General features: G+C 37.4%; 4 protein-coding genes across 5 annotated transcripts; 2 read left to right on the forward strand and 2 right to left on the reverse strand.

Moving 5' to 3' along the window:
• The first annotated feature begins 23073 nt into the window (after window positions 1-23073).
• Window positions 23074-23940, forward strand: EDL3 (EID1-like 3). The gene has a single exon (XM_090014657.1). It carries the CDS (start codon window positions 23095-23097, stop codon window positions 23911-23913), a length of 819 nt encoding a protein of 272 aa, XP_089870783.1. The 5' UTR covers window positions 23074-23094; the 3' UTR covers window positions 23914-23940.
• A 2350-nt stretch (window positions 23941-26290) lies between these two features.
• LOC149851318 (putative CDP-diacylglycerol--inositol 3-phosphatidyltransferase 2) lies at window positions 26291-41955 on the forward strand. Of its 2 annotated transcripts, XM_090014669.1 has the most exons (10): window positions 26291-26576; window positions 38167-38313; window positions 38640-38689; window positions 39020-39059; window positions 39188-39232; window positions 39325-39393; window positions 39930-40044; window positions 40148-40200; window positions 40338-40381; window positions 41292-41955. In XM_090014669.1, exons 2-8 carry the CDS (start codon window positions 38234-38236, stop codon window positions 40193-40195), a joined length of 447 nt encoding a protein of 148 aa, XP_089870795.1. In that variant the 5' UTR covers window positions 26291-26576; window positions 38167-38233; the 3' UTR covers window positions 40196-40200; window positions 40338-40381; window positions 41292-41955. The 2 variants fall into 2 exon arrangements, 1 of the variants encoding a protein (XP_089870795.1); XR_016433361.1 differs by lacking the exon at window positions 38640-38689 and having other exon boundaries at window positions 40283-40381.
• Window positions 41956-47706: 5751 nt separating this feature from the next.
• On the reverse strand, window positions 47707-61778 carry LOC149851319 (RNA exonuclease 4-like). Its single transcript, XM_090000029.1, has 8 exons — window positions 61647-61778; window positions 52116-52172; window positions 50395-50546; window positions 50180-50313; window positions 49827-49987; window positions 49537-49743; window positions 48561-48641; window positions 47707-48015 (listed from the first exon to the last, which is right to left on the reverse strand). Exons 2-8 carry the CDS (start codon window positions 52169-52171, stop codon window positions 47772-47774), a joined length of 1035 nt encoding a protein of 344 aa, XP_089856155.1. The 5' UTR covers window position 52172; window positions 61647-61778; the 3' UTR covers window positions 47707-47771.
• A 2468-nt stretch (window positions 61779-64246) lies between these two features.
• Window positions 64247-67287, reverse strand: LOC149851320 (sm-like protein LSM2). The gene is made up of 3 exons (XM_090000093.1): window positions 67175-67287; window positions 66927-67085; window positions 64247-64555 (listed from the first exon to the last, which is right to left on the reverse strand). Exons 1-3 carry the CDS (start codon window positions 67175-67177, stop codon window positions 64436-64438), a joined length of 282 nt encoding a protein of 93 aa, XP_089856219.1. The 5' UTR covers window positions 67178-67287; the 3' UTR covers window positions 64247-64435.
• Window positions 67288-72089: the final 4802 nt, after the last annotated feature.

Consider the following 72089-nt stretch of genomic DNA (forward strand, 5'->3'; position numbering starts at 1 on the left):
CGATCAGAGATCCATGGATCACAGATCCATGGTATCTCCCCATGGCCTTTTGCCTCTAAAAGTGTCCTTCCTTCTCAATGCCCGGGCATCCATTCAAGGTGTTTTGAGGGATCTCTCCCTCATCTCATTCTGTATTCTAAACATGTTTGGTGGCTTCATGCCCGCTTTTCACTTTAAAGTGTTAGAGGTTTCCTATCCGTGAGATGAAAGTAGGCACTTCACTCACCTCAGAGTGAGTGAGATGATTCAATTTGTGTAGGGTAGTTCAGATACAATCATACCATCATATCTCTGGTTCTCTATTACACTCATGTCATAGGGTTCCTTTTACCTTTTCCTTGTTGGATCATATTTCAGATCACATCGTTTCACAATCAACATCATGATAAAAATCCGAATATGTATTAACATAATATTCATGATTAACAGTCAATCAAAACAAAAAAGGGAGCAAACATGTCGATATTCACATAATACCATAATCCAGACAAAAGCAAATGACCAAACAGATGCATAGAACATAATAGAAACAACAGAAACATGTTAATATTATGTAATAGGCTAAGGCGTATGAAAGTACTCCCCTTAGAGAAGATTTGTCCTCACATACAGTGCAAATAGGGTTCGACGTCCTTCCCTTAGGACACGATAGCCTCGACAATCCAGATCTATGCACTCCGACGGTAGATCGTCCTTCGAAGACAACCTCTCGGAACCGCTATTGCAGAAGACCCCTTTCTAGGAAAACTCAGGAGAACGAGAGAGAAAGATAGCAGCAAGGAGAGAGAAAACAAAGAGTCAGGCGACTTTCTTTGTCCTTGTAACCTTAGCCCTAACCACGTTTTTATAACCCACGAACGGTTACAAAAGCGTGGAAGAGACCCGTTACGGAATACGAGGGCTCATGACCCAATAACGAATCTATCTGTTATCCATTCTCTTAACCCATTATCTAATCCAAATAAAAATAGAAAATTAGGGCAAAAAGATCATTGAACTCTGATTGTATATGGCCCTAAAGGGCCAATTACTCGAACTCGAACTCGAACCCGAACCCAGCTCGGCCCAGCTCGGCATGGCACGACGGGCGGGTGGGCGAGCGGGCGCACGCGTGTGTGTGGTAGTCATCCCACTCCCTTATTCTTTGGAACAAGTGTAAGAGTTTTCATGTAGGTTATAAAGCTCACAACATTTTTGAAACTCTTCAATATGGGATTATTCCACATCATCAAGTCCAAACATACTCCAAAAATGAGTGGTACCCACGTTTTCTTTATTTGAATTCTCTCATCTTTCCTTCCTACATTCAACATTCCCCCACAAATTCAAAAAATGAAAACAGGAGGAAACCAAGATGCAAGATAGAGTAATCTGCAGCAGGACATATTATGCTTTAAGTAATAATACCTTTCAGTTTAAACCACTACCTTAGTTGACTAACTTTACCCCCACAGGAACGAAGTTAACTAAAGTCTTGAACTTGAACCTTTGGTGTAGGAGTGTCCATTAGCAACAATATGATAAAGGTTCTGGTTGTAATCTTTAGGGGCAGCACGTTAAAGGCTATGTGTCTGAATCTTGTTTCATGAGTGACTTTAAGAATAACTCAATTCCTTAAATTACGGCCACACAGTCACACTCACATAGGTGGACTTCTTCAGAGATGCACTGCTAACATGTCGCCTAGAAGGCTTTGAACTCATTAAGAGTTTTAACTCTTCCTTAACTTGCAGCTACAACACCTTTCTAGAGTAATTAAGAGAAAAAACACAGATGCATAGTATCACATTAAGAAGATGCTATCCAGTTTACCCTACAACTTGTTATTACCACATTGAACCTACTTTGTGAGATCTTCATTCAGATAGGTTGGGTTGCTATTGTAGAAGAACTATTGATGGATTTCAGTCCCATCTTCTCTCTGGATTTCAGCATGACTTATCTAGTCCTTTCGTTAATAGATCAACAGTATTTTCTTTGGATCTAACATAGTCCACAACAACCACTAACTGAGACACCAGTTTCCTTACAGATTTTATTGACTTGGATATGTCTTCTTTGCTTTTGATTATATTTTGTGCTTTTGATCTTTGCGATTGTAGTCATATTGTCACAATGCACAGATATTACAGGAATTGGTTTGCTCATTAAAGGAAGTTTCTCAAGAAATCCTTTTAACCACTCAGCTTCCATTCCTTTGACATCTAAAGCACAGAGCTCAGCCTCAAAAGTAGACCGTGACAAGATGGTCTGCTTTACTGATCTCCAGGCGACTGCGTCACCACCTAAGGTGAATACATACCATGTTACGCCATAACTCTCAGAGTTCATGTCTATCCAGCTCTGATAACTATATCCCTCAAGTACGGTAGAGAATCTTTTGTAATGCAAACTCAAGGAAATAGTTCCTTTTAGGCACCTAAGCACCCTATCCAATGCCTTCCAATGAGTGTGATTTGGACAACATGTGTATCTACTTAATTTTGTCACCGAGAATGAAATATCTGGTCTCGTGCAATTTGCAAGATACATTAAACTTTCAATAATCTGAGAATACCTTAATTAAGACACAGGGACACCAGTCGTATTCTTATAAAGAGGAGTAGAGGGGTCATAAAGAGTTGTTATAGATCTTCCTTGGTTATAGCCAAATTTCTCAAGTACTTTCGCAACATAATGAGATTGAGAAATAGTTATATCATCAGCTGAACAAGTTAGCTTTAAGCCTAAAATCACATTTGCAACACCCATATCCTTCATATTAAATTTACTACTAAGAAACGACTTTGTCTCATTCACAATTCTCATATTAGAACCAAACAATAGAATATCATCTATATACAGACATAAAATGATACATGCATCACTTTTAACTTTACAATAAACACATTTATCAGATTCATTGACAATAAAGTCAATTGATAAAATGATATTATCAAACTTCTCGTGCCATTGTTTAGAGGCTTGTTTTAGTCCATATAATGACCTAACAAGTCTACAAACTTTATTTTCATTACCAGCAGCTACATAACCCTCAGATTGATCCATATAGATCTCTTCTTCAAGATCGCCATGTAAAAAGGGTGTCTTCACATCTATTTGATGGACCAAGAGATCATAAATGGAAGTCGGTGCAATAAGCACCTTAATTGTGGTCATTTGAGTAACCGGAGAATAGGTGTCAAAATAATTTATTCTCTTCCTTTGTTTGAACCCCTTGGCAACTAGTCTCGCCTTGTATTTATCAATGGATCCATCTGGTTTCAACTTCTTCTTAAAGATTCATTTGCACCCAATAGTGGAACCACCACGAGGGAGGTCAAGCAGTTCTCAAGTACCATTAGAGACAATGGAGTCCATTTCACTCTTTATGGCTTCTTTCCAATGCCTTGCTTCAAATAAATCCATTGCATCTTGGAAAGTGGGAGGATCATCCTTGATAAGGTAAGTGATATAATCACATCCCAAATCCTTGGTAATTCGTGGTCTCTTGCACCTTCTTGGTTCAACCACTTTCTCAAACTCAATTGGTCTAAGGTGGGAATAAGATGGCTCAACCCCCACATCTGTCATCCTTTCCACATGTTCGAGAATAGAACCAAAAGTTGAAGGTATATCTAAAGAAAAAAGATTCTGAGATACGCCAACTTTCATGGAAAATAGAGCCTCAAAGAATGTAGCTTCTCAAAGCTCAACTATAGAGTTTGCATCTATACCAGATATCTCAGACTCAATTACTAAGAACTTGTAGGAATAGTTGTTCTCTACATAACCCAAAAAGACAACATCTACAGTTTTATGACTCAGCTTCTTCCTGTTGTGCTCTGGGGCAAGTACCTTTGCAAGGCACCCCTACACTTTGAGGTATTTCAAGCTAGATTTTTTATTTCTCCAGAGTTCAAAAGGGCTATTGTCCATATGCTTTTGAGAAACTCTATTCAGAATATGGCAAACAGTATTCAAAGCATCCCCCCACATATAGGTAGGTAATCCAAAACTCCCTAGTAGAGCATTTATCATGTCAATTAGGGTTTTATTATTTCTTTCTGCAATCCCATTAGATTGAGGAGAATATGAAGCAGTAAACTCATGAACTATGCCAACAAATTTGCAATATTCATCAAATTTGTTACAGGTATGTTCTCCCCCTCTATCAGACATCAATCTTTTAAGTTTTCTACCAGTTTGTGTTTCTGCTTCATTTTTAAAAATATGAAACTTATCAAAAGCTTCTTCTTTTGATTTTAGCAGATACACATAACAGTATTTAGTGCCATCATTTATAAAAGTGATAAAGTACTTTTTATGATTTATGGTTAACACTTCATTAAACTCACATATATCTGTGTGCACCAGATCTAATATTTCAGAATCTCTAACAATCGTATGAAATGGTTTCCTACATTATTTTGCTTGCACAAAAACTTTAAATCTTTTAGTTTTATCTATGGAATGCTCATGGATCATCTTCAAGTTCATCATGCATTTTACATAATTAAAATTCACATGACCCAATCTATTATGTCACAAATCAGATGATTTTATATTATAAGTAACATTAGACAATGAATAAGAAGAAATATCATTCTCTAATTTATTACTGCAAACATTTTCAATATGAAGTTTAAATAAACCATCATCTAAATACCCCTTGCCAATAAAGGTCCCAGAATATAAAATAACAACTTTATTATATTTAAAGTTGAATTGATAACTCTCTCTAATTAGACATGAACCACTTAAAATGTTCCTTCTAACTACAGGCACATGGTACACTTTGTGTAAAGATAGAACTCGTCCTGAAGGAAACTTCAGATCCACGCGTTCAATCCCTAATACATTTGCAGTCATTGAATTGCCCATAGTCACGGATCTGTTTGCAACAGCCTAGTATGACACAAAGACAGACTTATCAGCACAAACGTGCACATTAGCCCTAGTGTCAACCAGCCACTCAGTCGGCTCATAAACATGATAGATTTGTGGGTTAACAGAAACATACTCAGTACTGGTCCCAACGACCTCAGTCATCATATTGACTTGAGACATTTCTTCTGTGGTCCCATGAGCCTTGGCCTTCTTGAAAGGACATTTCTTAGTCCAGTGCCCAACCTGTCCACAGTTCCAACACGATTTGTTTTTTGCCTTCTTCTGGATTTTGGCCTTAGGTTTAAATTGTTTTTTCATTGCAGGTTTCGGTTTTTGTCCCTTGCCTTTAAAAGATCCAGTCATCATGTTCACTTTAGGTTGTTCAGATGAAATCATAACATGTTTTTTACTTTTATACTCTTCCTCAATGGCTATAGCTATCATAAGATCATCTAATGAGATCTTTCCTCTACGATGCTTGAGAGACATACCAAAGTCTACCCAAGACTTAGAAAATTTTTTCATGATAGTCATAACTTGAAACTTTTCGGGAAGTTTCATATCAACCTCAGTCAAACTGTGGAGCAACAACAAAAAGTCGTGTGCATGTTAAGTGACGGACTTGCTCTCTACCATATGATATTTCAGAAACTTGGCAACCGAGTACTTCTCAAGACCTTGGTCTTCAGTATTGTACTTTTTATCAAGTTGATCCCATAAGGATTTAGCAGTGGTAAACGAGGAACAATATACATCGAACAAAGTGTTGAACAGAGCCAATAGAATGTAACCATGACATATATTGTTCTTCTCTTTCCATTCTACAACCGCATTAACCGCAGTGGGATCAAGGTCAGTCTCAAAAACCAAAAGGCATTCAAGTTCTAGAACAGATAACAGACCTATAGTCATGAACTAGATTTTCATGCGTTGTTCCCAACGCTTGAAATTCTAACCGGCAAATTTTTCAGGCATACCGGACATGTCCACTTTTGGTACAAAACTAGATGAAGTCGACATGTTTAGAATCTTCTCTAAGACTGTTGGATCATATTTCAAATCACATTGTTTCACAATCAACATCATGATAAAAATCCAAATATGTATTAACATAATATTCATGATTAACAGTCAATCGAAACAAAAACAGGGAGCAAACATGTCTATATTCACATAATACCAGAATCTAGACAAAAGCAAATGACCAAACAGATACATAGAACATAATAGAAACAACAGAAACATGTTAATATTATGTAATAGGCTAAGGCGTACAAAAGTACTCCCCTTAGAGAACACTACAACAAAGCAGTAGATTAGCGACGACCACATTCCGTCGCTATGCCTCTTAGTGACGGATTAGCGACAACGAGGCGACGGTATGTTCACGTTGCGAATATTTCGACGCTAACTGGTGACGAAATTATGCCGTCGCCAGGTCCGTTGCTAATTGCGACGGACTAACGAGCGCTATATTCCGTCGCCAATCCGCCGGTACTAAACGGCGACCACAGCTTGGCGACGGATTTACGTCCGTCGCTAGTCCGTCACTAGATTTATATGAATAGCGACGGATGGTTCCGTTGCAAACACGAAAAAAAAAATTAAAAAAATTTATTTGAAAATTAAATACCGAGAACTGTATAATTTATATTTCCTGTATAATTTATATTTCCTGTAAATAAAAAACAAACCACACAAAAAATTTCATATAACAAGAATCTACAACAATTAATCGTTCCACCTTAAAATTAACAAGTTTAATTATTTACAATTCAACAATTACAATTAGGAAACATAAAAAAATAGAACTTCTTCAACACAGTTCTCTAATCATCGCCAAGATTTTGTGCGTCTTCTTGTTCATTGTCTTTATCTGTCCCTTCAGCTCCACTACACTGATTATCGCTAGCAGCCTACACAAGAAAAGAACAGTCAGTATTGATAAACAAAATATAATGAAATAAATTACACACTATATGTGATTCTATCATGTGCTCATGTGTGATCTAAGGCAATAAAAAAACTCTATATGTGATTCTATCATGCTCATATGTGCTCTAAGGCAGACAAAAAGTTATATATATATATGTGATTCTATCATGCTCATATGTGTGCTAAGGTAGTCAAAAAATTGAATATGTGATTATAGCATGTTCATATGTGTTCTAAGGCAGCTAGAAAAACTCTATATGTGATTCTACCATGCTCAGATGTGCTTTAAGGCAGACAAAAAACTATATATGTGATTCGATCATGCTCGTATGTGTGCTAAGGCAGTCAAAAAATTGAATATGTGATTATAGCATGCTCATATGTGCTATAAGGCAGGCAAAGCAAAAAAATTTATATGTGATTCTATCATAAATGATATATGTTCTAAGGCCGTAAAAAAACTCTATATGTGAATTGTGCATGCTCATATGTGTTTTAAGGTAATCAAAAAACTGAATATGTGATTATAACATGCTCATATGTGTTCTTAGGCAGTCAAAAAACTGAATATGTGATTATAGCATGCTCATATGTGCTCTAAGGCAGGCAAAAAAACTTTATATGTGATTATAGCATGCTCATATGTGCTCTAAGGCAGGCAAAAAAAATTTATATGTGATTATAGCATGCTCATATGTGCTCTAAGGCAGGCAAAAAAATTTATATGTGATTATAGCATGCTCATATGTGGTCTAAGGCAATAAAAAAACTTTATATGTTATTATAGCATGCTCATATGTGCTCTAAGGCAATAAAAAAACTCTATATGTGATTCTATCATGTTCATATGTGTGCTAAGGCAGTCAAAAAACTGAATATGTGATTGAATATGTGATTATAGCATGCTCATATGTGTTCTAATGCAGTCAAAAAAACTTTATATGTGATTCTATCATGCTCATATATGTTCTTAGGCAGTCAAAAAACTGAGTATGTGATTATAACATGCTCATATGTGCTCTAAGGCAGGCAAAAAAATTTATATGTGATTATAGCATGCTCATATGTGGTCTAAGGCAATAAAAAAACTCTATATGTTATTATAGCATGCTCATATGTGCTCTAAGGCAATCAAAAAACTGAATATGTGATTATAACATGCTCATATGTGTTCTTAGGCAGGCAAAAAGTTATATATGTGATTTGATTATGCTCATATGTGTTCTAAGGCAGACAAAAAACTTTATATGTGATTATACCTGAGAGGGACCTGGAATCGAAGATCCCCTTTCCAAAACAGCGGCCTTGATCTCATTTCGAAGAAAGGGGGCGATGGTGTATTGGAAGTAGTTATTCAGTGATTCATTAACGATCTGGGGTACATCATCACCGGAAAGAATAGTCGGCTGCTTGGAGCTTATGTCGGCGCAAGAAGTTGGTGAGCCGTAACTGGAAGAACCAATAACTGGTGAAGTGTTCATATTACTCCCAAACCCGAACACGCGACCTTTTTTGGGTTCACCTGCTGCAGTCACCCATGCTGTAGGATCAAATGATGGATGCTGAGTAGCGTCATCGCCATATCACTCTACCATCTGTTGCTCATATGCCTCCTACAAAATAATGTTTAAAGTATTCATTAATAATTAATGATAATATTATGATAACTTGCATATATATTGTAATGATTATTAATAGAATTAATACATATCGTTGTCGTTCTCGCCTTTTCTGATACGAAGACTCCCGTGGTCTTCCGTTTATGTGTTTCAACAAACACACCCTTATATGGTACACTGCCTCCTTTTTCTACTTCCTGCGAAGTTAAATAACAAAAGATTTAGTACACAAGTTTGCAATAATACTTATAAAATTAATATTATATATTAATGAGTTACCATTTTCTTCAGGTGGCTCCCAAATGTCCTAGATCCACCTGTGTGTAGATTGGCTTCGGGCATCTTCGATCGATTTTGTGCAGCCTTCGCAGAGCGATTTCTAAATGCATCTCCCGCCCACTTATCGCACATTTCATCCCAGTAATCTCTTCTGATAGTAATAGGACCATGGCCCTTCCACAGTAATGGATCATCTACTATGTCAGATGCTTTTTTTGCTGCAGTCTTCATAGTGTGCAGCATGTCTGCAAATCGATTGGCAGCCACCTTTTGTCACACCTTCCTTGCATCATTTTCTTCCACCGTAGTTGCGAAGCGATTCGAAGCCTACAAATATTTTCAGAAAGTTAGTAGACATTGCTTAAATAAATTAAATATGAAACACATTAACTATGAGGAACAACTGTATACCATGAATGAGGGCCACAATCTGTCTAACACCTCCTTTGGGTACTCTTTCCATTGAGCAACTGGTCCTGATAGATGTTGAAGAAGTGAATTCCTAATCTCCCGTACTACTTCTTGTGGCTCAAACCTCATGCTGCACATGAATTGTTACACAGTAAATATCAATATAAATATTTAAAAGATATGCAATAATTGAAAACAAAATACTTACGGTCGATTATCAATATACACTATTCGAATGAGTCTTCTTGTGCCAGCCTGAGAAGACCCTGTTTCCTATGTTGGCTGTTGACTTGTGTGATCAACTGGTGTAGGTGGGTCGTGTACAGGCGCAACATCATTTGTAAAAAAATACATTAGAAATTCTCAGAATGCGTATTTGAACTAATCAAGCATCCAATTAGTTATATGATATACCTATCACAGAAGCCCATGAAGATGAAGGCTGAGCCTGACTACTACTGGATGAGCGACCACTATAACCTCCACGAACCATATTCTAACAAATAACATATGTCATACAATACATTCAAATAATTCACATCAAGTATTACAATGCATTCAAGTCAATCACATCAAGCATTACAATGCATTCAAATCATTCACATCAAGTATTACAATGCATTCAAATAATTCAAATCATTCACATCAAGTATTGCAATAATTCAAATCATTCGTTGCATAAATTATAATACATTCAAATAATTGAAATCATTCACATCAAGTATTACAATGCATTCGAATCATTTGTATCGAGTATTACAATACATTCAAATAAAATTTTTAATCATTCACACCAAGTATTGCAATACAACTCACATCAAGTACTGCAATGCATTTAAATAGAGGTTTGTAGTATAAGATTTTGCTCACTAGCTTGAGAATTCTTCCTCGTCACTAGTTTGACTTTCTTCTTCTTCTTCTTCTTCTTCTTCTTCTTCTTCTTCTTCTTCTTCTTCTTCTTCTTCTTCTTCATTGTTTGCTCATCCACTTGGTACATCATTTGGATCACATTCCTCTATGAATGTTTCATCGGCTAATGGAGATATGACATGCATATCATGCGCAACATCGTGACCATAAGCGAAGTCATAGACATCATATGATTGATAGTAACCGCTGTCTTCAGCTAACTCATCTTCCTGTAACTGATCATACTCGGGGTATAGTTTGGATTTCACCTTGCAAACTGCCCACCATTCATTTCTATCTGACTTTTTTATACTCGGATATGAAGTATAATAAACTTGTTGAGCTTGCGAGGCTAATATGAATGGTTCATATGTTCCAAACCTGGATTTATGATTCACCTCCACAATGCCTGAAGCTTTGTCGAGTCTTGTTGCAGTTGGATCAAACCAATGACACTTGAATATTGTAACCCTATTATTCATGCCTAAGTAAGTCAACTCCATTATTTCCTCTATAACACCGTAGTAATCATGTTCATTTTCACCGTAGCTGCTACCCTTGACACACACGCCACTATTTATCGTTGATTTGTTTATACTGTAGTCTTTTGTATGGAATCGATAACCATTTACAATATACCCGTTGTAGCATTGCACAACTTTGGTCGGACCATTTTCTAAATCACATATTCCTTGATCTTTAACATCTCCATGGCGAACCTACGCACGATCAATTAAGTAACTTAGTGTTGTTTATAAGTACAAAATTTATGTTAGCTTCTTTACCAACTGTTTCAACCACTCCACAAACTTAGTTTCACGTTCTTTTTGTACTTCTGCATCAGTGAGATGTGAAACTTCGCTTTGCAACTCCAGATCAAATCTTCTGCAAACCACAAATACTTATATTACCGAGCCATGTATCCACATATAGAACATAAAAGGATTTATAATTGAGTTGCATATACATATACTTACTCGATGTATGGGTCGATCGCTGAGCAATTAAAAAGAATATAGATGTGTGCTGCATCTTGCTCTCGATCTGTCAATAGTCTTGATCGGCAACTACCAAATGCATGCTCAAGTGGTTGAAATATCGACAGCTTGTCAGCTACAGTTACTTGTTCTCCATCATCGTTACGGGGCGGGCATGTGTAACGTGTTGGAATATGAGGTTCGAAGTACATAGATGAGAAATTTGAAATCTCTTCTAAAGTGTACGCATCACAAATAGAGCCTTCTACTCTTACTTTATTACGAACCTTTTTTTTTAGGTCGAACATGCATCTGACAAGAACATACATTTCAAATTTTAAATATCTGTCATTAAAGAGACAAATATAAAAAAACATATACCTTTCAAATGGGTACATCCATCGATATTGCACAGGGCCACCAACCCTTAGTTCATATGGCAGATGTATGATCAAATGTTCCATAACATCGGAAAATGCTGGCGGAAATATCTTTTCTAACAGACAAACAGTGGTGATGACAAAGTCCTCGAGATTCTTTACATCTGATACAACGACCTCCGATGCGCACAATGTTCTGAAAAATCCGCTCAACTGAGACAATACCCCCCATATAGGTTTGTCTAACATATCATGGAATGCTAGGGGTATCAATCGTTGCATAAAGATATGACAATCATGGCTCTTCAACCCATATAATTGTCCATCGTCAATCTTCACAGCCCGAGCAATGTTAGAGACATATCCATCTGGAAATCTCAGTTGTCTCAACCATTGACATACATGTTTTATTTGATCAGGTCCGAGCACGTACTTCGCCTTTGGTTTCAGTACTTTGCCATTATACTCTTTGAGTTCCAATTCTGGTCTTTTACATATTAATTTTAAATCCATACGGGCCTTCGAATTATCCTTCGTTTTTCCTTTAATATTCATTATTGTATTGAACACATTATCAAACACATTTTTCTCTACATGCATCACATCCAAATTATGTCGTATCAATAGGGTCGGCCAATACGATAGTTCCCAAAAAATAGATTTTTTTGTCCAATTGTGATCCTTCCTAAATCCACGGAAGGGTGTAGGACTGCGGGCATCTGTTAATACATCTGAAAAGTATCGTAATCTTCTTAGAATCTCTATGCCGGACAATCTTGAGGATGAACCTTTTGTTTCAGTTGTGCCTTCTTTAAATGCATTCTTTTGACGTCGGAATGGATGATCGCTGGGTAGAAATCGACGATGGCACTCAAACCAGCAAGGCTTCCTTCCATGCCTCAATCTAAAAGCTTTGGAATCCTCCATGCAGTACGGACAAGCCAACCTCCCATGTGTGATCCAACCAGATAACATACCATATGCAGGGAAGTCACTGATTGTCCATAGAACAACGGTCTTCATGTTGAAATTTTGTTTTTTGTGAGCATCATACGTGGTAACACCGTCATCCCACAATACTTTTAGTTCATCAATCAATGGCCTTAGATATACATCAAGATTTTGGCCAGGTGAGGTCGGACCAGGGATCAACAGAGACAAGAAAAGATTTGGACGTTTCATACACAAGCTTGGTGGAAGGTTGTATGGAGTTACAAATACTGGCCAGCATGAGTATGGAGTTGATCTACCCCCAAATGGATTAAATCCATATGTACATAGACCGAGTCTAACATTTCGCACTTCCATTGCAAAGTTCTGATGAGTACGATCAAAGTGCTTCCAAGCTTCAGCGTCAACAGGATGCGTGATCTTGTTTTCATCGTGTCGAACTTTATTTGCATGCCATCTCATGTGTTTAGCTGTCCTTGAAGACATATACAATCGCTGCAATCTAGGAGTGATAGGAAAGTAGCAGAGCGACTTGTATGAAACTTCTTTTGATCTCGTGCTACCATTGTCTCTTGTCTTTGGCTTGAACCGAAAATGCCCACATGACGGGCATGATATGTTGTTTTCCTGCTCATTGAAATACAACATGCAGTGATTTGGACAAGCATTAATCTTTTTGTAACCCATACCTAGAGCGTTGACCATAACTTTCGCACAATAGAAATTTTGTGGCAATTTCTCATCTTTGGGCAACATACTCTTCACAATCATGCACAAACGGTCAAAACATGATTGACTCAAATTATACTCGGACTTCAAATTCATTAGTTGAAGAACTGCAGACAAGATAGTGTGACTCTCACAACCGTTCCAAAGTGGCTCATCAGCATCTCTAAGTAAATCATAAAATCTACTAGCTGCATCGTTTGGTGATTCTTCATCTACGACAGTTCTTACATCACTAGAACTCATAGCATAACTCAGTTCTGTTCCTGCGGCATCAAATATCAAATTTGTATATGGATTATCGTGCACCACATTCACCCGTGCATCAAAATCGTTTCTAAATTTTTCTCCATGAAACGTCCAATTCTGATAATCACTCACAAAACCCTTCCTGTATAGGTGATGTCTAACGCCATGAAGTTCTACAAATCGATTATTCTTACAAATCTTGCAGGGACACCTAATCCGACCTGTGGGATCTACTGTACTGACACTTGCCGTTGCAAATTCAATAAAACTGTCAACACCATCCATATATTCATGCGATAACTCATTGTCCACTATCCTACGGTACATCCATTCACGGTTTGCAGTCATTTTGTCGTATGATGTTACGAATAGTATCCTAACCAGTTAAAAGAGAACCATCAGAATGCTATGATGAAGAAAATATCAACTTTATCATGCAATATATGATGTCATACAATCACAAGAATTATGATGCATTCATTGATAACTTAATATTTTCATGTGCAAACTATTCATGACACGATACATTCATTTGAAGCATGCTTTCAGTATACAATTTCACATGGAAGACATAATCAAATTGAAAGTAACTACATGTAAGCATGTATACAATCACATCAAACATTGCAATACATCAAAATAATTCATATCAAACAAATCTCAAACATGTACCTGCAGCAAACACACTTCAATATCCCACTAACTACTACCATGCCTAGCATGGACTCCGTACTTCAAAAATAAGAACACTTCCATATTCATACATTAAAATCATGCTCAGCATGATCTCCGAACTCCAACAAAGCAGTCCTAGATATCAACAACTAAGTGAGTGTGTGAACAATAAAGTGTTACATTCAATAAATTAAATAACATGTGATGCGCTTGCATCACTTACTCACCACGGGTATTTACCCGATTTGCATTGTTTTTGTCACTTACTTACCACGGGTAGCGGGGCACAAGCGAGTTCCGTTGAGAAATATGCAAAAAAAAAATGATGTTTTAACAATAAAATCAACAAAATTATGAAAAACCAAAATAAATAAATAAAAAGGAGGGGATAAAAGCAACCAAAGCAGCAACAAATAGACAAAAAGTATAGAAGATACATAGGAAATCCCAAATTCAAAAGGACACAAAGGACAGCACGTTCAAATCTTGCAAATTGCCTATCTACTGACAAAGGCAAGGTTCAATAAACAAACAAGCAATCATGTCCCCTTGCTTATTGGGAATGGGTAGTTGTAGCCAACTCTGTTACTTTATTAATTTCAAGGTTTCATGTCAACCGCACCCTTTGACACTGGTAAAATGGCAAAGCGGGCAAAACATACAAGTGGCCATAGAAGGAAAGCAATACACTTCATTGCATGCAACTAAATGAAGAAATGATCAATAAATATAAACATATAATCCACTTGTGACAAAAGGCTTAAATACCCTTCAGCACAAAATAATTGCAAGCATGCATGTCAAGCAAAAGAAGAAACATGAGACCTATCAACACTCCCCTCCCCTATATAATTAAAGGATATTTGTCAAGGAGGATCGAAACGGTAACATGCAACCCAGTGATGGACCTGGTGAACTAAATTCAGATGAAGAGTAGTATAAGCAGATGATGCCATCTCAAAATGCCCAGTGTTCTCATGACAGATATCATTGCTGACAAAGAAAAATGAGAGTCACAGTACTGCAACAAAGAAACATAAAAAGGTTTTACAATCTGTAATAATAGAATTGAAGGTCATAAAAGTAAACTCCAGTACTGTCAGGGAAATGTGAAGGCACTTCGACAGGAGGCATCAACATCACTCTCGTAATAATCATGTGCTCAACATACAATAGATGAACACGAAAGTGCAAAGTATTAACATAATTTGTGATCAATCACAGGTAAAACCCAATTTAACAACAGCAGACTGATATACTCAAACTAAGCATGATGATCACGTTTAAAGCTGTAAGAGAACCCAACGTTAGAAGAAGATCACCAAGGAGACTCAAATAATCCAAGATAAGCACGTCCTTTTACAAACATCATCTAAAAAGACATTCTCGTTTCTCAATAACGAACTTAGAATCATGAGCACCAACTAGCAACAACCCGAGTATAATTTCAACCCTACCGGGGTCGACCCCCTGCCGGACATGACAAGGGGTTGACCCTCTGTCGGGGTTGACCCTCTGCCGGGGTTGACCCCCGGCCGGACACGGCAGGGGGTCGACCCCCTACCGGAGTCGACCGCCTGGCGGAGTCGACCTCCTGCCGGAAAACGCAGGGGATTGACCCCCAATCCATTTAACGTTGGGGCCCGAAAATACCTGCGATTGCTCCGGGCGGCGGCGGCGGAAGGTTGACGGAGATCGACTTCCGGCGAACGGTGGGGGCCGGCAGAGACGTCGACGGGATGGATAGGGCGGTCGAAGGAAGAGGGCGGCAGGAGAGAGAGGGCGGCGGGCGGGAGCAGCGAAAGAAGAAAGGAAAAAGAGGGTTGGGATTAGGGGTAATGCGACATTTCGCGACGGCTTAGCGATGGATTAATTCCGTCGCTACGCCATCGTAATTCAAAAAACGAAAAAGGCGACAGAAAATATTCCGTCGCCTAGGCCGTCGCTATTTTGCGACGGAATTTTAGCCGTCGCAATTCCGTCGCTAACTGCCGTATTTATTGGGACAAAATATTTTCTCGCACAATCCGTCGCTAAGTAGCGACGGATTTTGCGAGGGAATATAATATGTCGCTAGTTTCGTAAAATTCTTCAATTATAGCGACGGATTCATTTCTCTCGTTAATCTGTCGCTAAGTAGCGACGATATAACGCCGTCGCTAAATTCCGTCGCTAATCAACTATTTTTTTGTAGTGGAAGATTCCCCCCATACACGGTGCAAATAGGGTCCGGCATCCTTCCCCAATTATACAATAGCCTCGACGATCCGGATTGGTGCACTTCAACGGTAGATCGTCCTTCGAAGACAACCTCTCAGAATCGTTGTTGTAGAAAACCCCTTTCTGAAAAACTCAGGAGAACGAGAGAGAAAGATAGCAGCAGGGAGAGAGAAAACAAAGAGTTAAGCGACTTCCTTTGCCCTTGTAACCCCAACCCTAATCACGTTTTTATAACCCACAAACGGTTACAAAAGCGTGGAAGAGACCCGTTACGGAATACAAGGGGTCGTGACCCGAACTCGAACCGACCTGGCTCGGCGCGGTGGGCGGGTGCGCACGCGCGCATGTGTGTGTGGTAATCATCCCACTCCTTTGTTCTTTGGAACAAGTGTAAGAGCTTTCATGTAGGTTATAAATCCCACAACATTCTTGAAACTCTTCAATATGAGACTATTCCACATCATCAAGTCCAAACATACTCCAAAAAGGAGTGGTACCCCCATTTTCTTTATTTGAATTCTCTCATCTTTCCTTCCTACATCCAACATCCCTCACAGTACTTGTACGCTTTTGCTCATTGAGAAATACTTAAGCTTAGAGGGTGCTCCCCCCTTTCTCGCATAAAAGCGATCATCATCACCTTACCTTGTTAAGCTTATTGCTCGGTAGTATATCACTTCGCCGCTTAACCTTCTATCATGCTTCTTTTATAGTATTGGTGCTCGATGCCTTCGAGGGGAGTGGCAGGCAAGTAAGCAAGAGCAAATGTATTGATTTTCAGTAGGAGTAGGTAGTATGAATTAATTGGAACAAGCTATTTCATACCATCGAGGGAAAGATGCTTCATCTCCACTTTTTTTATTTTTTCCTCATCGACCATCCTTTCTATTTTTTATTGATCCTAAAGCACTCATAAAGCTTTGCTTTATGGCTTTGCTCGTTGGGGGGTCTCCTCTTCTTGAGGCATAGGCAGGATAGGGATAGGGCTTTGCTTTAGTATAAGGAAAGAAGTTCTATAAGCTGCTAGTACCCATTGCCTTAGCCTTAATAGTGGTGGTGGTAGTGGCAGCAGTGACTCTCTTTTTTTTTTTTGAGATCGTATATCAGATCAAACAATTCTCTCTTTCAAGCTTCCTTACAGCAGAGTGACAAAGGTAGAAACAGTCTGATCTAACCCGTGAGCAGCATGTCAGCTTTAGATGCAATATCTTTCTTCGTACCCCTTTTTAAGTCTAAATCTATTGTTGTTGCAACTGAGCATCACGAGATAAAAGGACGGGGAACTTGCTGACATAAAAAGCTCATGAGAGATCCAACTCTCGAGGAAGCGAGGGACCTGAGGGATGATAAAAATGTTCTACACTACATATTGCCAATATTTTGAGAATCTCTTTATTTTATGCAATATGTTCCAAAAGAAATCTTGATATGATCATGATTAGGGATGTAAATAGGTTGGATCACTCAGTTCATATCTACACATTATCGTGTCCAACTCTGATCCACGATAATCAGATCTGGATTTGGATTCATAGCCTGATGATGATCATCTAGTTACCAATCCAAATCCAACTAGCTAGCTTGAAATCTGACGTACAAATATTTTGATTTGGATGCAAAACTCAATACCCAAACCAGATGGACTTTGGTTGCTGAATCTGACTAAAAGGATTTGGATTTTGTTGGATATCCAAACTGTGTACAACCCTAATCATTATGTTCATGAAATATCAATCCTTCAAAATACAATAATTTCATCAATGATATTGTTGATCATATAGATAGGATTTACTGATTGATTGGATAGGAATCAGCTCTTAAAAGTATTTGATTACTGTACAGAGGTGGGTTTTTTTTATAATATTTAAAACGTCAACGGTTAAAAAGCTTTGTAAATTTTGGAAGCTCCAAATATTATTTTTTAGTTGCAACTCATAGTGGCAGATTGTTTTGACCAAATCTAACCCCATGGATGTATTTAACATGGCCAAAATAGCAGGAATTTATTATTGGAGTAAAAATTAATATCAATTTATGAGGGTTGAAAATTTGGTACGTTGTAGACCGTTCATTTTTCAACACCTACAAAAAACTTACCCGAGGAAAGAACATGATCCAACATGCACTGATTTTTTACTAACCCAAACATGTAGATCTTATGTGGAGAGCCAGATGTACAAAATATATTGAAAAAATAAAAAATATTGCATTTTTTATATTAAAAGTTATTTACCCATGTGGGTAGCAAATATTCTCTCTCACACACATCATTTTTGTTGCTTTAGGGTCCGTTTGCATGTCACAGAAAATGGGCACTTTCTGCAGAAATGCATCGACGGGGGTGCATTTCTGTGGGGCCCACAGCGGCAAAACAAACGTAGGCTTCCCTTTTCTCGCAAAAAAGGAGCCCGGATTCAACTCTGGACCCCCTTTTTTTGTGAAAAGTGTTCCGGTGGAGGGGGGGGGGGTCCGATTCTGTTTCTTCGAAAAAAGTGTCGTGGCTTCCTCTTTCGTGACATGCGAACGGATTCCTTTCCTTTTTTCTCATAAGAAATTCAACGAGATTCTCATCAGGATTTTAGTTGTCATGTGATTTTCCTACTGGAAATGAGGGAAAAAAAAGGAACTCTATGTGACACTTGTTTGGATGTTGATGGGAAAGCTTTTTCTCCCACCAAACCTCCACCATCAGTTGTTTGGTGCACTGAAATTAGTGTGCCCATTGGTCAGATTTTGCTGTTAAAAATTGCAATAAGAAAAACTGCACAAGATATTTCTAATGTAGCATAAGTTAGGCCCATGACGTTGGTCTTTTGATTAATCTTCAAATTTATGTGCTAGAAATGCATATTTTACTGCTCATGGACAGATGTGGATGCCATAGCTTTCTTGCAAATTGACTCACTAAATAAACTATCAAAGAATATTACAACCCATGTGCTATCTTTTAGGGCAAACCATTCGGTGCTTTATGGATGCATGTGAGTTCTATTTAATAGTATAAAGTTTAGGGATGGCAGTGGACCGGGCCCGTCCGAGTACAAGGTCTTCACCCTTGCCCTGTCTCAATATCCTGCCCTCCATCCTCGCCTCCATCTTTGCACGGGTTTTGATTTTAACCTCCATCCTCGCCTTTATCCCTGTTTTATGTTCTCCATATTCAGTCCAAACAGGGCGAGGCAGGGTGGGGCGAGGCTTCATTTCCCCTCGATCCATTGCCATCTTTAAAGAAAGATTGGGGACGGTGTGGTGCAGGGCAAGGCGGGGGATCGGGGCGGGGCGGAGGAAAGCATAAGTTCATCCCCGCCTCACGCACAGGTTTTGATTTTAACCTCAATCCTCGCATCCATCCCTGTTTCATGTCCTCCATCCCCAGTCCAAACCGGGCAAGGCCGGGTAGGGCCCCTTTCTCCCAGTCCACTGCCATCTCTAATAAAGTAGGAGAACGTGGCTCAGCATAGCCATATGCAGAATATTATATTTAAACTCCTTAAATATCTTGTCCAAAAGCACTGCGCGAACCAAGTGGATGAATTATTTTAGTATAAAATTTCAGCAACCTGATCAAGTTTACATCTACGTTTGTACATGCCATACTCTCCTTAAGTAGGTCCGGCAAACGAGCCAAACCAGCCGAGCTTGAAGTGTTCAAGCTTGGATCATTCTTGTGGCGAGCCAAGCAAAGTTCAAGATCATAATGAGTATGAGTTACTCGAGCCGAGTTCGAGCTGGCTTGTTTACTGTACATTGTTTTAGAGTTGCAAGAAACAGGATTAAAAAAACACAAAAAATGCATTGTTTGGGAACTAGAAGTAATAAGATTTTATGACTATACCTATTTTTTGCAAACCAAGTAGTTGAATCTTATGTTTTATGACTATAACATATATATGATGTAACATTTATCTAAAATATATTTTTTACAAATTAATGGACTTGTATTTTATAAGTCTGAATGAGATCTTTATGAGTGGAACATGAGCCTAGCCACCCGCAGCTCAGCTTGTTTTCCGAACAAACCAGGTGCTGCCCTCTCTCTCTCTCATGAACAAATCGAGTCCCATGCTCCAAAACTATATGTACCTGGTTGTTGGGGTAGGAGTTGGATCTAGTATATATATTCAACAATAGTTGTTTAGAAGAAAAGTGGTGAGAAGGCCAATGGGAGATCTTACCCAAATGGGATCAGACCAGGGTCAAGTCAGTCTAGTCAGATTGACATGGTTTCAACCATATGGTTCAGACCTTGGTTTGAGCCTCCGAAACCGACACCAAGGTCTGATAAAAAGAATAAGTTTTAAAAAAAGACTATCTATTTTATGGATCATATTTTGCAATCAGTTTTTTTTTTCATTTTTACAAAAAACAACCGGTTTATAAGATTCATAGAGAGTTTCTTGAGGAAATCGTGGTAGTCAAAACTGAAGTAAAAACCATGGCTATAAGTTCACATAAATTTTGGCTAAAACACAATATTTGATGTTTGGAATATATGTGCTTATTGTTTTCATTCATAGGTGTGGTTAGAGAATTTTCCGGCACTTCATGCGACAATCCACCGCACACAAAGTGCATGGGTGGACGGCTATGGTAATCCACCGCTTGCCTGCACCGCATCGTGCTGTAATCCAACATTTCAGGCGACGGCACCATTGAAAAGGCACCGTAGGCCAATCCTCTGCTCCTCCTTCATTCATTCCAAACTCGGAGTGGGGAGAGGGGAGCCACACCCAGGCAGATGTGCACTCAGCCAAATGGCCACAGGTGCAACTTGCTTCCAAAGACTCTATGATTTACTGGATTCTGCAATTCAGCTGTCAGTGTACGTCTCCTTTGTCTCTTTGTGGTGGGACGTTGCAGGTTCAAACGCAAGTGGTGCATTGAATAATAACCAGTGGGGGTCTGCCCTTGCCTTTAAAAAAAGAAAGGCATTGCTTTGGTGAGGCTAGATCAGGTGCAATCACGTTATACAAATGCAATGTGTCACTGCTCCTCATCACCCTTCGTTTGTTGTTGGGTTCCACTCTAATAGGCTGTACAATAGCAGGTGAAAGGTGATCAGGTGCAGATTTGCTGATCCCACCGGGACTGTTGCCGTAGTCTGGTGGGAACGGCTTGGGAATGTCACCAAGTGAGGTACGTTGCAAGTTCGAAATCAACTGGCAGCTAGTGTGTTGGACAATCGGGATATAGGCCATAGGGGTCAGCCCATCCCCATAGAAAAAAAGAAAAAGAAAAAGAAATGGAATTTGCCAAATCCAAGAACTGGAGGACTTTGCTTAATCCAACCCATTTCATGATTTTTCACATGATGATCAGATTTTGCCCGTTTTCATTGGGGACTCACATCAGTTTTAGATCCTAGATTCTATTATCAGAATCAAGTCAGATCAAAGATTACTGGACCCAGATCCGACCCACTTTGATATCTAGTCCCCACCACCTAAATGAATCAGTACATGATTGTGCCGAATTATGTAGGTTTCGGCTTCCCCTTCGTGATACTAAGATGGGCATTCTTCCCTGTTTCTTCCATTTCGTTATCTTAACGAAGACGTATTCTATCATAACTTGTTCCGGTAAGGAAAGAAAGTGTGGCACAAATAAATCCATGAGAGATTATTTGTAAAATAGCTCCATTAAGTCCCGCATCGGTTATAGAACTAGTTCTTATTATTATGAAACCCATATGAGATACAGAAGAATAGGCTATTCTCTTTTTTAAATTGCGACCCAGAGAAGATGAACTCCATGGGTATTTGGCATGTATGTAAAGGTATCATTGCTTGTTGGTTCTAATGAACATATGTTGGCTTGCGTAGCTCGCTCCAAAGTGGAGAAGAGTCGCCGCACTCTGCTAGTAGGCCTAGCTTGAGTCTCCGGTAAGGCAGTCAAAGAACGATGAAGAAAATCCGTGTTGTGAGTAGCGACTTTGATGGCTGTTATTAGTCTGATAGTACTGCAACGATCAGTGGCGTAGCTAGGATTCATGTGAGGGGGGGGGGGGGAATTGGTGTGATAGGGGTTCGGGGGCCGTGCCCCCGATTTTTTTTTATTCTCTCAAGAAAAGCAAGAGTAGACGGCTCTAGTTTCTGTTAGCAGCAGTAGTCGGACTAGCCTTGGGCAGTAAGATCGGATCCCAAACAACTAAATTTTACAAAATCCCCATCATGAATTCGAACCTCAAATATACTTCTAGGATCTAGTTTCAGATCTATCATACGCACCCAACCTCTCTTGAGTAAGTTGGCTTCATCACCAAAATTAGAAAACAGGCTACAGAAAAGTAGAGGGAAAAAACCCCAGAGGTGGGACGTTGCACGTTCAAAACCCAGTGGTATTTGAATAATAAATGGTGGGGATTTGCCTAACCCCAGCTTGCCTTTAAAAAAAAAACACACACACAACCAGCATTCTTTTGTTATCGATGAACGAAAATGACCTTCTCGCCATCGAACTGTACTAAAAGAAACGGTGTGTAAAAAGACTAAATGGCACTCGAAAAATGAAGCTAATGCCCCACCAACAAAGCCGTACACCTAACCTTAGGTCTTTTCAAGATCGTCTTACATCACGCCACGTTGCATCGAAGATTTTTTCAGCATCCGTTGAGATATTTATCATTTTTGGCAGCTTGCTAAAAGACACGCGTCAGTTCCAGATCGACTCGCCGGGATGCAACGCTTTCTCTACGTAAAATTCTCGTCAACTGTGTGCCACGCGTCTTTTCCATAGTGGTTATATGCGGAACGTGTCTAACATTCATTGGCTGAGTCAAAGTGGGCAAAACTCTGAACTTTAATTGGGACACGTGTCCACCGACTTACTCGATGCTCATCCTCTATATACGCATATGCGCTGGGGGGAAGGGAAGGATAGCGAGCGGGGGCGGAGATGGTTGGGAAACTCGACGTCCGGCGACCTGAAAAAGAGTCCGGAGAGTCGGGGCTGCTAGACGAGCGCGTCCTGTTCCTGGTGTTCCGGTCGATCAATTGGAACCCGCACGTGCTGTGCACGGCGTCGTGCGTGAGCCGGAAGCTGGACGCGGTCGCAAAGCGCACACTCTGGCGCGAGCTCTGCGCCGCGCGGGCGCCCAGGATGGTGGCCGAGCTGACTCGGTCGAGCCACCGGGTCGACGGTGGGTGGCTCGCCCTGGCCAAGCTCTTCCTTTTCTGCTGCGGTGCGCGGCCGAGCCGGCACTTCGACGCGAAGGCCGTCTCTCCGGGCCACTTCGTCGAGGAGACCCGGTTCTCCAAGACGTCCGGCAGGAGCTTCCTTTGCCGGCGTTGCTGGGACGACGTGCTGTACGTGAGCGACCCTTGCGAGCACGCGGTGGGCTCGAGCCAGGACGACATTGGCGTGTACAGGGGCGTGTTCAGGTCCTTCGCCAAGTCCAGGACCCGAGAGTGCATTCTGAATCGACGGGTGGGGCTCGTGAGTGGGGTCCACTGCCCGTACTGTAGAGCCTCCGTGTGGAGCATGACTGAGGCTAGACTCGTGCCACGTAGCGCGTCACGACGGCTGGGGTCCCACCAAGATAAGGTCGAGTATTTCGTGTGCCTCAACGGCCACTTGTATGGTACCTGTTGGCTTGTTCCTTTGTCCAGCGATGACGATGACAACCAAGATGATGATGATGACGATGACTTGGCAAGGCCTTTGAAGAGAAAAAATGCTTACTGCGTGGATGAGTGCCACGTGGCATCCGTTTAGGCAATTGAATATATATATATATAGAGAGAGACTATATATATATATATATATATATATATATATATATATATATATATATATATATATATATATATATATATAGAGAGAGAGAGAGAGAGAGAGAGAGAGAGACTTTTGTGGGCTGTGGGTGGATTGGGAGTTAGGTTGGATGACACCCAATTTTAGGGGTTGTTTCTCTAAGCCCTCCCTTTGAGAGTTTTTAGTTTAATGGGGTTGCTTTGATCAACTTCTTTTTCTTTGTTTTATTGCCTTGGTGCTTGTAGATATTTTGGAGGTCTCTTTGTTTCATCACTTTTTCTTTGTCCTTAGTATCGTTAGGGTGCCTAGGAGTTTACCTCTCTCTTCACTCGGTTGTAGTGTAAATAATGTTGATAATGATTGAGAAGTGGTGCTTTGTTTTGTCTGCAATGTACTTTTGTAACACACTTGAATTTTTGCAGTTGGGAAACATACATGATCCTTTAACTCGTGGCGCCCATGCGGGAGAGTTCTGATATGGGATATTACCAAAAGGTCTGTTTGGTAATGAGAAATTGAACAGAAAAATAAAAGATGTTGGATCTTAATATGGAGTCATGGGTTCAGTAGTCACATTTGGATCTGATATAGCATAACTCAAATGAACTTGAGCTGCCCCAAGGGGGGTTGCCTCAGTGGGGTTGGGGCATCGCTCTTCTGCGCAAGCCAATGCATAGCATAGGCCCTGGGTGGAGGGGTTCCTAAGTTTTACGCTGCACGATGACTGTAGGTATGGTAGGTTGATCCAGCACGACGGGGTCTTCGTGCCGAGAGTGGTATCTTCGGGTTATAAATTAAAAAAAAATAATAATAAACTTTATCGTCAATTCATCCTCAAATAACCTGATCCTTTGCCAGATCCAAATCTTGTTAGCGCTCTTTCTACTTTTCAAACTTAACTGATTGAAACATCTGAGCAGCCAAAGTAAAGGAGTCTTATGTTGTTTCAACCAAGGTTGTTAAATGCGATGAAGCGAGGCATTGAGCCTGCGCTTCGCCTCTGAGGCATACGCCTCAGGTACTGAGGCGTACGCCTGTCACAACATGAGACTCTCAAGTATCCGTGGTAAACGAGCCTTAGAAAGCTGAAACCCCGATAATACGTATTCGACTGCATCAGAACGACCTTTGTTTAATGATCAGATTTGGAAAGCTGAAACCCCATCTGCAAATAATCAGATTTTTTTTTTATATTTACCTTAGGCGCATCACTGCAATGCCTCAATACCTTGAGCGTGCGCTTCGCCTCTGAGGCGTACGCTTCAGGTGTACTGAGGCGTACGCCTCTCACAACACTGGTTTCAACTTAAGCATGATGGCATGCAGCTTATTGTGCATATATAGACTATCAGGCTTTGAACAAGATCAACTTTATTAGCTGACTTAAAAGAAAGGGCCACTTTAAAGAGTAACTTCTCTTATCCCCATTACTCCCGCCTTCGGAACTTCCAATTCCACCTGATTCCTTCAATCCAAACACATCATAAACAAAGAAGACCAGAACCCACAAACAGAAAAAAGGGAATTTTACATATGGGAGCTTGTGTATGGCATCTGTGCATTTAGCCCATTTTTTTCAAATCTTTAGGATAAATGCTAGCCTTTTTGAGAAAATCACGCTCGAGCTATTTACATGTAAAATATGTAATCGGGCCTGATTTTGAATTAGATCAATTCAATATCCGACTTAAAATGTTGATCCGAATCTGACTTGAATCAGAAAGTAATCCAATTGAACATATCCAAATAAAAAATATATTCGACCATATTAGATCCATTTGCAGCCCTACTTTTATGGATCCGGTATAACTCCCTTAAAATTGCACTTCTTCGATTCATAAGGATTGCTAAGGAGAGCAATTATTATTTTTTTTTTTTGTATTTATCAAAACTGGAAATCCTGAACTGTGATCGTGTGTGAAAGGATAAACCACCAGACTGGTATCATTCTTATCTTTCTATATAATTGTAATGTGACTCCTAACCAATGTTGTCAGTATCGGTATAGGCCCTGAATCAATTCAGCTGTATCACCGATACCACCGATACTCAAGTGAATCGTTCTGTATTGGCCAAATAATAATAATACATATTACGTATCAATCTTAATGTGACACATGTTAAAACTATTAAAATAATACTAAAAATGTTAATTTTTTACTATTTTTATTTATTAAAAATTAGCTGATTCAAGGTGAAGCATATCGATTTTCTGCTGATACGATGTGTATCGGCCGATACGAACCGATACTGATAACATTGCTTCCATGCCGGGTGGTACTGGTAGCTAATCGTAATATGTATATTTTCTCAGGAAAAATAAAACTCCTTTGCTGGGAAAATTGAAAATCCAGAAAACCTGTCATCGCTGTCCAGGACAGGAACTGGAAGCCAAACGTTAGCTGGGCCAGGACACAAGACCCCAAGAAAAGCCCCGGGCTGGCCCCGCGCGTTCGTGCCCTCCTCCTCCGAGCCGTCTTCTACCTCGACAAGCTCCTCCCACGCTCTTCTCCAGCCTCGCAAAACTTAGGGCGACGAATCCACGCCGCTGCTTGCCGGAATCTCGATCTCCGGTTGACGGATACAGGTGAGATCGACGCGCCGGCGCCCTCCGAATTTCGTGGGTAAAGACTAGCCTAGCGTTTGCTTCGATTTTTCTTTTCTGTTCTTCTTCGGTGGGATAGTATTTTCTCTCTGCATGTGCGTCCGTGTGTGGGAATCTTGGGGCTTTTATCATGCCTACTCGGAAATGGACGATTTCCGATGGTTTCCGGAACTGTTTGGACGCAGCCGCTTATCCCGAAATGTTGGATAAGTTGGGATCGCCCTCTACAACCCCAGACCCCAACATCTCATCTTATCCCGTCAGTTGGGAAACTTGCATTGTGATTCACACTGCAAAACGCAACTTTCGAGCTTATCCTAGTTGCAAGGATAAATGGAGCATCAGAACGTTCTGGAGGACGTTATCTCGGGAATTCTCCAAAAATCTGGAGAGTTTTTTCCCTTGTTAATTCAGCGTTTTTCGAAATACAGAAAAATGTTTGTTGATGATACCACTGTAACTTCAAATCTGCCTCTGCTCTGGCTGTTGGAACATCTGCAGCAGTGTTTTTGAATTTTTGAGGGGCTTACAATATCATTGATATTGGTAGTAACTAGAATTCACCATTTTGTTGTTATTTTAATGTTACCATTGTCTTAGATATGTTTGTTTGATAGTATCCCTATTCTCTGGTTGACTCGCTGGATTCTTTTACTTGAGTTCATAAGATGCGATCTTGAACTGTTTCACCTGTTTACTCTCAAACTACTACTGCCGCCCTCCTTCGTTGTGCATTTTTCCATCATTAATGTTTTTTCTTTGGTAAAATTAATGATTATATGCTCTATCTGAAAGGTCTTAATGTTCATTAATTGCATTGAATGTCACTAAAGTTGGAAGAGCAGCGAGAGACTAGGTGAACATTATGTGGATCCACGTTTTTCCGATTGCAAGATCGCTCTAAAGGTGTGGGATGGTGTGATCGTTGCAAAAAAAATCCTTTTTCTTTTTTAGGGGAAAGAGAGAAACTCTCGCAAGGTCTCACTTGACCTTTGGAAAAAGATTTTGAAAATTTACTCGCCTCCGTTTTTTAAAAAATGCAGGAAAATGGAGAGACGGGATTCGCTCGTCGGTACGAGATTCAACTGTTTTGGCGCCTTTACCAGGGGTAATCGAACCAAGGATCAAATTTATGCCTTTGCTTCGCCTAAATTTGTCTAAGAGATTATTCTAAGTCCTGAATGTGTATAGAATCATGCTTGTGTTATGATTTCGAACTTGACAATATGCATGCTTTTGAGAAAGTCATTTTGATTTGAAAAATACTTAGAAACATTTTAAGAAATGAATTCCCAAGGGATTTTTCGAAACTTGATCTGAAAGATTATATAAGGATAGATTTGAAACAGACTTGAAATGATTTTCAAAAATCATTTAGATCTTGCAATTGATTTGATGGAATTTTGAACTCGGAAATTAGAACTTGAAAGAGTTGAAATTACAAATAAAATTAGAAGTTCAAAATTGAATTTTGAAATTAAGATTTTAAATTAAAATTCAAAGATTGAAATTGAGAATGAATTGAAAATGAAATTGGAAATCAAATTTTGGAATTGGAATGGAAAATTGAAATTGAAAGTTAAAATCGTTTTGAAAAGAGAATTTTTAGTAAATTCAAAATTTTGAAACTTCTTTGATAAACTTGAAGATATTTCGAAAATCACTTGGAAAATGTTTTGAAATAATATTTAGGATAATTTTTTAAAATAGAAGAATAATGAAACGATGCAATTCTATCCTAAATGATGAATGCATTATTTTGTAAAAGAATTTTGGAGGAATTTTATTGAAAATTCTTTTTATTTAAAACTTTATTTTTTAAAAAGAGAATTTTGTGTCTTTATAGAGTTAAAACAAAGTTAATTTCTAATATATCCATGACTATGCTCACAAATATACTTTGAATTAACTTTTATTTGAATTCTAATAAAGAAAGAAAAGGAGAATTGATTTTTGAAAATTAATGATTTTTGAAAATGACCTAAGAGTGTAGGTCGAATTTTATCTAATAAAGAATAATAATTCTAAGTATTATTCATATTTCGACTATGGTCATAAATACGAACTTTATTTAGTTTTATTTATTCTCTATCAAATGGTGCACGTGTCATTCGTGTTTCACTATAGTGCCTTTGAGAAATAAAATAAAAATGCAACATATTAAGTATGAAAATGAAAAATTAAACTATATGCTCATTGATTCTAAACTAAGTATAAAGTAAACTTCTTATTAATTGAATTATTATAGTCCTTGAATTAACATAATAATTGAAATAATAACAAAGGGAAAACCCTGCAAAATGAACAAACTTGTTAGAAATAAATGTAGGCTTTTTATGGATTTTTCCTCAATTATTGAAAAATTGAATAATATACCCAAAAATAGCCTTTTAAGCCTCAAAAATAAAGAGAAAATTAACAAAATAAATGCATATGATGCATGATCTTGTAAAAGCATTTTGAAAATACATTTTGGAGTTTTCAATTTTCAAAATTGAGTTTTTAAAATATGGAAATTCATTTTAAAATTTGAATTGAAATGGATTTAACCTTGAAATTGAAAATTTTGTTGAATTATATTGAAATAAAAGGCAAATAAACTCCAAAATTTTGTTAGAATGAAACTAAGGCATTCTAACTTGATGAAAAACATTTCTAATTTATGAACTATACGAATTATTTAAAAAAAATTGAATTTAAAGTTGTTAAAATGCCAATTTAACTTTATTTTAACAAAGAAAATACTTTTTATAAAAACTGGTTTTGAAAAATGCAATGGATGAGGTATCAAATGGCCTTAGAAATTGATGAAAAACGAAATGAAGATTTCTAACAGTCTTAGGAATGTTGTGAGATTGAAATTTTTGAGCAATTCTTTGAGGAAAACCCGAATTAGGGTTCTTTTATCTAGATAATATAGGATTTTGCAGAATCCTGATTTGCAAATAGATCTGTCAGAGCATTTTGAGCAGATGGAGGTCTTAAACAACTCAATTTTGGTTCAAACTGAATCCATGGATTTACAACACATCAAGGAAGCATGTCCTTTTTACAGAATCTCAAAATCGTTCCTGAAACTTGATTTATGATCAAAACATCAGAGCATTAATTCCAAAAACAGGAAATTGGATTTTAATAGACAGGTTGCAGTAATTCGGGTGTTTTATAGACTAAACAGACCCAATTTCTCTCAAATTTGAGGGAGAAGTTGTTCAATTTAATCAGGAAACTAACCAAATTTACAGAATTGGAAAATCAGTCCTGGTTTGGAAATGGTGACTTCGGGAAGTCACTGTTTCATCTCAGAAAATGAACCTGTTAGAAATCCTGTAACCAGTCACGATTTTTTATATAATTGAAATATAAAAATAGAATAAAAGTTTATGAAATTTGACATGAAAAAACTAGACAAAAATTGGAGAAGAATTCTTTTTATAGATTTGAAAAATGATATTCCGTTGGGGAGATATGACTCTGGCAAAATGGACTAAAACCTATGCAACTCAAATAATGTAGAATGACAGGGGTCTGGTTTTCAATCAAAATAGGGCATGAAATGATCATATAAATCGCTAAAAATTGGCAGGAATAAACTAGATTGAATTATGAAGACACCACTTTTACGGATCAAAAATACGATCTTCGGTTAGGGAGATACGCTCCCAGCAAGTTGATCCTGATTCGAGTAGCGATTTACGCAAATCGCACAACGATTTACGCAAATCGCACAGCGATTTGAACTATAAATTGCAATAGCAATTTACTGAAGACACTATAAATCGCAATAGTGATTTACTGAATGAAACTGTAAATCGCACAGCGATTTACTGAAAGATACTGTAAATCGCAATAGCGATTTACTGAAGAACACTGTAAATCGCACAACAATTTACTGAAAGACAGAGTTTCGATATTTAATCAAAATAAAATAGCGATTGACCGTAGAAATTTTTGAAAATTGGCAGAGATAAACCAGACATATAAACAAAGAGAACCCTTTTTGCAGAATTGGAAAATGATCTCCCATTAGGGAGATATGACTCTGACAAAATGGATCAAAATCTGAGCCGTTAAAATGACATAGGGTGATAGAGTCGTAGTTTCCGACCAAAAATAGGTATAAAAACACCATAGAAATTTTTAAAATTTGGCATGAACAAATTAGATTCAATCCCGGACACTCCACTTTTTACGGATTAGAGAGATCATCTTCGGTTAGGGAGATATCACTCCGGCAAGTCGGTCCTGATTCTGCTAAAATCTTGACGGTGCAGAATAATAGGTTCCGAATTCCGATTTTTAAAGTGGGTCAAACGAACTCAAAATGATCTGATTTTTGGTAGAGAGCATATAGACATATGCATGAAGTTGTAATAAACTTTTCAGATTGAGATGGTCTTTAATTATAGGTGAATTAACAGATGCAAAATAGGCTAGAATTAAAAATACGAATTGAAGGCAATTGAACATGCTAGAAGCAAACTACGTATGCTAGAATGATTAAACGTGAGATCTAATGCATTGGATCATGAATGAATGCATGAATGATAAAATATTAAGATAAAATTCATTCATAAACATAATAAAAAGATGTTGAGACATAAATCTAAATTGCTATGGCCCATTTGAAAGAAGGATTTGATCTAAAAAGATCAAATCATCCCAGTTCTTTTGGCTCAATACCCTAATCAAGGATGAAAATGCTTAGAATAAGTATAAACTCCAATTCTAGTCTAATAATTATGCTATTATACATAATTTAAAGAAATCGAGAGGAAGAAGGGGAGGACATTCTCATAGAACATAAAAAAGAAACAAGAATTGAGAGAGGGCGCTCACCTTGGCCGAGCTTCCTCCTTCTTCTTCACTTCAGCCACCACCAAAAAATGAGAAGGAGAGGAGAGAGAGAGCTTACCTTGGGGGGGGGGGGGCAGGAGAAAGAGGAGTGTTGTCCGTTCTTCTTCCTCCCCACCTCTTCTTATTCTTCTTTTTCCTTTTTTTCCTCCTTTTTTCCTTCTTTTCTTCCTCCCTTTCCTCCTTCTTGTCTTCCTTCTTCTCTGGAGGGTTGAGGTAGCATTGGGCCCACATGGGGTTGGCGCCAACCCCATGTGGCCCTTTTTAGTTTGTTAAATGGGCAAAAATGCCCTTTGTCAAAAATTTTGACGCATGAAATCCTTGTCCCATGTGTGTCTTTTCAAAAGATTTTAAATAGGTAGTTTGGGCATTTGGTTAAGATTTTGACACATGGCAACACTTTGCAAGTGATGCTCATGTGTATTTTTAAAAGCAAAAGGGGTTTTTAAAAGTGGATTTTAAAATGAATTTGAAAAATGCCAAGTGGTGCCCTTTCCCTTTTGAAAAAAAAATGTTTTTTTATTATTGATTTTTCTTTATGATTTTAAAAGGTTTAAAAATATAAGTAAAACAAAAGATGAAAGAAAAAGGGGAATTTGAAAATAATGGGTTTTAATTGGATCCGAGATCCAATTTTGAAATCCAAATTGAGTTAAAACCGGATCCATATTGAATTTTGAGAAACTTTGCAAAAGTATTGAATTTGGGTTTGAAATTCAAGAATTGATTTTTGAAATTAGGATGAAAATTGAATTTTGAAAAAGGATCTGGATCCGAGGTTTTGAATAAAAATTGGATCTGGATCTCGATTGTAGACCAAAATGAGGAAAATTGGTTTGAATTGGGTTTGAACCCTGGAAATGGATTTATATAAAAAAATGGTCTTTGAAACGAAGAATCCAGGCTTATGATGGAATTTGGATTTGGATATTGGATATTGGATCAAACCTGGAAATGGATCTTGGATCTGAATCAGAACTCAAGAAATGAAGTTGGATCTCAGATATCAGATGAATTCGAGACCAGAAATTGATTCAAATACACTTTTGAATGGATCAGAAATATAAAAAGGGGGTTTGGCATCTGGCGAAAAAGATGTCCGAAACGGACTTGAAAAATTTGGGGTGTTTACAGAGGGTTGATAAAACCAAAAAGAGAGCATGGCCTGTGTATCTGTACGTTCCCAACATCATTGGTAATTTGCTCAACTTTTTTTTATCACCTTTTTTTTCTGGGTGATCTGATATTCTTATTGACTACTTTAGCATCACAGTTTTAAGATGTTTTTAATTAAATAAAAGGAAGTTGAGGGTTGAGTATATTATTCAATGTTTTGGATGTAACTATACATATAAAAGCAATGAAAGGTTAAACTTTTAGTTGTCCATGGTTGATTTGTTTAAATCCATTAAGTTGTTCCGATAAAAATTCTCTTTCTGATGATTTGCTCTTGTCCATGTATTTATTCGAATCTCCACATAGGTTCATTTTCCCTTTTACCAGAGAATTATGTTCTTTGTAGTGTTTAACAACTTTTTGCTAAAATCAATGCAAGATACATACGGATTATCGCAAATTGTATTGCATTTGGACATTGCTTTTCTGATAAGAAGATCTTTATTGTTCTTTATTTCATAAGGTGATTATTTCACACAATTTTGTGGGTTCAGTTTTCTTATTCTATTTGAAGAAATGCCACAATCTCCCACTTGGCCATATATCTGCCGACCTTGCTTCCACCATTGTGGGCTTTCCATGCAATGATTACGAATTTTCCATAAGGATTTGTCTCGTAATCACAAGTATCTTAATCCCATATGTGCCACATGTTTTGTGAACAGATCCTCAGGGATCCCTTTCGTAAGAGGATCTGCTACCATGTCTGATGATGGTCGATAATCAACGGTTATCTTATTTTGTTCAATCATATCATGTATATAATGGTATTTTACCATTATATACTTGCTTTTAGAGCTATCTGCTCCACTTTTCATCAAAGAGATAGCAGCCTGATTGTCACAAAAAAGGTGTACAGGTTCAAATACAAGATCTAGTTTTAAATCACAGATGAATCTTCTAATCCACACTGGAAAGGTTGTGGCTGCATTACAAGCAATATACTCAACTTCCTGAGTATGCAGGGCCACACAACCTTGCTTTTTACACGACCAGGCTAATGCACCTCCTCCAAACAGGAAGATATAGCCAGAGGTAGACTTATTGTCATCTTTGCATCCTGCAAAGTCAGCATCTGAGTACCCGACCAAATCAAGTTTGTCAGATTGAAAACTCAACTGTAATCCTTTTGAGCCTTTCAAATATCGAAAAATTCTTTTGACAGCCTACCAGTGAGGCCAACCAGGATTACTTTGATATCTGCTAACAAGACCTATTGCAAAACTTATATCAGGTCTTGTATAAAGCATAACGTACATTAAGCTTCCAACAGCCTACGCATAAGGCACATCTAGTCTTTGTTGGTTTTCTCCTGAACAATCACTTTTACTTAAGTTCACCCCTTTAGCAACCGGAGTCCCAATGGGTTTCGAGTCATGCATTCTATATTTCTTCAAAATATAGTCAATATATCTTTCTTGACTCAAGTTGAAAAATTTTTATTCTCGATTTCTGGTAATTTTGATTTCCAGAATGTATGAAGCTTCACCCATATCTTTTATTTCGAAGTTGGTATACAATCAACTCTTTGTGTTGACTATCATATTATTATCATTTCCAGTCAACAATATATCATCAACATAAAAAGATAAAATGCAAAAGTGACTCCCACTTTTCCAGACATATACAGAGTGGTCTAATTGATTGGCTTCATATCCAATCTTGGTTATTGCTTTATGAAAAGCCAAATACTACTGTCTTGGTGATTGCTTAAGCCCATAAAAGGATTTTTTCAACTTGTATACTTTGTCATTATTTGTGACATATCCTTCTCGCTGAAACATATAAATGGTTTCTTTTAAGTCACCATTCAAGAAGGCAATTTTTACATCCATCTGCCACACATCTAGATCATAATGAGCTACTATGAATAATATTATCCTGGTGGATGCAAACTTAGCAACTGGTGATTAGGTTTCAGTATAATCAACACCTTCCCTTTGGGAAAAACCTTTGGCTACCAGTCTTGCTTTGAATTTGTCTATTGACCCATCAGCCTTGTACTTCTTTTTAAGAACCCATTTACAATCGACTGGTTTTCTTCCTTCAGGAAGATCAGTTAATTCTCAGACTTTATTCTTTTTAATGGATTCTATTTCTTCATCCATAGCCCTTTTCCATTCTGATGCTTCATGTGATTTAATAGCATCAAAATATGATAGATTGTCGGTCATTTCATCTATATCTACTGAATAGCATAACTCTTCAGTCAGATACACATAATAATCATTCAGATAGGATGGAGGAGCTCTAGTCCTCTTATAACCGCTTAAATTTTGAGAAGTAGAGGAGCCTGGATCAATTGGTTCATTGTCTGATTGATCCACAATTGGTTCATTGCCAAACTGTTCATCTTGATCATCAAAATCATCTAGTAAATCAAAGAGATCCTCAATAGGATCACTAGATTCATTGTTGAGTCCTAGGAACTCAACATATCTACTTTCAATCAATCCCAACCTTTCGTGGTATAACCTGTAGCCTTTTGACCCTTTAGGATATCCGATAAAAATACCTTTAACAGATTTATTGTCCAACTTATCCATAGTTGGATCCAAGATCTTAGCATGTGCTACAGAACCCCATCTCCTAAGATGGCTCAAATCTGTTTTCATACCAGTCCAGCTTTCATACGGAGTTGTTGGGACAGCTTTGCAGGGCACTCTATTCAGGGTATACATTATTGTATTTACAGCTTTACCCCAAAAAACTTTGGTTAATTATGCTTCTGCCAACATGCTCTTAACCATGTTCAAGAGGGTTCTATTGCACCTCTCTGCAACACCATTTTGTTGTGGTATTCTTGGCATGGTTCTTTGCCTGTTAATGCCAAGATCTTTATAAAATTCGCAGAACTCATTCGAGGTGTATTCACCTCCCCTGTCTGACCTAATTATTTTAATATATCTTCCAAGTTGTCTCTCAACTTCGCTTTTATATTCTTTAAAATTTTCAAGAGCTTCTGATTTATGTTTAATCAGGTATAAGTAGTCGTATCTTGAGAAATCATTAATAAATGTTATAAAATATAACATTCCGCTGTGAGTTTGGATTCTAAATGGTCTACAAATATCAGTATGAATTATTTCTAACAATTCTTTAGTACGTACAACATTTGATGGAAAAGGTTTCCTAGCCATTTTTTCATATATACAAGTTTCACATTTTTCAAAGTGTGATTCATTAAATGTAGGAATAATTCTTTGTGCTAAATTTTTCATTTTCTTTATGCTTATATGTCCAAGTCTTTTATGCCATGCATTTATATCAATGTTAAAGACATAATCAATATAAGCAGAAACTAATTTTTTATTATCACACAGCTTAAACATACAATATTCTTTGACAAAAGTTTCTTCAAATAGGACTCTGCTATGTTTCCCTATTGTGAGTTTCCCAGGAATGAATCTGACTTCAAATCCTTTTTCAGTCAATGCCGGAACAGAAACTAAGTTCCTCCTCATTGAGGGTACATAAAGAACTTCATTAAGAAGGACACTTGTTCCACCTATATTAAGTCTATAAGACCCAATTCCAGGTACATCACAGTAGGTGTTATTTCCCATGTACACCTTATGTTCTCCTGGACCTAGTTCTTTCATGTTTACAGATCCATTTGTGGTCTTAGCTATGTGTCGGGTTGCTCCAGAATCAACCCACTATCCTGAGAGTTCCTCGTTTGCAAAAAGGCATTCATACACCATGTAGACAACTTCTTTATTATCAGGTCTTCTTTTGTTGTTCTGCTTCCTATGTTGTCCATTGTTCCTGTTGAAGGTCTTTGTCCTGCAGTTCCTTTGGATGTGTCACATCTTTCTACATTTGAAGCACTTTACTTGAGGTTCATTTCGTTGAGGACTTCTGAAGTTGGTTTTCTGTCCTTTATTGAACATGTTGTTTCCTTTTCCTTTAAAGTTATTGTTGTTCTTTCTAAGGGGTACTTGATTGATGGACGGGATATCTTAGGCTATCATGAGTTCTGACTTTTTGTCCTTGACCATGTATTCATGTTCTATTGCGAGTTGCAGAGGTAACTCATTAAGGTTTAGACTTTTAGTATTCAGCCTAAGTGTTGTGGTTACCATTCTCCAAGATACAGGCAGACTATTCAAGATTGTTGAGATTTGCATCTTATTAGGTATCACGTTTCTAGCTATTGCTAGGTCTTTTGCTATGACCAGCATACGGTTCACATGATTTACTACGTTGTCTGACTCTTTCATTTTATATGAATTGTATTGTTCTAATAGCAGTTGAATGTGTACTTCAGATGTAGTATCATATTTAGACCCAATTGCTTCCATCATTTCATTAGTTGTTTTATAGTCTTCAAAGACTCTAATCAGGTCATCATCCATATATGTTAGCATAATTGTTCTAGCTATAAGATCATCTCTTAAATATTTTTCATATTTTTCTTTCTCCTCTTTTGACCCTATTTCTCCGGGATTTTCTATTTGTTTGTGTAATAAATATTTCAAACCCTCAAGTGTAAGAACTAAAGGTATTCTTCTTTTCCAAATTGAAAATTTTGTTTCATTTAACTTGTCAGTTTTGGCAAGTTCAGAAGCACACACACGGCTAGTCATCCTGTCACGCTTTTATATATTTTAATTTATAGTAATTTATTTATTGTTATTATATTTTATTGATTTTATTATTATTATTATATATTATTATTTTTTTTTGTTAAGAAACGAAATAGTAAACCACGAATCAGTATCGACCTATAAAATGTTACACCGAGAAAATAAGAATCAACAAAAAAAATAATAAGCGGTCTTTAGCCGGAATTATGAAAAAATATTAATACTAAAACAGAAAAGCCTGTTTCTGTAAATTTAAACATTCTTGGGCATTGTTGTTGTTTTTGTTGTTTGTTGTATGGTATAAATACCCTAAAGTCGACTGAAAATTTTATTTTTCAGTCGACTTTCTCTCTCTTCTCTCGAAAGTTCGTCGGAGATGCCGAACTCCTCTTTCAAGTTTCCGGCTAGGAATTCCAGCGGAACGCTCTGCTGAGTGTTTGGGTCAGTGCTCCAGACTCAGATCTATCTCTGGGAAAAAACCCAAACCAAACCGGTAGCCGGACGACCGACTTCCGGTGTTTTCCTTTTTTCGGGGTTTTCTCAAATGAGTTTTCGGTATACTTTTGTTTTGTTTGCCTTTTCAGGAACGCCGGTGGATATCTTTCCTATCGGTTACAGTTTTAGACGAGGAGAGAGAGAGAACAGCAAAAGTCGTTCAAAGGCCAGGACCGCTGATAAAATAGCAACGGTCGCCGAAAAAGAAAACCGACGACAGATCAACGGAGGATAGTTTTTCTCTCTTTTTTTTTATTTGGATTCGTATTCTTATTGTAGATCGCTACAGATGAAAATAAAAAAAAAAACCCTATTCTCACATATATGATTATTTTCAGATACGTAGAAGCAGCACAGAACTCAGAAGGGTCTCTACTCTTAGAGTTCCTCAAGCGAAAAAAGCATAAAAAAAAATTGTGTCTGTGCAGGTTTACAATCACAAAAAAAATAGAGGACTTCCTGAAGCCCGGCTAACCTATCACACTTTCCTTGCAGGTTTCGATAGGCAGAAGAAGAAGGATGCAGCAGACTCCGAGGATCTCAGCCTGCTTTGATACCACTGATGGATGGCGCAGCAGAGGCGCGTAGCAGCAGAAGAAGCAAGAGGAGTTCGAGCAAGAGCAAGAGGAGAAGAAGAAGAAGGTTAGTGTTTTTGAGGCTTGACAAGGTTTGCTTCGAGAGGATTTTTCTTGTGTTGTTCACACACTCGACTGTTGAGCATGTCCCTCTTTTATAACTTTCATCTATCGGTTTTCTTTTGGCTCAGCTTTGCAGATAAGCTCAGCGAGATTGTTGAAACGGGCATAAAACAAAAATGGTTTTCTAAAAGTTTATTTGAAATTGGTTTTGATAACTGCTCAAGCATATCCACGAACGGACCCTTGTTCGTAGATATGCCGAGATGTGCGGATAATGGCCACACATCCCAACAGATTTTCAGACAAATCCTGTTCTCTTGTTTTCCCCAGCTTTGTATGTGATGAGTTGGACGGCCGGTTTGCTCGCATGCTTAATCAAGGTGAGTAAAGTTTTCAGGAGCAAAACATTTTTCAATGTCTTCAATAATCCATGCTTGTTAATGATTTAAGAGTAAACCATAATCCATGAAAATGGCTTACTTATTTAGTTAGTTATTTATATTTTTGTATTCTGTGCTTCAGTATACATCTGTATGTGCATTAAGCCTTTCCATTGTGTTTTGATAGAGTTTGTCTCCTTTATTATGTATCAAATGTTATATTGTATTTTTTGTAGTGATGATCCTTTAGCAAGGCTTAATCTATTGAAAAGTTTTCCTCCTAGAATACCTTCAAGCCTGTAGTATTTTTTAACTTTTCTTTTTATGCAGTATCAACTTTTGGAGCAGTCCTTGACATGGTTACTGACAGGTGTTCCTCTGTTCATTGTTTGCCAGTATTTCCTTTGGATCAATCTCCCTGCTTCTAGATGCAGGTGGGAACTGATTCACAAGTAACCCTGGCTGCTTCTAAACTGATTTGTGTGTTATCCTTCTCAGGGTAAGCACTGGTTGCCTGCTGGTAGTTCTCTCTCTCTTTTACAGGTAATTTATTTTATGTTTGTCGTTGCAGTTTTCTGCATTAGCCTTTCTTTGTTTGGAAGGAGTAACACAAGGAGTACATATATATTTTGCAGATCATGCTTTGGTTTCTTTCTGTCGCTGCTTGCTTTGGATATTGCAAGCCATTGGTTACAGATGTACAGGTAATCTAGCTTTTCTTGAATTACCAATGTGTGCTGATCAGTTATAAGTCTATGCAAATTATTGTAGTTGAAAAATGCATCAAAGCAATCTTGTTATCCACATCAATTGCTTCTTAACGCAGATAGTTTTGGTTTCTCCTATGGCTTTCCTGTTGGTTAGATTGGTCCTATGTTTTACATTGTCTGTTCCAGAAGTTATCTAGGCAGGAAATGATTCACTCTTGCTTGATATGTATTTGGTCCTTCACATTTGGAAGTGCAAATGGGAAAATTCTGTTACAAAATGAGAAAAGTAGAAGCTTCCTTTGCACTTCCAATTTAGAGAAACATATAAGAAAAATTCATATTTTATTTTATTTCACCAGCAGTATGTATGAAAAAACTTTAAAAAATAGTGGTGCTATTACAAGCATAGTGTTACTCATGACTCAGCTTGATCAAGACTTGCTGGTCTGCCCTTCTTGTTAATATCCATGGCTACCGGCCATCCTTTTATTTTCTCATTGTGTGCTTCTATTCTCATTCCATGCTGGCAGTACTTTCCTCTCAAGCAAGACTAGCCATAAAGATGTGAAGAACAGCACGAGCTGGCTGCTTAGGACCTACTACGGACAGAGGTTATTCATGGGGTATTGTTGTGTGGGATCTGAGGCAAGGGATTCTTTTGCCTGTCCTCTTCTATTATTCATTTGATTGTCTTGATCATTTCAATTGTCTATCCACTAAAGATAAAACATATTTTACAATATGGCATATTATTTATATCATCCTCTTCTGTCTAGTAGCCAATCGGAAAGTGTGATTGATGTAAGTGTTCTTCGGACCGTTGGCTCACATGATATTCTCAATCATGTTGATTTTTTAAAAGAATTTTACATGTTCCTATCAGGTTCTTGTGGATGCTGTGAGTCTGAAAACAGTGTTTTGTTTTCCGATTCTTGTAGCTTTGCCTGGATGGGCTATAAAGCTAATAGTAAATGTTATACAGGTAATTGCAGTCTCTTTTTACACATGGAATTCTCTTGTATTTGTGCGCTCCTTATGATGGTCCTGAAACTAGGTCTGATTCTTCAGCTTGTGCACTCTTGGTAAAGTTGGATCAGCATATTGATTTTGTGGCCTGCTCCACGCAGTCCAATTGCACCTAGGACGGTGTTGATTGTTTCCAACAATTGAAAAAATTTCATGAGAAAATAAATAAGAAAAAACCGACTGTTTTCAGTTTCATGGCCATTGAGTTTATGATGATAATTTATGAAAACTTCAAATAACTATAACTTTGTGGAAGTTCAAAGCCAATATTGCAATTTTTGATGTAAAATTGTAAAAAGTTTATCAGTTTTATTTTAAAACTTGGTACTGTTTTCTCATTTAATGATCTACTTATTTTTTTCATTGCTTTAGAAAACCTCTAGGATTTTGGATATTTTCTAGCCATTTAGTCAAAAAAAATCTTTTTTCTTTTTTTAGCATTTACTTAAAATTTCTAAAATTATTCCCTTATGATATTTGTTCTTTAGGTCTTCCTGAACAGAGTGCTTGCAAAAACTTAATATTTCATGCAAGTGCAGATAAGCACAAACAAAAGAGAGAGAGAGAGATTATATATTTGTGATTCGTGTATCTAATTAAATTGTACCAAACTTTATTAAAGTCCTGGTCTGCTACCGATCACTGGGCTGTTCAAAGCCATTTATGAATAGGTCAAACAACCTGGTGCCACCTACAAATTCAGTTCATGTCAACCAGGTTGGTTTGTTACTTGGATGTCGCTACAGCTCAACTAAACTAACTGATCTGTATGAATCCTTGGGTGTTAAGCCATCTATGAACTATGCTCTCAATCCTAAAGTTTGTGATATCCTAGAGAGGTAACATTTTGACTGGAAAATTTTCAGATGAACTGCAGCAGATGTTTGTGTGGCCTATGATTTGAACAGAAGAGATAGACCATGAGGTTGGCTTCGTGTCACGAACTGTTGTCTCAACTTATCTGATTCAATGTGGAAATATATGAAGCGTTCTCGGTAAAATGAACCAAGAGTTGAAAAAGGTAAACAGTGGTTTTGTTTTTGTGGAAGTTAGTTTGTGGAATACTAGTGTTTGTTTGTGTTTTTTTGTATAGTATTTTAGACAGTCTACTTACACTGTGTTTAACATTTCCAGAGTTTGAACATGATTTAATAATGTTGAAGGTTTCTGCTTCTGTTCTTGGGTAGACAGGATTATTCCTTTCTTCTGCAACATTGGACCAGTTAGAGTTAATGTTGCAGATTCACCCATGGTTAGTGGGTTCATCTTAATGCCCTTTGCTTGATCTGATCCATCATGGGAGGTGGGGGGATTGAGAAAATACCACCCACTTCCCTAATACATTTAGTTTAAGCTTAGATTGGTATTGATTATGTAGTGGACAGACTGTTTTTTTTTTTCAATTTAATCCTTCATTTACTTGCCAGTGTTACTCGCAAAGAAGTGATTTTTCTTTCTTCTTTGTAAAACTCACAAGTTTGCAAGGTCTTCTCATGTTTATGCCATCCTTTCACAACATTTATTTTTAAACAGCAGGAGTATTTTTTTTTAATAATTACACGACGAAACCACCCCCAGGATCAGAGACCTAGCCGTGCTGGCTTTGCCTGCCATAAGTTACTGTCCTGTGTAAAACTCTGTGGGCTTACCCCTTGCCTCCAGGGAGTCATCATGCTTTGGTTTGCGTGAGAAGTGATGCCCATGGGATTTGAACCTAGACCACCTGCCTAACAGCCTAGGTCCCATCCCACTATTTTTTTGGGGCAAACCGCAGAAACTTACACTTTATTATTATTTATAGAATATTAAATTTATGAGCAATTTACAAATACACGCTCAACTTTTGCCCTATTTACAAATACTGCCTCCTCTTTTGAAATGTTACAAAGGACGCCTTGAGTTTACAAACTAATTCTCAAATATACGCCGGTCCTAACTCTAGTCCTTTAACCCTGATTAAACCCTAGTTACCTATTACAAATTGACAATTGTATCCCTCTTATAGCCCTTTTACCATTCGCTTCCCTACCATGGGTTAAAACAAGGGTTCTACCACGGTTTACTATCAGAAGCTTGCCACCCTTCAATCACCATAAAAAAAACTTGCTTCCATTGGTAACCCATCCATGGGAAAAATCACCACCACTTGTTCAACTCCTTTCACTCGGCACCCTATGGTTGCAACCCACCAAAGAGTCATCGCCATTGCATTTCGATTGCAGCCTACCCTCTAGAGCTCACTGCATTTTGGTTGCATCAAGGCCAATCATAACTTACCCACTTTGCCATGGAGGAACAGAAGATGAGCGAGACCAACGAGGGCTCCGCTTGTCTGGCAGGAGCAGTTAGTGCACGTCACCTTGTGTTGGGACATTGCAAGTTCGAACCCCAAATGGTATGGTTGTATAACTGGCAGGAGTCTGGCTAACCCCAGCTTTTTCTGTCAAAAAAAACAAAAAAATAGAAGATGAGGGCTGGTGAGATTGGTGCAGGCAAAGACAAAAGGACTCTTATCACGGTATGGTGGTTGATGACGAGTTTTTGGTGGGGTAAATATGGTAAAACTTTCTTTTTTAATCCATGGGGGAGAACCTGAGAAGAGAATAATAAAATGGACTTTCGAGGGGCAAAAATATCAATTTATACTGCTAAACAGATTTTGACCCAGCACCGAGCTCGGGTGGTCCGGGCTGGGTCTGGCCCACCCCGGCCTGACCCAATCTTAAAATGCATAAATGTGATTGAAATTATGGGTTAATGAGAGAATAGCAAGTTTCCATGCAACTAATTTTAATTAGTGCAACTAATTAGGTAAATAGTAATAATTAACAAATAGCAAGTTTCCATGCAACTAATTGGGCAAATATTACTATGTAACAGTTAACTTTTTTAAAAATTCTATTATTAAAAAATTACTAAATAACTCAAGCCCATCGTGCCGGCCAAGTAGCCTACGGGCTGGCCCAAGCCTGGCTCACGTATATAATGGGCCGGGTTTCAGCCCGGTACCTAATGGGCCTGGGCCTAAAATCATAGCCCAAACCCAGCCCATGGTGAGCCGGGTCGGCTTGGTCCTGGACCGGTTGTCCACCCCTAATTTGCGAATTAATTTGAAAACTCAAGCATTCTTTTGTAATATTTTAAAAGTTTTAGGCTGTGACATGATGACCGTAGGTATGACACGCTGACCAAGTGTGACCAGGCCTTCCAATCGAGTGCAGTTTTTTCAGGTTATGAATCGGCAAAAAAAAATGTCCAGACTCTTATCAACCATCGTTGAATGAAAAAAAAATGTCCAGACTCTTGTCAAACCAGTATGTGGGCCTGCACGTAGGTGCTATCCCACTATACCAGCTTGGAAAATGCCTATTATCCAAGCCCGAACTTGGGATGCCACCGTTCAGGTCACAATGGGATAAGTACGTTTAATCAAAAGCTGCTGTTAGGAGGCTTCTTGTCAACGGGTTGGGCATCCAATTGGGCAGGGTGCACCCAGACCCTCCCAAATAAGAAGCACCAGTTCATGTTTGGGTTACGGCGCATTGAGAAAATAGAAACCCAAACTACAAAATTTAGAGGGTACGTAGAATATATGGAAAATGACCGTACTGTATGGTAAAAATGATGTGTTTTCCCTAAAAATCCTCAAAATTTGCCAAAATCTGTTCGATGACCAAAACTGTGAATAACCAACTTCGTTAGAACCTTTTTACCCTTCACATGTACAAAACTCATGAAGTTCATGTTATATATCACTTCGCTCATCAGGTATCGCAAACTCTCACTTAAAAGGAGGTCTGCACATTTTTTTTACGATCCTTAAGAAATGTGTAAAAAATTATGTTATTTATGTGATCTTCTATCTTAATTGTAAAATCATAAATACCTTAGTAAAATCACATATTTTATACTAAAGTCACAGAAAACCATATAAACATAATTTTTTCTTTCTTTAACCATCACTTAAATGTATTTTCGCACCTATTTTTTATGGTTTTCACAAAACGCACAAAAACAAGTTTTGTGAATCTTCTTATGATTATAACTTCGCAAATACCTTGAGAAATTCATATATATCTTGTACCTATAAAATGCTATGTTTTTTCATGTTTGCAGTTTTTTTTTGTATAAAAAGTGATTGTTTGCCCCTTAGGGCTATTTTCATATTTTCTAGGGTTTTTTATGGTCCCCAACTTGCTTTATCTTTTGCAAATAAATCGGTGACTTTTTTTACCACTCTTTTCTGGCGATTCATTGGCAACACTTCATCGTTGCATTTCGATAAGGTTGCGGCATCCTTCTAGGTCGAAAGGTGAGTTTCATACTATATATATGTGTGTGTGATTTTTATTCTAAATTTTTTTATACAAATAAACATTATCTAAGTCCATGCGTATTTGTGTGTGGTTGTTTGTTTGTCCTATGTTTTATTTAATATTTTTTACGTGATTTATTGTTTAGGGTTTTTTGATATATATATATATATATATATATATATATATATATATATATATATATGTGTGTGTGTGTGTGTGTGTGTGTGTGTGTGTGTGTGTGTGTGTGTTGATGTAATGCGTGTTTGTTTTCTATGTAAGTAGTTAATGATGGGTTAAATATTCGTTAAACTACATTACCGTCTCGTTGATGATCATAACTAGAGATCTTTAGTGGTTCCAAAAAATATTAGCTTTCATCAAACTTTATGAATTGTTAAACTTTAAGGATGTAAATTATGAGTTTCGTTGATGTTCTTTAAATATTTTAGGTTTAATGTTTTGCAAATTTTGTATGTTTAAAAAATATATATAAATTTAGCATAATTAGGTTAAAATCATATATATTTGTTATTGTTCACAAATCCGTATTGATAGTTTGTGAAAACACAAATAACTGATGGAAGAAAGCACAAATAACAATATATTAGTGTAAAGTCCACAAAAAATTTTGTGTTTATTCCAATATTTTATGAAAATCATCGACCATGAATAAATAGATGAACTTTTGGATGTTAAAAAGGTATAGAGTTTAATCATACACATTATGAATCTAGATCTCGGTAAAAAATCCACATACATCAACATCCATGAACCCAGTTTTGATGGTACATTTGACACTTGAGAGTTTCACTGAATCTCTAAGTTTATCATGTTCGGATCCAGTATGGATCCGAGCTGCATATAACAGGAACTCAGATCCATTTAGTGGACCCAATCCGGGTTCAGAATATATATAAAAAAGAGAACGAAACTCTGGAGAAATTCGGAGCACTTGAAAACCAAATTGGCATAAGTCTGGATTCATGAGGTAGGGATCCAACCTCAAATCAGCTAGGATCCAAAAGAAGATTCATATTGTTTTGGAGTCCAAAATTGAACCCAAAAATAGGAATCCATGCTCAAAACACGCTATGACCTATATATATATATATATATAAAGGAATACATAGATACTTATGTTGGATCTAAGATCCAAACACGACAAAAATGGATCTCACATAAGAGAATTAGGATTTTGAATCCATTCGAACCCAAACTAACTTAGAACTCAAACAGTGTTGCATTGAATTGAAAATTGGAAGCCGAATTGAATCCAATCCAATATAAATTCAATGCATATAACCTAGACATAAGTTTTGAAAATGAATTTGAATTTCTATCCAAATCCAAACGACACTCCACACTCATGACTAGCCATGGTAGCCACTGTCTTCGGCAATGGCCTAGCCACCAGCCCTCTCCTCTTTCCCTTTCCCCTATTAAATGACCGAGCCAGACTTGGTCCTGTCCCGGTTTGGGAGCAGGTGTGGCTCGGCCTAACTGTCGAGTCATCACCCTCATCCCCTTGTTGTGCTCGAGTAATAGCAGCTATTGTTGTTGATCTCTCGAGTTGAGCCAAACTGAATAGAGTTGAGTTAAGGCCAAGCTCCGCCCAATTCGGTCAAGTACCCTCGGGCCGACTTAGGTGCACTGAGTCTGACTCGGTTTCACTGAGCCAGCCATCCCTCAGCTTGACTTGTCAGGCACTATCGAGCTAGCACTGAGCCCAGCTCGTTTCTCCTTAGCCCAGCCCGACTAGCCACCGAGACCGGCTCGACTTCTTGTACCGAGTCCGGTTTGGTCTGGTTGACTCTAACTGGGTTCAGGTTCGACCCTACAACACAATTTTTGCCTTGTTCGCTAATATAAGATTTTAACATCATTCTTTACGCATCACGATAAAATCATTTTTAGCTCTTCACATCAGCACAGCGAACGAGACATGTTTAGCGAGACACAAGCTTTTAATAACCTATACTCGAAATTGACAAAGATTCAGACTTTTTTCAAAGTAGAAAAAAGTTGCATACGATAACCATGACAGAACATCTCTGATATATATGTATTATATATATATATATATATATACATATATATATATATGTACGCTTTTAACTCAAGTATGTAGTTTTGTGTATTCTTGTCTTATTTAAATTATGTTTACTTTGCCGCAATGTTGTAACATGCATAGGCTCTTGCTTTATACAATTTACTTAGCTTGATGTATAGCTTCTTACACCTGCCCTTGTTTACTCAATTTACTTAGTCTCATATACAGTTTCGTACATTGAGCCTTGCTTATGCAATTCACTTAACCCGATGTATAATTTTGTGCATCGAACCTTATACAATTTATTTAGTTTGATGCGTAGTTTCACACACCAGGCCCAACTCTATGCTATTTACTTTGCCTTAGCACTATTACATGCCTGGTCACGGTGGGAAAGAGTCCTATCTAATATTTATGATGGAGCTGGTGAAATGATGTAATCCAAATAAGAAGAGCTATGAGAAGGAGGGGGGCCAAGAAAGTGGTGTTATGTGATATTGCCATGGCCTAGAAGCAGGCTGTGATACGAGGCACAATTGGTGCGTAGCTTCTAAGAGTTTGTTGACACTTCAATACAGTACTAGCATTCTTTTGCTAAATACAAGATTTTGTCCTTTAACTGTTTGAATATTATCATCTCTTGATATTATCTCAGTTGAACAAGGTGCATAATCTTGTTTTAAAAAAAGTATGAGATGAAAACAATAAAAGAGAGATTCAGAATTTACACGTATATTTAGGAGGGTGCTGCATGGGATGGCCTTTTTTTATAGTAATTTTTAGTTTACCATTTTATATTAGATGTTTAGTGGGCAAATTTGTGATAGGTACCACCCATCACCTACAAATTATGGAACTATTCAGTATGTAGCTGGGACCGATACAGATCAAAGAAAAAAACGGAGACAGAAAAAATGAGACAGCCATTGAGATTTCAATTAAGGTTGAAGATATAAGAATGTGACCAGTACAGAAGATCCTTATTCACGTCTTACATCCAAACACCAACACTTGTATTTTGATCTAGAGAATTTCAATAGTTCTTCTGGAGTCATACTCTCCAACTCTTTCAGTGACCTTCCGGCAAACATATCAGCTGTATGGGCTCCAGTACAACCTATAGGATCCTCAGGCTGGTGGTTTGGCGAACGCATCTTCTTGTACAGCCTCAATGCAGCAACTGCATCCTCGAATGGCTGATGAACGCCCTCTTGTATATTATATCTGCAAAGGGGTGAAACACAAGTATCAACAAGCTGATGAACATTAACAGCATTTAGTGGAGGCAAGGAAATCCAATCAGCCATTTATGTCACCATCAGCACGTCAGTAAAGGATCTTCTAAAAAGTATGGAAATAATATTGGGAAGGATATGTACATCACTATCTGGATAATCTGCACCCAAGCAAGGGAAGGGTGCAATTACAAAAAGTTTAAAAATCCAGCATGAGTAAACTGGATTTTCCAATCTACTTGGCTCAGCCCAAACACACCATCACGCTATATATAACATGTAATCACCTACATCAACATAAAAAATACAATTTATAACATGCTGACCTGTCCTGAAACAGGTTAACCAAAGAGAAATGATGCACTCCAGGTCAGTTAACATAATATTTTGCATTTTGGGCTCACACTAATTCAATGCAAAACTTACATGCAAGACATTTTGCTTCTTGGAAAAGACAGAAATCAGTAAACTATTTATGCAACATATCCTGAAGCCTGTAACCACTAAATCATTCAAACTAGAAAGGAAACTTACCCTAGAAAGGCTTGAGTGAGGTACTTGAGGGAGTGACTTATATGGTTCGTTCTCATTAATGGAAGATACTCTGCAGTGTCCCTGAAGTATATACACAATGTCAAGATAAATTCGATGAATAGCATATACTCGCCCATGTAGTGGTATCCAAATTTGAAACCAGATATTTTCAAGTTACAGATTGTAACTTCAAACCTGCTCCAGCTGAAAGGATATAAAACTCTCTCTCTCTCTCTCTCTCTCTCTCTCTCTCTCTCTCTCTCTCTCTCTCGTGTGTGTGTGTGTGAAAATCCAAACCCTTTTAGTTCAATGTTCATAGTGCTCAACTGGATTAAATTAAGTTACCAAAGAACCCTTAAGATGGTGGCACCTTTGAAATTCGTTGTTACTTTTCATGGTCCAAAAAGTCACTTTTAATTTACAAACTAAAGCTACTAAATTGTTTTTAGTTACTATTTGTAAAAAAAATTCTCCAAAAAAAGAAAAATATATAATCTACCCCTAAAAGTGACAACATTAAATCATCAATTTCAAAACTGCCACCACTAAAAAGTGCAACATCGAATCATCAAATTCAAAAATTCCCCACTAAAAAGTGCTTTTGTAAATTAAGCTAGTTGAGTGTTTCTAACTTAAACTTAGTTTTACCCTATGTGTGTGTGTGTGTGCATGCCGCGCCCGTGCACATGTGTGTTTGTGTGTACAGTTGGTCTAAAAGTACATAAAACAATGCAGTCATGGGTAGATCTCGCTTCTGGGATATGCAGATACTGGTGGACGGACATGTCTGCATACGCACCACCCAAAAACCCACTTCAGCTTAAGTAAATCAATATTTGATTTAAATGGGGATCAAACCCTCCATGCAATTAGATATTTTCTCTATGAATACCTCAAAGAGATGATAGCAATCCAAAAACATATAGTTATAGAAACTCTTTAAAAGCAAACCTTAGAAATCATCAACTTCTTTTACCTGATCAAATGTGCAGGATAATCCATATCTAAACAGTGAAGGTCATGCTCTAAGCCATGACCAACAAGAGCCCTCGCTCTGCCACCATCTAAGCGGACCCTACCTATTGATTCTCCATTGTATAAGATATTTCGAATAATCTCTCTTACTTGACTGAGAGACATTGCATTGATCAAATTGTCTTCTGTTATTCCGGTAATTTCACTTCTGAAATGTACAAGGTGCATTCATTAGTTGATAGAACACATGCAGGCATTTAGATGCCCCAATAAAGCAAAACCATACAATACCTGAAGTTTGAGACAGGGATCTCAGGTTGGACATACGTATCCAAGAGCACTTGTTCATCTTCATCAATAAGGCACACCCTTGCACAAAGATCAAGAGTTCCATCGCTTCCACCACCAACCATCTCACAGTCTAGGGCAGCCACTTCACGAACCCGGAAGTTCTGGAGCACAGAAATGTTGGTGGAAAAGAAAACCACTCATTTTCTAGTGCTATAGAAGATTAAACAAGGACAAACATAACATGAACTGTTGGAGACTATCAGATCCTCGTAGCTTATATTTTTCATTTTTCTTGCAGACTACTTAAGTGTCAAGGTGCCTTTTCAATAACAATAGAATTGGGATTAATTTACCTGCATGATTTTAGGTGGTTTCTTGCATGTCTCACAATGGTCCTCAAGTGCATCAGGTGAATCAATGATGCACAAACAATATATGCATCCTCGAGCAGTAAATATTTCTGAACACTTGGTCTTTGGTATGGGTCCTTGAACAGAAAAATTTATTCTAAGAAATAAAGCATTTGGATAATAGATCTGACAAATAACATCTGCAAATCAATTCCTACCTGTGAGATGTTCTCTCAATGACTCAAAGCATTTGCAATGCTTTTTGCAGATATCACACACAGGATCATGTGCTGAGTGATAAGATACCCTCATATGTTCAACTAAATGTGCCTTTTTATTGTATTGCTTGTAGCATGCTGGGCACTTGTTCCTGCTAATGTAAGAAACAGCTAAGTTAAACAAAGTTAACAAACAATATATAAATTAAGTTCTGAAGTCTGAACATCAAAATCATGTAAACTGATTGAAGGAGCTGTTCCACTGATCATTACAGGCTAGGAAACATGGCCTTGATGTTAAAACAAGATAAACTGGATATGTCTTTTGAAGACCATAATCAACTTGAGAGGAAACAAATCAAAAGATGGTAATAAAAGCAGATACTAGTCTGTCACAGTGACATGCCAAAACATGGGAGTCACACATGACACCATACAACCCGGTGTATGACACCATGTACGTTACGGCAAGCCCATTACTTGTGTCAAGTATTTTGCACATGTTTTGACCATTAAATATTCAAACAAAAAAGTTTTGCATTTGTATCAGAGAGAGGAGGGGGTTGTAGGGGAGGGTGTGATTCATGTGTCATTGCGGAATCAGTGTCACTTTTACAAGTCACATACATGTAAGTACTTGAATCTTTGTGACATAGATACTAGTTAACAATTTAAGATGTTGACAGCGGCCTAGTCAAGACTCAAGATTTCCTTATTAAAGGCATTGTAATGGCTCCAAAATTCCAAATGGTCAGACTTATTTGGTGATTGCATTTTTTGTTAATAGAGAATCAAACCAGGAATTGAAGGCAAAAAGGGGCATAGATTTTTAAAAACAAAAAATAAATTTTCATAATAAAAAGTTGAAAATCTTAAAATGAAAATTTCAAGATATGATAATCTTGCAGTATTAACATGATATTTTTATTTTATATTTTTCAAACCTTTAAGAATACCAAAATCAGAAAGGATAGTTGAGACTATACTGTGTGTGTTATCCTCTCAAGAGGACTCTAGATGCTTTCCAAAAGTAGGATCTTTCCAGATTTCATCGCAAGGGTTAATGCAATGCCGCATCAGCCAAATGGCTTGTTAAGTAAAATAAGACAAAAAAAATCTTTTCTTTTAAATTTAAGAAACTCAATATTTAAAGGGGGGGTGGGGGGTGGGAACAAAAAAAAATGTTGTCCAACTCCTCGATCACTCTCCTGGTTTCTTTCATAATCTAAGGAACCAATAAACTAATATTAAAACATTAAAAAGAAAAAGAAAAGAAAAGTTGCCCTTGACATAGTCAGATTGCAAAAGTTGGATCACAGTTACACAATGTTGGAATTAGACAATTCTTGAATTCTTGAATTCTTGAAAAGGTAACATTTGAGGTTATATTCCTCTATTTAGGCCTGCATCTGATCTGGTCTTTATCTGGATCAAAACCCTATACACAAGCCCAAGTAGAGAATTTCAATATATAACAGAAACTATACATTTTTGGACAGAATATTTTCTCAGTTAAACACTACTTCAAGAAAGCTAAAATTTTACAGTTTGCAATTGCTGATATTAAGTTACCTAAACTCTGGATGCATTGTTACCAGGCATTTATTCCTTAAGTTCGACACCTTCTAGAGAAAAAGGAAAAAACTTGAAATTGTTCCGTCCTAAAATTAACCCACAATCTATGTAGCTGCATAACCTCATGGAGAGAGAGAGGGCCATACCTTTTTTTGGTTTCAACAGAAATTTGCAACCCCAAGTTCAGGTCAGATGTCTTCATCCTACAACAAAACCACAGAAAGTGATGCTTAGAACCCATATCAATTAGTAGAAAGTGTGTACCAGTATTAACGGGATGTCCCCACCAACTTCCTAGCTTCACACACACAAACACACTAAGATACACACACACAGATGTCTTAACTTTTTCTTTTTTCTATTTTTTAGACCTTGGTTTCCTTCAACTCAGGAATAAATGAGAAATCTTCAGACATGGTCCATTTGCTAAGAACAGGCCCTTGAATCTGTCACGAAATGGCACGGAAACCAAGATACTCCAAACCGAAATCCAAATGCTAAACCAAAAAATATTTGGATACAAACAAGATTCATTAAAACAAATACAATACAAATATTTTGAATGAATGATTTCATTAATAATGAATATTAAAAATACAAAAAGAAAAATACATAGACCTCACTACAAAATATACTCAAAAACCTAAAAACTACCCATCACTCTCTCACACACAATAAGAACACACCCCATATAGAGAGAGAGAAAAGAGAGGAGGAGATTGATTAAAGAGAGGAGAGAGGAAGTCCTCTCTAGCCGTTGGACTAGGTCTCCAATGGCTAGATTGACTAGTTGTTGGACTTAGTCCAACGGTTAGAAAGACTAGCCGTTGTGCTTAGTTCCCAACAACTAGCGTAAAGTCAACTTTAGTTGACTTTTAATATATATTATATATAAATAAATAAATATGTATATATATATTATATATATCTACATATATATAATATATTATATATACATAAAATATGTACAAAAGGATATAGTAATCTTAACACCATCCTTCAAACTTATGGTGACTCACCGTGAGTTTGCAATTACAAAAAGAACCCATTACATAAAATATCTTTATTGATTTCATCAAGTTCTTCCATTTGTTGCTTCCTTAAAGGGTGCTCTTGATTTTCAATCATATGCTCTATTATACAAAGGGTCATTAGGATCTCCAATATCATCAATATGTGAGAACCTCTAAATAGAGCTAACAAAACATCCAACTACACACACACACACATTATATATATATATATATATATATATATATATATATATATATATATATATATATATATCATAAAACATAAAAGATTTCAAAATTAACTATATTAGTTATATATTATGAAAAGATGATGGCCAAACACACCAAAAGTACAATATATATATATAGAGAGAGAGAGAGAAAATATCCAAAAAGATAAGTGTTAAGACAAATATTTTTAATAATAATTTTAAGCACAGAATTTTAAACATAATAAAACAAATTTAAATAAAAAACATATATATTTAACATGTAGTCATATTTAACACATCAATATGAACCTTTAAATATCACAAACAAGATCAAAAGAGAACAATTAAACAAGACAACTCATCGAGTTAAATCCACACAAAGAAAATAAAATATTCATGAAAAAGGGTTTTTGAAAAAGGTAGTCATTTTCATACAAATGCACAGCGAAAACAATGGGGAAATTCAAAATCCCACATACAACAAATCAAGAGAAATGATACTTTGCAACAATGGCAAACATGGATCAACAATTATATCAAACAAAATAGATACACTTTTTAACAGTTATATCAAACAATTATATATATATATACACACTTTTTAACAGAAACTACCCATCACTCTATCACACACAATAAGCACACACACCCCATGTATATAGAGAGAAAAGAGAGGAAGACATAGAGTAGAGAGAAGAGAGAGGAAGTCCTCTCTAGCCGTTGGACTACGTCCAATGGCTAGATTGACTAGTTGTTGGACCTAGTCCAACGGCTAGAAAGACTAGCAGTTGGGCTTAGTTCCCAACAACTAGTGTAAAGTCAACTTTAGTTGACTTTACAATTAATATATATTATATATAAAAATATATACATATATATAATATATTATATATATATATAATATATTATATATATATAAATATATGCATATATACATATATATGTATGTATATATATATAATATTATATATACACAAAATATGTACAAAAGGATAGAGTAATCTTAACAGGATCATGTTTTTGCATTGATCTTTTAAAGTTTGAAATTTGAAAAACTATGGGCCGTTTATTTTAAACCTTCAAAACCATAGCTACATGTCAAATTGGATGATCCAAAGCCCAATTCTCACTAAATTGACCAGGTAGAACAACATACCTGTACAGTTAGATTTTTAAAAGAAGGAAAAAAAATGGTGAAAAATGGGCATGCACAATCAACCCTTTCCATGCATGTCACTTAAAGAGACTGGCTTATTGGAGAATAATAAAGTGGTAAGGTTGCTGGGAGGGATATAAATAGTTTAGATTCGGGTTCGATGTAGCCAATACCAAATCTAACTAATCCGATATTGAGTAACTGGACTCAGATTCAGATTTGGAATGGATGGGAAAAAGCCAACACTGAATCCGGAAAAATACATGTAATCAGATTCAGATATCCATTGGATTCAGTTATGAAAACCTAAACCGAATGTGTATCCAATTACTAATCAGATTCAGTTTTCTTAACCAAATCTGACTAATCTCATTCCGAATCGGATTGGATACCAGATATATCCAATCTGTTAACATCCCTAGTTGCTGGTTGTTCCTCCTTTTTTTATGGGAGAAGTTGGTTATTCTTCTTTTGCTTATGGTAGCATGGAACAATGGAGATGGAATTGAAATGTAAAGAAGCAAGTCAAGGCTCAAGACAAGTCTCTCTCCCAAATTCTGTAGTGGATGAATTAATTGAGAACCATCATTTCCATCACTAAGTAAACAAATTCAATGCATCACAAGCTAAGATTTAACTTATAATACTCACAACCATCCAGATCAAATCACAGCTCAGAGCAATGAGAAGGAAGTCACAGAAAGTGTGGCAATAGAGTCACTACATTTCAATAGCGAAGAGCCTGTAGAGTAGGTCCAATGTACAGGGTTCAACATCATTCCTAAAGGACAAAAGAAGAATCTAGCAACAGTGCACCTAACGGGTGAAGTGTTCCAATTGTAGAAAATACCCTAGCATGAACAACTAGGCTTCAATGCCTGGAACTTTATGTGCCTATTTTGTCCTGCTAAAGGAATGGTTTAGAGCTGTGACAGAAGTTCTTCAACCTGGGACTCTCCTTAAAACTTTTGTTTTTGCCATCTTCACAAATCAGCAACAGAATTGACTATTGTGGCATAGATGATGAGAGTATGCCTAACAAAACTGACTTGTTCTTAATGGTCGAGAACAGGAAAAAGCATTAAGTATGATTGCAAAAGATATTCTCTCCCATACTAATAAAAGGTCCAACTTGAGTTTTGGAAAGTATAGACAACAATAATAATCACACGTGTTTCATTGGTGGGAAGCAACAATCTGCTGGGGCCGTTGCATCCCAAATCTTGCGGGCCCAACAGAGCCCATCAAACACCAGAAACTTCGTCCCACCAAAATGGGATGCAAGTCCCTTGCATCTCCTCCAGGATGAGTTAGTCCTGGACAAGTGTGCCCAGCCATCAAATACCCCCTATTACAATAAGGATTGTCTTAGAGAGACTTTTGTAAGTTTCCATTCTTGTATGGCTTTAGATTAAAAGGTTGCTAGTTTGGCTAATCATTGCTAGGTTTTGACTTCTTTTATTCTTGTTATGTTACTTCAATACAAGAGTTCAAGGGAGTACAATTCATATCTAGAACTTGAGGAACAATCACCTCAAAGTGATTAAGCTATATAATGCAACAAACATAGGCACTTGATATACTACTTTAGGTTATAAAAATGGTAACATGCATAATGCACCCATGCAGTGCAAAAGAAAATGACAAATCGGCTTAGGAATAAAGTACGACACGGACACATAACGTAATAGTTCTACATAATCTTCCTATTTTTTAAGTTTCAATTTTTGGATGGCCTCTGAGACTAAATAGTTTCTAGCTTAGCTAATAATTTCCACATTAGCTAATTTGACTGTTTTCTAGTTGTCATATTTACTAAATGCATAAATAGCTATTATATAGCTCAAGGGATTAACAGAGTTTGGCCCTTGTCTATGGATTGCTTGAAGAATATGAACCATAGGGATGTAACAAATTTGTACAGGGCTGCCTGTTCCCCACTTTCATTTATGGTAGCACAAAAGATCTGAGAAGTAAATTGATACAAAAAGAGAGGGTTGAGCATCAATTATGAAGCTTTCCTCCCAATTATTGCAGCAGATGAAGGAATGAAAGAGAACCATCACTTCCATCTCCAAACAATTAAAGACATAGAGTTGTACAGTCTGGCAGCATCTTCGAGCATAAATTGTACAGACTGACAATTTACACTCAACCACACAAATGATTATCATCCTAGACTAAACAGAAGGGCAAGCATGAGACTGGGACAACAAGAAATTAAAAAAGGCGCACTGAACAAAGCATGCATGATGTGGCTAGAGTTCCCACAAGGGTGAACATCCTACCAAGTAGCACAATTAAAAAGGTTTAATGACATTCTTGAAGACCAAAGAGTGAATTTAGCTTTGATATAAGTAATTTTCTGATAACACAATCCCATGTTTCCAATGACTAGAGAAATTCCCTAAAAAAAGGAAAAAATAACCTGGCATCAATCCATTCAAGGCTGCTAAAGCATGCTGACCTTGGAGATATACTTTCAAAGCTCCAACAAGTTGGAAGTTTCTTGGATTACCAAATCAATTTTGAGAAGATTACTAGTTGAAGTAGACCCCTTAGAGTTCCCTCCACTTAAAGGGAGTAAATACCTGCAGCCAAACATTGAGTTAATGGTTGCTGCAGCATGTTGAGGAATGACCAACCCAAACATACTGGGTTATCCAAGTACCTAGCAACCCATTCCCCATGGTCCAACACCCTGGTGAGCACGGTTTATACTTGGAGAAGAAATGTTTCATTCCACTAGGATATTAGTTCAGAGATCAACTTGTGCTTTCTACATAGTGAGCATGTCTTAAGTCCCACAATCCTGATGAGCAGGGCATCAAATATAAGAAGTTTTTCCATAGGGACATTGCTACAATGCTAAACTTGTGCTTTTGAAAGTTCTTATAACGATGATCAAGGGAATCCAACATGAATATTTCAACCCTTGAGGAGAGGCTGTTTATTGGGGAGGTTACGGAGTGGATTTCCGTGTTTCTAAGTTTCCATTCTTGTACAGCTCTCCAGATTAAGTAGTTAGCAATTTAGCTAATCACCTGGTTAGTTAGGTTTCCTTTCTCTTTGTTATGTTATTTAGTATACATATATTAGGAACTTAATATGGCTCAAGAGAGTGGCAAACTTTGGTCTCTGTTGTTAAAGGAATGATCACCATAAGAGATTAAACTGCATGCACAAAATAAACAAATGGTAATCTAATCCACTGCTTGACATATTGTAGGATTGCTACCAGAAACTAACCCCAATAAAATAAAAGTAGATAAATATATTGAGAAGCACGTACATCATAGGACTCGAGCATCATACAAAGTTGAAGCAAACACTCAGGAGTAAAAGTTAGAACAAAGATGATGACAAATGCATTACGTAGAACATGGTGCATCAACAACAACCAAATAGCATCCCAAGACTCAGCCAAGACATTGTATCATACTTCTTGTTTACATCTACCATCAAATAGTTTCTCAAGAATTTATGTGCGGGAGCTAGAGAAAAATGACCACCACCAATGCACAGGTCAATGGAATAAATAAATTTCTTAAAAAGGACAATGAAATAAATCAAGGATTTATTTATTTATTTACTCATTCATTTATTTGTTTACAAATTAACAAGAACACAATATCAATACAAAAAAACACCATAATATAATTTCTGATATGACAATCATACATTTCAAAAGAAGCTCTTTAATGCATGAATGCAACAGGACACTTTAATGCATGAATGCAACCGAACAATACCAAGAAATTAAATATATTGGGAATACACAAAAATTGGAGATAGCGATGAATCAAACAAACTCATCAAAAATAGCAGGAAATGAAAAACAGTGACTGCAAACAATACTCAAAAACCGAATAGTGAAGATCCAACCATCTCATCTAACCATACCCACAAAAGAAATTATGAGACTACCTAGAAATTATCAATTGTGGATATCCAAACAAACTCATCAAACAATTATCAAAGATCGAAGATGGTGAATAACCAGACACACCCATTAAACAAACCCAAAAGATGAATATGGTGAAATAACTAAAAATGATATCTAAACCAAATAGACTCTCCAGTAAATACCATGAACAGAAAAAAGAAAGAAAGAAACAAATGAACAAAGGAATCTTAACAAAAAAAGAAAGTATCCATGTGCTTTCTCCATGAAACTATACCAATAAATTTATAGAAAAGGTTACAAATGTTTTAACAGTTCCAGCCAAGTATTTCATGGAGGGATTGAAGCTACCCAAAAACAACTTAAAGAGGGAGGTTGATACACTCAGAACCACATCCAAAAACCTTCCGCTGCTCACCACCGCTTAGACTGGCCTCCTGTTGTGGATAGCCTCCTCTTTCATATAGTCCCTGATTCCTGTAAGCACTCTCATGTGGACCGTAACGGAAAGCACTTCCTTTCATAAATGTAATCTCTAAAGAAGGAAATTTTTTGAGAGATATCCGTAACGCACTATTTCTTTAACGGTACAGTTGTTCAAGATTAAACCTTTTTGTACTCTTCAAGCTGAAGTTTGTCTTTTGGAATTTCACACAAGTTGGTCATTCGGCATTGACCCGCACCATTATTTAACCTTGTTTTAGGCAAACATTAATTTTAACATATTATGTGCTTCTTAGGCCAAGACAGGTAAGTAAGAATAGGAAACTATGAAAAAAAAAGCTAACTTTTCTCCCCTCTTTTTCTTTCTGTTTTCGCTTTTATGTTTAGGTGTCATAGGAATTATTGAACCCACTGAGTTTGCAAAATAAGTCTCGATAAACTTCCAGTGTGACCAGGAATTATTGAACCCACTGAGTTTGCAAATTAAGTCCCGATAAACTTCCAGTGTGACCATCACAGTGATAAAAATTTTAGACAGCGTGACCTGATGGAAACTTGAATTTCAGGTTCAAATTCTAGAGCAGTCTATTGTTAAGATAAGGACGACGTTGAAGATTTCCTAGCTAGAAAAGAGATACTAAGATTGATATTGATCATTATTTTACTTAAGAAGGGAACATGAGTAGAACTACTCTTAACTTTTTTTTCTCCCCATTATTCAAGGAGGGAAAACATGAAGTAATTTGTTGCCTTAAGAAAGCATGGCCTCAATGTTTTTTTTTTCCTTGCAGATCTGGAAATAGAGAAATTCTAGCCTAAATTCAAGGGCATTGCTGATATATTTTCCAGGTTTAATCATATAAAATAGTTCTTGTGGCATTTCAATGATGACAGGATTCACCATCTATTGAAAATAGCCCCTTATGACTCTAAACAGACTTACCTATTTTAAGTGGTCTGTAAGCAGAGGGCCACATTGACAGTTTCCAGCTAAGCACCTAAATTTTTTTAACAAATTTCAGGATGTCAATTAATATGCATTATGATAAGGATGTAAGAGGTCAATTTCACGATAGATCTATTTATAGTACAGAAATGAGGATACAACTATGTAATGGTCTGGCCCATGACAACTTTCAAGTATATAGAGACCTATATTCATACTCACAAAAAAAAAATGCATAGAATGTGCATGTGTCATGCAGCATCTTACTAGAGTGGGCAACAAACATCAAGTACAGATCAAATTTAAAAAAAAAATGCAAGCGGCATGTACTTTATGCTGCTTCTCAAGGCATTTTGAGGCTAGAGCACCTTGCTTGTGTACCAAGACTGCACCTTGAACATGATTGACTTCAGCACTGTTGGCTTTAGTATTTCTAGAAGCAATGACAACAACCCCTAAATGTCCAAATTCAAATAACCTTAATTAACTTTGGTTTCAAGCAACTGTCATAAATTTCTTTCTTTTGTTATACTACATTTTTCTTTGCAAAGCTTACACCTTATTGTATTCTAAGGCATACACCTCATACCACTTTTTGCCCTTTGCCTGTGTTGGGTCTTGATGGATATGGGCTTGAATGTTTATACCTGATTGTATCATATGATCCTAATCTTAGAGAATATGAACATAGATCAATCCCAACTCAAATTATATTAGACCCATTTCCAAATCCAACCAACCAAACCCTTTTCTTTTCCTTTTAACAAGTGAAATTTATCAGATTACCTGCTTCATGTTCTTGATTATTCACACTCTAGTTAGTCTAATCTCCAATCAAGACATATTTTCAACACTTCCAACTAGTAGATGGCATCTACTAACATTTTAGTGTAAGATTTTTCTCCCGAAAGATCTCTGTTATTTCAAAATTTGTTTTTCTTTGCTTTCAGGAAAAAGAGTAATCAATTTTTATGCTATTAAAATAACATTATACTGAAATGAAAAGAGACAATGGACCTAAAAGTAAAGACGGATTTTATGAATGCTAATTTTCTTATTGCATACGAACTTTTTCCAGTTTTTTAAAAAGGTATCACTATGCTATCACCTGACTTTAAGCTTCTGTTTTGAACATAGAGCACTCGAAAAAAATGGCATATCATATTAAATTATAGGTGACTCGAACATAAACAAGATAGCCAGTTTTCACTAACTTGAAATATTTTATGATAAAGCCATGTATGAATCACAGCAATTTCATGAAAAATCCATGTAGGATAGTGCCGGTCTCATTATGCATATATGGCAATTTGCGATCATCAAACAAAATCCAGTCCTACAAATGAATCCACCAATATAAATTTGAAACTACGACACATGAAAACAAGTGTACGCGATGGACTTTCGGAAGGTCATGAAGTAACTTCAAAACATAATACGAACTCTTCCATTAACTAGAAACCATTCATCCCCAAAACTCGTTGTGTGGATATGCTAGTGATTCTCATATTTAGGTTGGCAATGCTGCTCGGAAACTCATCCCAAAACCGAGACTCCTCACAAGCACTAATACTGATGAAGATAACACGGTGTATAATGCGTTTGGAATTGGATTAACCGGAGTTCCAACTCCAGAAGCCATGTAGGTTTTATAGAGAAAATGCGGAATACATATTATAATCCAGTAAAACTAGCGACATTTACAGAGGAAAACAAACTCGGGCACTCCAGTAACAAGATTTATCATACGTTGGGAACCTGGGATGGCCCGGGCCCTGGAATTCCGATTCCGGAAAGAAACACTTCATCATACGTTGGGCTGGCCTGGAATTCCAATTCGGACAACAAAAATTCCACACCAACAAATAAAATTCCTCGTTTGAGAACACATCGACTTCCGTGGATTTTCTTTCCAGAAATTTCCAAAAAATGAAAACGAATTCAGAATTTCGGCCTTAACATCGGCAAGAGAGGGAGAGAGAGAGAAGAAGGAGGAGGAAACCTGTCTATTGGACGAAGGGCCCCACAGAATCGCCTCCGACGCGGAGAACGGAGTTTCCGGCAGAGGAGGGGGGAGCGCCTCTCGCCGCCCGTCTCTGCCTTTCTCACCGACCACTTCCTCCTCCTCCTCGATACGTCGCGACCCTTCCTCTTATTTCCTTTTCTATTTGTTATGACAAAAGAATGAGTCTAAAGAAGACTCCCTGCGTCATATTTCGCCACGTATGAAAGCAAAGTTTTGGTTTCAAACTTCACCCAGAAACAAAGCTCTCAATTTCTTACAATCATCAAATCATGCGCATCGTATGGGAGGGACTTGACTCATAAGTTCACTATATGTCAATTTGCATTTCCACTCCCGAGAAAAGAAAATGTCGGACGGAAATGAAAGGCCGGCGTGTAATCGACACGGATGTGAATGCGACTACTTCGGTTCGGATCCAACCACTACTGGATCTGGCATACTCTTACGATGAGTCAGGTGAGATAAAAACTAAAACCGAATCCAGATCTGAGTAGCTTAAAAAGTCAATTGGATTCAACGTTTACATGGATTTGGATTTGGATTTGGGCCCATGTTGAATTTAAATTCGGTTCGGATTAGGGCACAGATTTGGATGTAATACACCATAACAACCGTTTACGTCGCTAGCAATTGGTGCTGGTGGACCGGTTCATCCTGAACCAGTGGTTTGGTTTCGCAAACCAGCGGGAATCCACCAGATCATGGTGGATCCGAATCCGAATCCAAAAATTAGGCAGCAAGTCTGGACCTGACTTTGTCCGAAGAGTTGAATTCGGACCCAAATTCTGTACAATGGCATGTGGTTTTCTTGAGAAAGTTTGCGGCTGTGGAAGAGAAAACAAGTTGACAATTTGAAATTACTGTTTTTCAATAAAATATCATGCTATTTTTTAGTTTTTTTATTTATTTCAATATTTTGAAGTTTCTTAAAAGAACACAGTTTAACAATGCGATAAATTAAAAGTATTGGTGATTTTCTGCTATGATTAAACAGGTCAGATATGATATCTGTCTAATATCATGATATTTTGGAGGTTTTTTTTATTTGTTTCACTAATTTGACAATATAATAAATTAAAAGTATGTGCAGAAAAGTAAAGAAGCAATAAGAAAAGTTTAAAGAGTCTAAAGAGAGTCAATGTGGGAAATGAAGAGAAAGCAGACTTTCCACTAAATAGAATTGAGTTGCCTATATTTTTGAAAGCGGGTTTCTCAAATCTTCCCCTCCTTGGGAAGAAGCGGAGAGTTTCCCACTTCCCGAGCAAGCCTGTAGAAAAATGAGTTTTCTTATGTAGCAAACTATAGCTTAAACCTCCCAAATAAATCAAGTTTTTTGCGCATAAGGTTTAAACCAAATAAAATTTTTCCCTTAGAAAAACAATTTTTAGTATGCAAAAAAAAAAAAGAGGAAAACAAAGGCCAAACATTTTTTTTTCTTAAAGAATTATAAGGCTTGCATAAAAGCCATCAACTTCCTTTAATTAAAGTTTCTTCTCAACAGTAGGGGTTTCACATAAAATGACCTAAAAAAACAAAAGAAGTGGAAAGAGATTGCAACGAGCACAGAGCAGCACCTTTACAGTGAAATTAGTGCTACATCCACCTGCATGGATGGCTCAACCCGTGACTCTTAAAAAAAATTAAAAAAAAATTGGAAATACTCATGACTGGACCAGTCTAATTGGATGACTCATATTTTTTATGTTTTTTTATATATTTACAACAAACAACAACAACAACTAAGCCTTCATCCCAAAACAATTGGGGTCGGCGATATGAACCAAAAAAGAAATTCATTTTGGGTCTTCCACATGAATCCTTTTCCTCCAATCATTTCTATCCAATGCCATGTCCTCAATGAGGTTCAAAGCATTCATATCATTTCCTATCATCTCCATCCAAGTCTTCCTAGGCCTACCCCGACCTCTTTTAACTAATATATTTTCCCATTTCTCCATCCTTCTAACTGGAGCATCATTAGGCCTTCACCAAATATGTTCAAACCACCGTAAATGATTCTCTCTTATCTTATTTTCAATGGGTGCAACTTATCTTTTATTGTATTTTCACACATCCATCTAAGCATCTGCATCTTAGCTACACTCATTTTTTGAATATGATGTCTCTTGGTAGCCCAACATTCCATACCATATAGTAAAGCAGGCCTAATAGTCGTCCTATAAAACTTTTCCTTCAACCGCAATGGCATTCTACGATCGCACAGCACTCCAGTGGCACTTTTCCACTAATGCCTTAACTTGAGAAGTAATATGAAAATTTTGTATTTATCTATTCAAAAAATATAGAATATAAAAAATATTATTTACACAATGAATTTTTGCCCCTCATGTTTTGCTATTATTAATCCAACTTAATTCAATCCATTAATGCCCTAGCTTGAGAAGTAATATGGTATGAAGACCTGGATCCACACTTCAAGCCTGTGTGTGGATTACAGTTTCCTGCCACGACTAGGTCAAAAGCCCATGACTTGCTAATGGGCACATTTTTTCTTGTGCAATTGGATCTCCCAAGTCCTTTCTTGGCACACATCCCATGGGTATCATAGAAATCAATTTGTTGAAGAGGAATTAAATAGGATTAAGACATACGTCACAGACACAGACATGTATGGTATATATTTAATAGTATTAACAATTTAAAAACAAGAACAAAATTTCAGCAGGGATGGATCATATTAAATTTGAGGTACACAGTATGCATATGAGTCAGAGACAGCCTTCGGAAAATGGGAAATGTTTCTATCAACCGCCACGAGCTTCTCTCCTTGTGGCATCATGCAGGATATCAATGTCCACTCCATCTGGGGGAAGTTGAACATACCTCACCACAGAGCCCCGGATGAAGCAATTCCTCACAGAAAGCTGCAAAAGATACCGAAAGAAATAAACAAGTTAAACTGCAAACACTTGAGTCATCATAATTCAATATCATTGTTTGAGAAATTTCTGGTTTTATGAGAAGAAAATAGAAGATGAGGCTGGGGTTGTCAACTACATCCTTGTGAGGATGTAGTTGAAAATGACCCTTCTCCACTCTCAACACCATTCCTAAAACCCCAATAGTAGCTTCAATGAAGTTTGACCGTTTTTAATTATGTCAACAGCTGATGAAAATGCACTTTTGCAAATTATGATTAAGTTTACCACAATCCTAATGCACTGAAATTGTGGTTTACAAGGATGTCCACTTGCCCAGCATTTATAGATATGAACACGGCCTTTGGAAGCTTACCTTTTTCAGAAGTCTATTGAAGAAATAATTTTTTCATGAAAACCTCCTTGGAACATTGGGATGCACACACCCATTATTAAAGACATCTTCTACTCAAGATGCCAACTATTTGAGACATGCCAACTGGCCTGTAGAATAGGAATGATGTTAGTGAAAATAAGCTCATGCAAGCAAAGAAGGCACATTTCTGGGGAGCTGGTTGGGAATAGCTTACAAACATAATAGTGAACAAATGAAGGTTGATGCCATCCATACTAGTCTCATATAGTTTATTGTGTCACTTATAATTCCCAAACACCAGTCGGAGTAGGTGGTATTAATTAAACTCTCATTAAATACCATGTCCTCTCCCATCTCTGGCTCCCAAACATAGCTGGCAATCACAAGTTGTACTTTTCTCATGTTTCACTAGCCTTGAGAAAGTGTTGTGGTTGTGATTTACAACCAGTCTTAAGAAAATCCAAGAATCACAGGGCATTGCAAAAGTATTTCTATCCAATCAATCTACATTTGATCTCATAGAAATACTTGAAGACTCAAAATCCAAAAAATACATACGGGAAAAAGGAGTGCCCGATTTATGATATCTAAAACAATACACCTCAATACAATTTTTTTTAGAGGATATAGACCTCAATAAAAGTATTATTGCCACCAAAACTTCCATAACAGTAAACCTCAGCCATAACCTACAACAAGAATCAACAAAAAAATGTGACTCTGAAAATTTAAAGGAAGAAAACAAAAGTGGATAGATTAACTTGTCATCCATGGTATGTACAGAACCAGAAATCTCCTCTATCATATAAAGCTGCACTATAAGGTTTTGATCATGTGCATATTGGATTCAGGTGAGTGATTCAAGCTTATGAAAAGAAAGGCCAAAACTGGACACCCTCCACTACTGTAGATGACTCACTCAATCAAGTCCAAGCATGCTTGCATAGAAAGCTCCAAGAATGTAAGCTGCTCACTTGCAGGAGTAATGCTACCTAAGGACCTGGTTTCACAAGCCTAGTGCAGATGGCCTTCTAACTCTCACAAGTCATGTGGGCAACTGAATGGTCTTTTTCTTTGCATAGTTATACAAAATTGTTGTGGTTCTTTACCACGTTCAAACTTCATTTGGAACTACCAACAAGCAGAAAAGTGCACGCAGCAGATAGCTCCAAACTCCAAATAATGGAATCACTAGAAATATGAGAACTACAGCGTGAACTTGGCATTTTCAACACTTATTTTCGCAAATCCAACCATGTAGGTGTGTCCAGCAAGGTGAATTTGCTAGGAATAAACTGTTGGATCTTGAATTTTCAATGAAAAAATGTGATTTTTGGTTGTTTGAATATTTATGAGGATTATGAGCCATTGATTTTAAAGCCTTAACAATCTTGTTTATGCATCATAATCCAATGATTCAAGAGCTGGTCCTTATAAAACTAAGAATAGATCACATCCGTAGGGTTATATTTAAGAGAAAATAACAAAAAATCCATAAAAATGGTGGTTCAAACGATAGTTCTCATATTCTAGTGACTCCAAATGATGAACAAAAATAGTCATATTTCCATAAGCACAAACTAAGAGCACTGCAATTACTGAATCTTGTCTAACAATCAAAGATTTTTAGACAAATCTCAGCCAGGAATTAGCGAATTCCGAATTCACAAACTTCAATTATTCCATTTTTTTATGATAATAAGCATGAACTTCTGGCTCGCAACCAAGAAGCGAAGCACTAAACCCACAAGCGCCAATTGCATCCATTGCATCTTACGATCAGACTTTAGGAAAAAAAAAAAAAGAAATCCTAAAGGCTTCTACAAAACATGATGGTTAAAAAAAAGAGCCAAAACCCTAAACCCCAAACCCCAATTTTCCATCAGAAAATGAACCACACAAAACCCAAAACCCTACTTTTCGAAGTCCATGAACTGCTATATTTGTCCCCTAAATCCAAACTAAAAGTGAAGAAAAAAAGAGGAAAATATGAAGAAATACCATGTGGGGATACTTGTCCTGATCCACAACCCTGGTGTTCTCCAACTTGATATTGAGATATTGATCGACAGAGTGCAGAATCCCTCTGATAGCCAAGTCGTTCTTGAGCTCCACCGTCACCTCCTTGCCTACCAACTCTTTGAAGTATGAGAAGAACAACTGCAGCATACACAGGCTTAAATCAACGAAAAATCCCACACAAAAAAACACAAAATTGGACGAAATTCGAGGAAATAAAAGATGGGTACCATATTTTCCTCGGCGGAGAACAAAATCCACAAGGGGAATCCCTTCGTCTTCAGCAACCGAATCTCTACGAAGAAAACCGCTCTGCTCTTCTCCGTAGCGAGGGAAAGGAGTAGTCCAACTAAAGTGGACCCAAATGCAAATGGGTCGTGTACGGGTTGGGTCAACCTTGATCAAACATTAGATCTGGAATGTGTAAAGTAGGTCCGGTTAAGGAGCATGTTTTAATTCGTATATCACAATTTTCCAATTCCGGTTATAACGTTAGACTTTAAATTTTTTTATTTTTTAAAAGGCTACCAGTTATTATTCATTCAAAGTACCACTGAGTTTTGAACCTGCAACGTCCCACCACAAGGAGACGTGCAGAGACAGTTCCCACCAACTACGCGGCGTGGAGCCTTGTTGGCAACGTTAGATCATAATTACCTAAAGCTTCTTACTGCTTGCTTCCCCAAAAGCAGTAAACTCTTCCTTTTTCCAAAAGGAGAAACTTAGGGAAACTCTCCTCCTTTAGTGGGAAGCCCGTTTCTCTCTTATTTTTTGAAGTAGATTCCCTCATATTTTCACAGGACATGTTTGAAAACAAGAAAATTTCTCATAGGAAAGTAAAATTTTGTTAACCAGAAGTTTTGAAATTTAAAATGAAAAATTCTCACTTGTTTGTGTAGCACGAGAAAAACCCAATAGAAAATTCAAGAAAAAATGAGAGACTTAGAGAGGTGGGTTGATTGCAAGAGAGAGAGAGATCTAAAATTTGTGGTAGTGGAAAGAAGATGAGGGTGTGGCAAGCTCTTGTCCTGAGAGCCCATTGAACGAAATGTGTTGTGGGTGCACAGTGTCCAAATACCAAAAGAAATTTTTATAGGAAAATGTTTTCACTTTCTAGGTAAAGAATTTTTTTTTCTCAAAAATCATATTTTTTTAGAAAAACTTTCTTTTAAAAATTTTTCGCTCATTTAGAACAGTTGAAAAGTTTTAATTTTTTCCTTTCTACTTTCACTTTTCCTACTATTTTTTCACTATCAAACATGCACTTAACGTTTACTTCTCGCTTTACGGCGCTTCTCACTCACCTCTTCCTTAATTTTTATAATTTTTTTATTAAAATTAATATGTTTTCTAACAAGCTTGCATGTTGATTATATATATATATATAGGGTAAAGAAAATTTATTACTTGAAAAAAAATAGGTTGAAGAAAATTCAACCATTGGCTCACCGAATTCTTACATGTCCCAATAAAAGATCCCTAGCAAACGAATCCTCCTGCACCATAAAGGATAGATCACCAGCAGTATAGGAAAATGATTTGTGTAAAAGAGCATTACCAAAATAGGTTTAAAAGAAAAATCCTTATCTTGATTCACAAAAAAAAAAGAGGGCAGCGACTAGGGAAAGAAAACCGCTTGTCAAATAGCACCACCCACGCCGAGAATTTAGAGTAAGGAGATGGGCCTTGGCCCCCATAATAATTTTTGTGAAAGAATGGATATACCAAGAGTCATTAGGACTGACGGGGCTCCGCATGGATGGTAGGAGCTGTGAGTACTTGTCCAATTGTGGTGGGATGTTGCAGGTTCAAAACTGGGTACCATCGGCCCACACACACCTCTATTTACCTCCCGATTATTAGAGAGGTCTAGGGCATGTTTGGAAGTGAGGAAGATGTTAGAAAAGTGATGCAAAATGAAAAATCTGTATGAATTTTTTGGTCCTTTCAAATGCGAAAGCCTTTTTCACCAGGAGAGTTTTTCTAAAAAGTACACTTTTTTGATAGAAAACATCCCTCACATCCCTCATAAAAAGGATAGAGGAATGTTTTATACCAAGAGAAAAATTATTTTTATACTTCCCCACCACCCATCTCACTACCTACCATCACCTTCACTATCCTCCTCATCTTTCTCATTTTTCCACTCTGTTTTTCTCATGCTATACAAACAAACAAAAATTTTTCTTTTGAAAATTTTCTCATATAAAAAACTCTCATAGGAAAAACTTTCTTTTTCTATGAGAGTTTCTCTCTCATACAAACATGCCCCTAGTGTATCCCAAAAATGAGGCCAAAACTAAGCCAATGTTTTCAAATAAACGTCCCTGAGTGAGAAAAGCTTTTCAGGTCCCAATCTCGCACATCATCTAACAATTCATATTTGTGCTTAAGAAAAAGAGTAAACAGGTCACCATTCAAGATAAGAGAATAGCACCATTTCTCGAGAAGACCCATATTTTGGTGACAAAGAGAAGCCATCCCTGCGCCACCACCGCCATGATTCTTTTTTTTTTTGAAACCCAGCTGAGATTAGGCAGACCCCATCAGTTATTATTCAGCATACCACTGGGTTTTGATCCTACAACATCCCACCACAAAGAGACATACACTGACAGCTCCTACCATCTAGGTGGAGCCCCTCCACCACCACAATGCAAGAGCAGGTTTCTTCAAATCTTCCTTTTCTTGGCAAAGTCCCTCAGCTTCTTGTGACTTTCTTGAGTAATAGAAAAACTGCCATGAGTCTTGATTGGGTGCAATATGATTGCACAAAAATTTATGCATTGATCACCCCCATCACTAGGGGTGGCAATCGGTCGGGTTGGCAGGTTGGCGTGTCAGCATACCTCAACCCGAACCCGACCCGTTTAATAAACGGGTAACCCGACACGACCCGCCAACCCATTTAATAAATGGGTTGGGTCGGGTAAACGGGTTTTCAGGTTCGCGGGTCAGGTTGACGAGTCGGGTTGACGGGTCGGGCAGACGGGTTGACGGGTTGACCCACCCGCCTAACCCGTTTATTAAACGGGTCAGCCGGGTTGGCGGGTTGGCATACCCCCAACCCGAACCCGACCTGTTTAATAAACGGGTTACGCGGGTCGACCCGTTTATTATAAACGGGTTGGCTTAAGCCCAACCCGAACCCGCCTAAGAGGCGGGTCATGTCAGAAATTGCCACCCCTACCCATCACCCTCCATCAGGTCTTGGGTCCCACACCTGACAGGCCCTTTCCCCAAAATAGAGATTGACAAGAGCTTAATGCACAAATATTTGTTGCACCTGATCTTTTTGTAGTCTATGTGTTCCAAGACCATGGTCCAAGCATAAGAATTTTATAGCCATTAAAATAATATTACAATTTTAATTTAAAGTATTTATTTACATTTATTTAAGAAATAATTGATTCAGGGGCGAAGCGAATCGATTTTCTGCCAATGCGTATCGACCCATAAGCATGGATATTGAACATTGCTTCATACTTCTTTTTAGCAATCACTTCCTTACTTTTGCTTCTCACGTCGCTTCTTATAACCATTTTGTTTTCTAGTAACTATGTGGTCTTGGATATGGATGGTGAAAACAGGTAAAATATACTGGTTTCACACTAAAACCAGTTGGATCGGACCTGGTTTTGACCCAATTGTCAATATACTTATTTACTCGTTTTCAACCCAGGTTTCGAATCTGACCCAGGTTGGATACGCAACATCTAATCTGATAATATTGGATCCATTATGAACCCAAGTAAGACTATTGACCCATTTGAGCCAGGACCTAACCTAACTTGTGGAAATCAGCTACACCACTCAGATGGATATAGTTGGACATCTGGCAGGCCCAACCCAACCTGGTACGGATTGGGCCGCACAAGCACGAGACAATCCCTGACCCACCAATAGCTGGAACCAATTTTTATTAGGCCTGGGTCTGGCACCTAGGCCCACATACATATTTCACCCAGCTAGTTGTGCTAGTAAAAAAGCCTAACAAGCTAAGCTTAAAGTGTTTTTAACAGTTTAATCTATGTAATGAGACGAAACAATTTTGATCTCTTAGGGCCCAAGCTAAACAAGCTGAGCTCGAGCTCGAGCTCGAGCTAAACAAGCTGAGCTCGAGCTCGAGCTAAACAAGCTGAGCTCGAGCTCGAGTTGGCTTGTTTACCAATACATTGTTTCAAAGTTTAGATCTAATAGGTTTACAGAAAAAATACATTGAAATCTGAAAGAAATACCATTTTATCTCTAACCATATTGCTTAAAAATCAAATACTTCAACCATCTGTTTTACGCTATATTATACAATGTAAAATATATTTAGAATACATCCATCACTGACTCTGCTAGCTTGTATGAGTGGAGTCAAGCTCCTGGAGTTCGGCTTGGCAAACTTATTTTACGAGTTCGAACAAGTTCTTTACAAGCGAAACAGGAGACGAGCCATGAGCAGCTCGGCTTGTTTCTCGGGCCTACTTATCAGGCTTACTGAAATGAATTTTACAGGTACTTGAGCTTGGCCAGGTTGGTTCACTTACTTGGCCTGCTCAAATGAAGTCCACTCAAACTTGACTGCTCTTTGTGCCACTATATTATGATCATACAGGCACCTTATAAATGGCAACTTTATTGGTTATGTTCTTTTTAGTTCTTTTTATGAAAAATTTTAAGTTTCTTTTGCATTTTATTCTAAAATCTCCATAAAAATGAGCAAATTAAAAAAAATTGAAAATCAATGAAGATTGTAGCAGAGCTTTATGCTTCAAACATTTCTATGACAATGAGATGCATCACAACAAAATCATGGTTTAACAGTTTTAGTAGTAATTCTGTCACGTTTTAAACATGCCTTAATTTTGTTCGAGTTTTTATTACCTAGCAAAATATTTTTATATTATTTTTTTAAAACTATCAAGATATTTGACATTGTGCTTATGGTTCTTGCTTATAAAGTTTGAACCCTTGGTTGTGCCTCATTTATGTTTTTTTTTAGAACCAGAGAAAAGCTGCCTTGTTCACTAAGTTCACTAGTGTAAAACCCTGGTGCCCCTTGCCCACCAGGGAATACACCTAGCTTCGACCTTGTGGCAAAGGTGCTCACCTATAAGGTTGGAATTTGTGATGTCCAAGTTGTCCCTACTAGAT

The sequence above is a fragment of the Nuphar pumila genome, chromosome 1 (assembly GCF_984573655.1).
Source record: "Nuphar pumila chromosome 1, dmNupPumi1.hap1.1, whole genome shotgun sequence".
NCBI lineage: Eukaryota > Viridiplantae > Streptophyta > Magnoliopsida > Nymphaeales > Nymphaeaceae > Nuphar > Nuphar pumila.

Excerpts from the sequence above, each read along its gene's own strand:
- LOC149851318 (XM_090014669.1), top strand. The coding sequence starts at position 38,234 with ATGGATGGCGCAGCAGAGGCGCGTAGCAGCAGAAGAAGCAAGAGGAGT. Across the intron at positions 39,060-39,187 it reads CTTGACATGGTTACTGACAG|GGTAAGCACTGGTTGCCTGC; the intron begins GTGTTCCTCTGT and ends TATCCTTCTCAG. Across the intron at positions 39,233-39,324 it reads GTTCTCTCTCTCTTTTACAG|ATCATGCTTTGGTTTCTTTC; the intron begins GTAATTTATTTT and ends TATATTTTGCAG.
- EDL3 (XM_090014657.1), top strand. The coding sequence starts at position 23,095 with ATGGTTGGGAAACTCGACGTCCGGCGACCTGAAAAAGAGTCCGGAGAG.
- LOC149851320 (XM_090000093.1), bottom strand. Across the intron at positions 64,556-66,926 it reads AGGACAAGTATCCCCACATG|CTTTCTGTGAGGAATTGCTT; the intron begins GTATTTCTTCAT and ends TATCTTTTGCAG.
- LOC149851319 (XM_090000029.1), bottom strand. The coding sequence starts at position 52,171 with ATGAAGACATCTGACCTGAACTTGGGGTTGCAAATTTCTGTTGAAACC. Across the intron at positions 49,988-50,179 it reads AACCACCTAAAATCATGCAG|AACTTCCGGGTTCGTGAAGT; the intron begins GTAAATTAATCC and ends TCTGTGCTCCAG. Across the intron at positions 49,744-49,826 it reads ATCCCTGTCTCAAACTTCAG|AAGTGAAATTACCGGAATAA; the intron begins GTATTGTATGGT and ends TGTACATTTCAG.